This window comes from Pinus tabuliformis, chromosome 7 (genome assembly GCF_031772625.1).
Source record: "Pinus tabuliformis cultivar Carrire ecotype Pingquan chromosome 7, CPIR1, whole genome shotgun sequence".
Classification (NCBI taxonomy): Eukaryota; Viridiplantae; Streptophyta; class Pinopsida; order Pinales; family Pinaceae; genus Pinus; species Pinus tabuliformis.
Window position 1 is genome coordinate 1,907,861,884 of NC_142293.1, and position 60,948 is coordinate 1,907,922,831.

Sequence of the window (60,948 nt, forward strand, 5' to 3'; positions counted from 1 at the left end):
GATTCTGTGATGTTTGTATGTTATGCTGTGCCGCCTCTTTCTGACTATACTTCTTTCTTCTTTCGCATCTTCAAGTATGATGATGATGTTTTCTCCTTTTGGTATGGTGCCCATACTTTGTTCCTGCATTCCTTATCTATATGTCCAAGCTTGCTACATGTGTAACATCTTACATGTCTCATATTTCTTCAATAGCAATCAACAGCTCTGTGACCAAACATATTGCAAGCAAAGCAATATCCATTATAGTACCTTGAATGTGATGATCTTTCTGCATGATGGTCTTGAACCCTTCTTCTTCTACATCTAGCTACAACATGTCCAAGATTATGACATACATAACATTCAACATTATTCATAGGAGGAGTAAAAGATTTTCTTTGAAGAATTTATTTCCTTGGTTGATGATGAGATTGACCTTTCATCTCCTTATTGAGCATTTCAGATTTTGCAGTAGAGTCCCTTGTCTTATTTCATGAACTAGATTCACCTTCAATAGATTCATGAAAACCAAGACCAGTTTTGATAGCAGGAGACCATTGAATACTAAGAATATCATCCAAAATCTTAGTACTATCTTGAAATGGTAAGATCTTATCCTTTTCTTCTAATTTATCCTTTAGAATGGTTACCTCAACCTGACGATGCTCTTCCTTTTCACAATGCTGCTTCTTCATGTTTTCTTCAACTTTTCTTTCTTGTTCCAACTGATGTCTTAGATTGAGAACTTCATTTTATTGTTTTTCATGAGCCTGGAGAAGTTCGTTATTCTGCTTCTTTAATTCTTCAAGATCTTCCTTCAGCAAGAGGATCGTAGCTTCAAGACTTTCATAGTAACTGGATTTGTCTCTGAGTTTCTTTATTGTTGTTCTCTTCTCACTAACTTCATCTCTTAGAGATGTTACTTCATCTTGCAACTTTTTATATTTGAACTTGAATAACTTCCTTACCTTGTTTCCTTCCTCTAGTTGAGCCTTTAGTTTGGTAGCTTCTTCTTTGAAGGCACATTCCCTTTTGTTCAATAGATCTTGTTGATCTCTAATTTTGTCTGTAAGCCTTTTAATGTTTGCCTCTATTTGATATCTTTCTTGTTCACCCATAAAAGAAAATTCATTTTTTTCGCTATCACTTTCGTGTTTTCCAAATGGATAGATAGCTGGAACATCAGAGGATAACAAATTCATACCTGATAGTTCATCTTCATTCTGAAATGATTCTGAATGTGAAGTGCTTCTTCCACATAATCCCCAATCGATTCTCCCACTATCATAGTTCTTCTGAGATGTCTTCTTCTTCTTAGGCACTTTCTTCCTAAGCTTCTTTCCCATTGTTCCACAGATCTCCTTCAAGCGATGAAGCTTCTACAAAAGGACCTACTCTAATACCAATTGTTGCAAATAATACTGAGAGGGGGGGTGAATCAGTATTATTAAGTCAATAAAACTTCTTCATTTCCACACTCTGATTCATATATGCTACTTCATTTAAGAATACCTACATATATTCAGTAAACTTATGATTTAGTTAATTGATCCTCAATGAGTGCACTAGAACATTATTAACCATATTAACGGTAAACAGGTGCAGTAAAATAGAACAGATCATCACACATAAGCCACACATATGAACACCATGATATAAGGTGGAAACCCAATGTGGGAGAAAACCACCTGCTGCAAGTAATCTCAATCTTCTTTTTAATAAGAAAATCCTTTTACAAAAGTTCTGTACTAGTGCAGTCTTTACCAGTACGTAGGCTACTACCTGTAGAGAGATACAACCCTCTCTCATTCTCTAGTCTCTCCCGGAAGGGAGCTACAACCCCCATAGTTCTTTTACTAGCTGATCCATTTACTAGTACACAGGCTGCTACTTGCTACAATGCTCCAAATCTTTCAACTGCTACTGGAAGGGAGCTACCACCCCCTTAGCTCTTGTGCTAGCTAAGCTACTAGTACGTAGGCACCGGCCTATAATCTTCTCTCCTTCAGGTACCACATTTCATACATTTGCATACTGGATTCTCCTGAAGCACAACACATAATCTGAAAGGCCACGTCTCATGCAATTTTCATACTAGACCCATTAATCATTGAAGCACATAATCAATCAATATTCTGAATCACCCAAACACCAGATCAATACACATACAAGGATAATATGTGAGTTAGCAACCAGATCTAATCCATCATATCACATAAAGATAAGTCATTAAGAACTTGATCCATTCAACCATCAATACTGAAGCTAAACATTCATGCTGTTATCAAAACTCAATACTAGTAACCAGACATCAATTATGCACCCAGAACCCTACAGAATAGTTAAAGGAAGTTAAAACAAATTTCAAGCAGGGTCCGCAACTTCACCAATAGACATCTACGAACATCTGCTCCTGTGCTGCTTTCTGATATGCGGGTATCCGCACCTGCACAGTCTTCTTATCTGCAGGTATCCGCACCTGCGCACTCTTCTGCTCTACGGGTATCCACACCTGCACAGTCTTCTTATCTGTAGGTATCCACACCTGCGCACTCTTCTGCTATGCGGGTATACGCACCTGGACCGTGTCGCACCTGTGGTCGTGTGGCTACATCCGCACCTGCACACTCTTATGCTCTGCGGGTATCCGCACCTACACCGTGTCGCTCCTGCGGTCTTGCGGGTACAGATAGTTTTTCAGTCTTCAAGCATACCGCAGACTATCAGATATACAGATCTGATCATGCGCCATGGAGATCAGTCAATAATACTCAAGTTTCTCCTTGATTCAGATCCAGATTTGCTCCATAACCCCAATCAAAAATATTTTAGATCTAGCACTTATTAGATATTCCATTCATTCAGATTAATCATTTTCCAAATGATCTCCTTCCTCTTTTATAGTCTTAGTCCTTTCACAATACCATGGTCCAAAACCATAATAACACAATACCATGAACCCAATACTTGGGTTCAACACTTTTGGATGCAATACCACGGACCAAAACCATAGGATCAAAAACTTTCGGGCTAATACCATGAGCCAACCATGAAAGTGCGTGAGCTTTTCTCTTCATGAAAGGAACTTTTCTCTGCATGAAAGTGCGTGAACTTTTCTCTATATGAAAGAAACTTTTCTTTGCATGAAAGTGCGTGAACATTTATCTACATGAAAGAAAACTTTTCTCTGCATGAAAGTGCATGAAATTTTCTCTACATGAAAGAAACTTTTATCTTCATGAAAGTGCATGAAATTTTCTCTACATGAAAGAAAATTTTATCTTCATGAAAGTGCGTGAAATTTACTCTACATGAAGGAAACCTTTTATCTTCGTGAAAGTGCACGAACTTTGCTGAACTATAATTTATCATCTGAGATGAATGGGTTGCCATCAAGTAAAACATATGTACCATAATACCAACAATCTGCCCCTTTGGACTTGATGGCAAAGCTAATCTTGTCATACTGAGAATTGTCATTTGATTCCTTTAAGTTTTCCTGCATCCCATGTATTATGTCACATCAGATATCTCTTTTGTAGATTCATCTGATTGTATATAAGTGAGATGTTCTTCTATGTGAGGGTTTCCATCAAGTACAACACATGCATCATAATGCCAACACTTGTAGTCCTCCTGCAACCTACAATGAAAATGAAAATTCACTTTCTTTCTCTCTCTCTCTCTTTTTATTTTGAAAACAACTAGGGCGCCTCAAGGAGGTTTTCACTAATTGCCTTCCCTAGGCGCTTCCAAGTGAGGTTTTCACTGAAGAATATTATTCTTCTCTTCTTCTTTTTTGACATCACTGTGCCGCCTCAGAAGAGGTTTTCAACCCAATGATGGGACTTAAGCGCCTCATGGATGTTTTCACTTGAGTCCTTATTTTTTATTTCTCTTTTTCTTTTTCTTTGGTGAGTGGGTGAAGTGGAGGCTAAGACATGCTCCACTACCATCACTGTCTTATTTATATCTTCAATGAACACTCGCTTGGAGAGGGGTTTCTTGTAGACTTTCAACCGGTGTCCATTGACAAGCATGGGGATGGATTCATCATCAATGGTTCTAATCAGAACTGAACCATTGTCATTGCATTTCTCCATATTTTAGGGTCCCAACCATCTTGTCCTTAGCTTGCATTTTAAATATTTGTATCTTGAATCATAGAGTAGTGCCCAATCTCCCCCTTGGAATTGCTTCTTCTCGATATTTTTTTCATGCCATATCTTTCTCTAAAATTGAAGTACCTCTCTATGGAGAAGGTCCTGCAATCTATGTTCATCCAATCCACTGAGCTGAAGTAATCTTTCTTTTCGTGCATGGCTGAGGTCTTGGTCTAGTTGGGATGCCAACCTTAGGATATTGAATTCAAATTCCATTGATAGAAAAGCCTTGTTCCCATAGACTAGCTCATACGATGTGAACCCTGTGGTGGTCTTCCATGTTGTGTTGTAGGCCCAAGTGGCCTCAACTAATTTGTCCACCCAGTCTTTTCTACTATTTCTCACAACCTTGGTCAGGATCCCTTCCAATGCTCTGTTAGTGACCTCAACCTACCCATTAGCTTGTGGTTAGTAAGGGGTCGAAGTCCTGTTCTTGATTCTATGATGTGTGATCAGGTCTTCAATCAAATTAGAAATGACCTAACTACCTTGATCTATGACCAACTCTATTGGATACCTGAAATTGTAGAATATGTTCTCTCTCAAAAACTCAACTACGTTTTCCTCTGTCGTTGCCTTGATTGCTTTTGTCTCCACCCACTTTGTCAGGTAGTCGGTGCACACAACGATGTATTGTTTCTACTTTACAGGAGGGATGATAGGACCCACAAAGTCCATGCCCCACATCTTAAATTAATCAAAGGTCACTTGAGGTTGCACGGGCATCTCATCCTTTGGAGTAGGTTTCGCCATCCTCTCACACCGATCAGACTAGTTGGTATATCTCCTCACATCCTGATGAAGAGTGGGACAGTAGTAGCCTGCTTGCAATATCTTGAAGGCAATTCTTTTTGCTACAAAATGACCTCCACAAGGCCCATCATGACAGGTCAGGACGATTTCAAAGACTTCATCCTCCTTGACACATCTTCTCAAGATCTGATCTCGGCCTTTTTGAAGAGATTGCCACCAATCCAGGTGAAAGGGTCACTTTTCCTTACTATCTTGCTCTTGTCTCTTGAGGACAAGTGTGGTGGGAACTGTGCCAAAACCAATTAGTTTTCTATATTAGGAAACCATGGGGAGAGTATTGAGATAGAAAATAGGTGTTCATCTAGAATTTGGTTATCCACCAATCCTTCTTCACCTGTAGGCAAATTTACTCTAGACAAAAAGTCAGCAACAACATTTTCTTTACCAGACTTATTAATAATGGTCAAGTCAAACTGTTGTAGTAACAAAAGCCATCTAATAATGCGAGCATTCACATCTGGTTTGTTCATTAAATATCTAATTGCAACATGATCATTGTGCAGAAAGGTTTGATAGCTTGTGATATAATATCTGAATTTGTTTAAGGAATGCACGACAGCTAGGACTTCCTTCTGAGTCACTGTATAGTTTGCCTCTGCCTTGGATAAGTTTTTGCTTATAAAGTATATGGCATAAGGTAACTTTTCATCAATTTGTCCTAAAGCTGCTCCTATTTCTTTGTTCAAGGTATCTGTGTGAATGTGGAAAGGTAGGGCCCAATTTGGGCCTCTCAAAATTGGGGCAATCATGAGCTTTCTCTTCAAGGTATCTAGGGCTTCTTGACAATTTTCCAACCATATGAACTCAACATCTTTTCCTAAGAGGTCAAACAAAGGAGAAGCTAGCTTGCTGAAATCTTTCATGAATCTCCTGTAATACCCAGCTAAGCCTAGGAAATTGTTGACATCTCTCACCTTTTGAGGAGGTGGGACACTTTAGATGATGGAATTTTGTTGTGGTCCACTTGCAGTCCTTGCTGAGATATTGCATGACCTAGCACGGTCCCTTCAGTCATCAAGAATTCGAATTTTTTTGCACTGAGGGACAGGTTCATCTCAATACACTTATCTAGAACTTTTCCTAAGTTAGACAAAGCTTCCTGAAAGTCAGAGCCATATGGAGTAAAATAATACATGTATATTTCTAGTGCATCATTAAACAATTCAGAAAATATACTCAATACCGCTCTTTGGAAAGTAACTGGAGCATTGCACAAACCAAAAGGAAGGACTTGGTATGCAAAGGTACCCCAAGGAGAGGTGAGAGTTGTCTTACCTTGGACTTCTAGGCTGACTTGAATTTGATTATACCTGCTAAACCCATATAGGAAAGAGAAAAACATTTTCCCTGCTAGACCGTCTAACACTTTATCTATGAAAGTTAAAGGAAAATGGTTCTTTTTCGTGGCTTTGTTCAATTCTCGATGGTCGTTCTCCACTTATCATTTTTCTTTGGCACTAGCACCAAAGGAGAGATCCATTCGCTGTCAGAGATGGGATAGATGAATCATGAATCAAGAAATTTTTGCAGTTCTTCCTTAACAATATCTTTAAGTTATGGATTCATCCTCCTTTGAGGTTGCCTGACTGGTTTGCAATCCTCCTTGATGTATATATGATGAGTACATACTGAAGGGTGCACTCCTTTCATCTCCTTATAACTCCACGCAAAGGCATCTTGGTGTTTTCTCAACAAGCTACACAGTTCCTTCTCTTGGGAAGTGGACAGGGATGGATTGATTTTCAAGGATCCTTCTAGGCCAAACTCTATATTCTTAACATGGAGAGGAGTGGAGTCGGCTGAACAAAGATCGGCTGAGGGGTTTTTTTGGGTTTCTCTTACTATTTCCTATAACAGTGATACACTGGGAGGTGGAATATGAATCATATTTCCAATCATATCATCCTCATCTTGAATTTTCCGCCCCACGGTGATTTCTAATGCAAAAAGCAGTGTCACATAGACTTCATCCTCATCTTCCTCCTCAAACCAGAGAGGTAGATCATGTTCTAGAAAGGATTCGGCAGGAGGATATAGGATTAACTATTTGGACATGTCCCCATTCTTTATGGTCATGTTCTCAGCTCGACAGCCGATGTAGGCGTCAGCGGTAGCCAACAGGGGTCTTCCCAGAATGAGAGGATACCTAGTGAGCTTTGCCTTTGGCTCGAGAACTAAGAAATCAATGGGGTACTACCAAGATCAATGGAGACCATCACATTTTCCACAATCCCCTCAGGGGTCATGGTGGAGTGGTCTGCTAGTTGTAGCACAGTCATGGTATTCTTCAATGAGCCCTGGAGGTTGAGTTTGAGCATTGTGTCCTTTGTCATCACATTAATGGTAGCTCCCAGATCAACCAAGGTGTGTGGGATCATGGTGCCATTGATGTCGACATAAAATATTGGGCTTCGAGGGTCCAGATATTTTGGACAGATTACCTTCCCTATCATGAGGTTAGAGAGTTTCCCTATGACATTGATGGTTGGGGCATCTCACTTGTGCCTTCCTTGATGCTTAAAGAACTTCTCTTTGATTAACGTACTATAGATAGGGACATCTTTTATGGCTTGGAGAAGTGGAATCTTCACACATAAATGTTTCAATTCTCCCAGGAGTTTAGTTTCTTCTGGGGTAGGCTAGACTGTCAGAGACAGTCTCTCAAGAAAGGGTGGAATTGCTTTAGGTTCACTTCCCTCTTTATCTTCCTCAACCTCCCCGGGTGCAGGCTGACTATCTGGGAGAACTTTCCTAGATCACAAGCTAATTTCTTGAATCTCCACAACATAAGTTGGGCATGATTGTTCCCCACTATACACTTGCTCAACTTTTCTGTTGTTTGAGTTTGGATTTTGCAGGGCAGGCATTTGGGGTTGATTTTGTGGAGCAAGAGATAACGGTTGTGGTTGGGCAGGTGGTGGAGGCAAAAGAGTGGGAAGAGAGTTGTATTGTAGTTTCCACGCCCGATGAGGTGCATTCCACTAAGGTTGTGTTTGAGCATAGGATTGAAATGAATGGGTGGTTGGTTGGGCATGATATTTGTAGGAATTTACAGGGTAAGTTCCTCAGAAAGAACACCAAAAGGACATCGCTCACAACGAGATCACAGATCAATATAGCACTATTTTTGACGTGGTTAAAACCCTCAAAGAGGGAAACAGTCCATGGTCTGCACCAACGTGGCTACTACAGGCAATTTATTAATCAAAGAACGAAAATTTACATAAGCTTCTCTCATGCACGGATTACCCGAACAATGACCCTCCATGCGCTTTAAATAGAACTCATGGAACAATCGGGTGTCAAGCCATGGATCAAGTGTTGGTAATACCGAGGAGAGAATGAACCGTCGGATCAGTACATATCGTGACCGTCGGATTGTAAGTTACAATATGTACAACGGTAAAGAAACACACTTTACCTAACTCTATACCTAACTCTAAACTAGACCAAGTTGTACTTAACTATTTCCTATGTGTCGGAATATCCTAACATCCCCCCTTAAGAACAACTAGGAATATGATTGAAGGATTTACAAATATGACACAATAGGAGAAGGAAGGAGACACTAGAGCCTATCCCCCCTTAGTGACAACTTCCTGAACTCCAAGCATATATCGAAGTTTAGTGAACTTCGCCTGTGTGAGAGCCTTTGGGAAGATGTCTGCAACCTGATCATCTCTTGAACAATATTTCACTTCAAGAACATGGTCAGGAATGAGCTTTCTGATGAAGTGCATGTGTAGTTCAATGTGTTTGCTGCGTTGATGCTGGACTGGATCTTTGCATAGCTGAATGGCACTTTGATTATCACACCAAAGTGTGGTTGGATGCTGCTGCTCAAAGCCAAACTCTGATAGGATCTGACGAAGCCACAAGGCTTTCTTACTAGCTTCCATGGCACCACGATACTCTGCTTCTGTTGAAGAAAGAGAAATGGCAGCCTGTTTCTTACAAGCCCATGTAATAGGTCCTGAACCAAGAGTGAAGACATAACCAGCAGTAGACTTTCGATCATCAGGGTCACCGGCCCAATCAGAATCAGTGAAACCGACTAATAGAGGAGCTGCTTTGGCACTGTAATGAATCCCAAACTGTACTGTACCTCGAACATAACGAAGTATTCTTTTAGCTGCTTTCCAATGACTTTCACGGGGGTTTTCATGAAACGAGCAACAAGGCCAACAACAAAGGAAAGGTCAGGACGAGTATGGGTTAAATACAAAAGTTTTCCTACAAGTTGACTGTATAAGGTAGCATCAACTTCAGGAGAAGTACAAGAGACTGAAAGTTTGACTCCAAACTGAAAGGGAGAAGGGGCTGGCTTACAGTCTTCCATGTGAAAATGACGTAGAATATCACAAGCATACTTGGACTGGGAAAGGAAAATACCCTCCTTGGATTGCAAGACTTGAAGACTGCGAAAATAGTGTAAGTGTCCTAAGTCTGTCATTTCAAATTTCTTTTTAAGGCTGGAATTCACATGGTTTATAAGGTTGGGATCACTACCAGTAAGAATAAGATCATCAACATAAAGAAAAAGGATGATAAGAGAGTTGCCCACTTTCTTGGAGTAGAAAGTATTGTCAGAATAACACCTAGAAAAGTCAGATTCTAAAAGAAAGCTATCCATTTTGGCATACCAAGCCCGAGGAGCTTGCTTGATACCATAAAGGGATTTCTTAAGTCGACAAACAGGGCTGGAGTCTGTTTGTATGAAGCCAATGGGTTGTTCCATATAGATTTCTTCCTGCAAGTCCCCATGCAAGAAGGCAGATTTAACATCCATCTGATGGACTTCCCATTTTAAGGAGGCAGCAAGGGAAAGAACAAGGCGGAGAGAGTTCATTTTGGCAACAGGGGAGAAGGTTTCAGTGTAGTCAATGCCTTCAACCTGTGAAAATCCCTTAGCAACAAGACGAGCTTTATGTTTATCAACTTTCCCATCTGGTCCATACTTGGTTCTGTAAACCCATTTACATCTAACAAGTTTGCGTCCCTTTGGTAGAGGAACGAGATCCCATGTATCATTTGCCAACAATGAATGATATTATTCATTCATAGCTGCTTCCCAATGTGGATGGCCTGAAGCTTCTGCAAAAGTGTCAGGATCATGATTTACTGGAGCTTGAGCCAGTAAAGAAGAGGCTCTTTCAAACTGAGAATGTGTACGTCGCTGATCTGTAGGATCACCGGCAAGATCACCAACTGCATCCCGAGTAGCACAAACCCATCTTGGAAGTTGAGGATCCTGAGAAGGTGGGGGAGGATTATCATCCTCACTTTCATCATCTGAAGAAGAAATGTTTTCAAAAGTAGAAGAGATAGGAAGAGGTGGCACATCCGCCGGACTAGGCTCGCAGACCGATTTATTTTCATCAAATTTTACATCTCTTCTAATGATAACATTTTTGGACTTAAATGGAATAAGTCTATAACCTTTTACATCTTCAGAATATCCAACAAAAGTACATTTCTCACTCTTAGGTTTTAAAGCTTTATGTTTTTCATTTGGAATATGGGCCCATGCTTCACTTCCAAAAACACGAAAGTGACTTACATCTGGTTTAATGGAACTCCAAGCTTCTTCTGGAGTGATATTATCTAGAACCTTAGTAGGAGTGCGATTGATTATATAATTTGCACAATTAATTGCTTCGGCCCAAAAACTAAGACTGAGTCCTTTAGATTGCAGCATACAATTAGCCATTTCCTTTAAGGTGCGATTTTTTCTTTCAGCTACAACATTTTGTTGTGGAGTGTATGGAACAGTATGTTGCATTTGAATTCCATTTTCAGTGCAAAAGTTGATGAATGTGTTTTTAACATATTCTCCACCATTATCAGTTCTTAGCTTAATAATTTGATGTCCAGATTGTTTTTCAACAAAGGCTTTGAAGGCCAAAAATGTGTTAAATACTTCGCTCTTGAGTTTTAAGAAGTATACCCAAGTGCATCTGGAGAAATCATCAATGAAAGTTAAGAAATACTTGCAGCCAGAGAATGAAGCAAGAGGAAGAGGACCACATAAATCACTGTGCACAAGTTGTAAAGGGGCTGAGGCGTGCCAAGAGGCACGTTTGTCAAAACTGTCCCGATGATGTTTTCCGAGTACACATCCGGAACAAACACCATCTCTGCAAGATACCATAGGAAGACCTGTCACCATATTTTCTTTACATAGATGCTGAAGGGAGCGATAGTTTAAGTGACCAAATCGCTCATGCCAAAGTTTGCTCACTTCATCATTATGAGCAACAAATACTGAGGGAATATTTGATGACCCAAAGTTGTGAAACTTATACAACCTTGTGGAATCATCAGCAATACCAGTAGCTAGAATCTATTTAGGATCTCTTAGATCCTTGATTACAACATCATGAGGTGAAAATTCAATGATTTTACCTTCACCTGAATGAGTTATCTGATATACAGATAGAAGGTTGCAGGATAAGGTTGGAACACATAATACATCATTAAACTGACCATTGTCTAGATGAACAGTTCCAGTCCCGACAACATTAAGAGATCTATCATCACCAACATATATATTTTTGGTGTTAAAATCATTTAAAGAAGAAAACATGGCTTGGTTTTTGGCCATGTGATAAGAGGCTCCAGAATCAATGAGCCACTCATGAGAAGGAGAGGAAGAAGATACATTTAATGCATAACCAGACTGACATGATTGACAACAACATGCAGAAAGTGCCATTCCGGAAGTTGAAGTTGAAGTAGGCTCCACATGGATGTTATGTTTCTTCATTGCGGCTTCCAAGGCTTCCATCTTCTTAAAGCATTTAGATTCTAAGTGGCCATCTCGATTACAAAAGTTACAATGTCTATCAGTCTTCTTCCATTTGTTTTTATTGGTCTTATCATTTTGCTGAAATGATCTTTCATTTTAAGGCTGAGTTGGTTTAGGACCATTCTTTTGAGGATATGACTTCTTAGGATTCTTTGAATTTGGTTGTTGCTGGGCGGCTAACACTTTCGTGGAAGAGTTTCCAAGATTAAGAAGACCAAGGTGTAAGAGTTTTTCTTGTTCTCTTATTAAGGAATCACAAAAGGAGTCAAAGGAAGGGGCCTTGTAGTCTTTTCCTTGACAAATGAAAGCTTCCCTTGTAGAATGGAAAGTGGAAACAAATACAGAGTAGGCTGGTCCCAACTTAGTAAGGATGGAATAAATAAGGTTACCATCTTCTTTCTTAACCTTAACACCTTCCAAGAGATTTCTAAGGGTCTTGAATTTGGACAAGAAATCTTCAATGCAAGAAAAATTATTAGGATCCAAAGTAAGCAACTCATTTTCAAGTTGATGGGCTCTAATTTCATTTTTAATCCCAAAAACTTCGGCAATTTTTTCCAATGCTTCATGAGGAGTCTCAAGTTCTGCAATATGGAATCTAAGATCAGGAGAAATAGACATCCCTATCAAACCATGTGCTTGATCTTGTCTATTTTCCCATTTTGCAGCCTTGTCTTCATCTTTTGGTTTCTTTTCTTGGTCTGTGGCTATTCTGTAGAGACCTTTACTTCTAAGTAAATCTTCCATGTAGGTTATCCATTGGAAGTAGTTAGTGTTTTCAAGAATGACTTGGATTTTTTTTTTTTTAAACTGAAGCTGAAGATGCTGAAAGTAAGTGTTCCAATTGATAGATCTCGAAAAATTAGGCTGTTTTAAAAAAAACGGCTCTGAAAAAGGCTTTCGGATGAAGAAGTTATGGCTTTTTTAAAACAAATTTGTTGAAGTTGCCGACAAAGTGCGCGAATGTGCGGGAATGAAGAAAAATCCGCCCCCACAAAATGTAGACTTGAACCCAAGACCTCTACTCTCTTAAAATAACTTTGAACCAATTGATCTATACAAAAAATTTGAGAGAGAGAGAGAGAGGGGGGGGCCTCGATTTGCGTGCTTGCCTTGAGAAAGCTCTTTTTCCCTACAAAACACAAAACACAAAAACCCAACACGAATATGCAAAGAAAAACGAACCTTGCGGCTCGAAGTTAGCTTTAGCCAAAAAACTAGATATTTTTAAAAAAAAATCTCAAAGTTAGCTTTAGCCGAAAAACTAAATATTTTTCTCAATGTTTCTGATTTTCCGAGATCACACTAAGGTGCAGGGAAAAGAGCATACGCATGAGAAAAATCCTTCCTTTCTGTTTCTGATTTGCCCATATCGCACAGAGTCACAGGGAAAAGAGCATACACAGAAATGAAAGGTATAGATCCGGTTAAAAAAAAGGGTAAATAAACCGAAACCGAAATAAGCAGAGAGAAAATAACAGTAAACTACAAAAACACTGTATACCTCCCGATCTGAAAAATGACGCAGCTAGGGCTACCGGAAACCTTTTCGTGTGAAACGAAAGGGGTTCCTCACTGGAACAGATGCTCCAAACGCAACAGAGCAGTCATCTCGGCCCGAAAGCAGTCAGAAACAACAGATCTAGGAAACGACAGCCGCATGCAGTTCTACCGGCTTAAGATTTGGATCACCAATGGACGCGGCCCTCAAATAGCTCTGATACCATGTAGGAATTTACAGGGTAAGTTCCTCAGAAAGAACACCAAAAGGACACCGCTCACAACCAAATCACAGATCAATACACCAGTATTTTTGACGTGGTTAAAACCCTCAAAGAGGGAAACAGTCCACGGCCTGCGCCAACGTGGCTACTACAGGCAATTTATTAATCAAAGAATGAAAATTGACATAAGCTTCTCTCATGCACGGATTACCCGAACAGTGACCCTCCATGCGGTTTAAATAGAACTCATGGACCAATCGGGTGTCAAGCCACGGATCAAGTGTCGGTAATACCGAGGAGAGAATGAACCGTCGGATCACTACATATCGTGACCGTCGGATTGTAAGTTACAATATGCACAACGGTAAAGAAACACACTTTACCTAACTCTATACCTAACTCTAAACTAGACCAAGTTGTACTTAACTATTTCCTATGTGTCGGAATATCCTAACAATATTGAGATTTGAAGGACCGAGTTGGATGCGTGGACCATGAAGGATGAGTTGGAAGGCCCCAAGAAGTTATGAAGGTGACTTGGTTGGGGTTTTAGTATGCCTGAGATGTCCCTTGCTTTCTCTGCTAGTATGGTCTAGGTCCATGCGACCTCCTTTGGTTTATGTAAAGGAGTTGTTCAGTGACTCCCTCAGGCCCTTGATATACATATTTAAGTCTGGGTAAAGAACGACACTTATCTATAGAACGATTTTCTTTACAGACTAAACAAACCTTTGTAGAGTTCAATGTCCATTACTTCCTAGGATGCCTCCTCGTGCATCTAGGGAAAAAAATGGCCAAAGCCCTCTCTACTTCCTCTTGTTTCCTTTTGATATGCAAGATATCCATTTGCATGGCAAGAGTCTGCAACATCTTAATCTTGAAGTCTTCCATCATGTTTCCAATTTCTCCTTCAATGGATGAGTTAGAGGAAGAAGTATTGGCTATGGGTTGACTCCCCCTACCTTTCTTTCTGGTTGCTCTAGAATGGTTTCTAAAAATAGTATTTATGTTCTCATAGGACAATTGGTAGATGTATCCCCCAGCTAGTAGATGTAGTGTGTCTAAAAGATCTTTTTGAATTCCCTTGAGGAGGACTAGCTCTAGAGACTCAGGATCAAGCATACACCTCGCCATTTTGCAACTAAGCTGGAAGCTCTCTTCATAGTCTTCTAGGGACTCATCACTTCCTATAGTCATTCAGAAAATTTCCTCTTTAGTATCATTTGACCTACAATAGCCTCAATACTTGTTGTTAAAGGCTTGTTGCATCTGAGCCCAAGTTGTGATGTTATTTCCAGGTAATCCCATGAATCAGCGTAGTACCGCATCCTTGAAAGTAGAAGGGAACAATTTCAACTTTTTCTCATCATCTGCATAGTCATAGGTTCGACAGATAACAGAAAACTCGAACAAAAAGGTCTCAGGATCTTTTGTAGTTATACCATGGAAATGAGGTAGGATGTAAGGGCTTATATTCTTCATTTTGGTGTTCCCATTAATCTCTCGAATGGGAAAGGTACCCTCTATGCTCTCAACATTCCCCCTAACAGTTATGTGTTCAACCATTGGCTCCAAAGGAATGTTTTCTTCTTCTTCTTCCCCTATAGGTTCTTCAAATATGTCTTGTTGTTCACCTAAAGGTTCTTTTTTATCGCAGCCCTGAGGAAGAGAGAAGGATGGGTGTTTGAAGCAGTGGGGGTGTTGGGAAGCAATTTACTGAGTTATCTGTATTCCTACGAGGCATGAATGGAAATATTTTTTGGTTGGTTTCTATTTATTTTTCCCCACACTGATAGTACCTACAAAAACTCAAATTTATTGAACAAAACAAATTCAACTAGCTGAAATGAACTTGTTGAAATGAAATTTGCAAACTTGAAGAGGAAAGCAAGGAAATGCAGAACTTGAAAGAAGAGAAATGACTAGTATAATTTTTCTGAAATAAACTATTAGTAGAATATTGCAATAGAAAATATAAGAAATCAGTAATCGCAGAATACTCTAACACTTCCCCAGCAATGACACCAAAAAGTGGTGAGCACCAGTATTGCAACAATAATGTTGCAACTCCTGGGCTGCCTACATCACTCTTATCAACCTGGTAGTTTGTAAAAAACTTGGAAGCATCGGTGTTGTATGCACAAGTACTAGTTCCTACTGCAGGTTGTCACTGGTTAGTTGGATTGAGCTCCTAGTGATCTTGCACCGACTGACCAAGTGACAACCTAGAGTAAGATCTAGTACTTGTGCATATAGCATCGATGCTTCCAAGTTTTTTACGAACTACCGGGTTCATAAGAGTAAAGTAGGCAACCCAAGAGTTGCATCATTATTGCTGCAATATTGGTTCTCACTATTTTTTTCCTAGGAGGGCTAAGGTGGTATTCTCGATGCTTTTCCCACACTCGGCCTTCAAAAGGAAGCCTATAGGATAATCTACAAGACATATGAAATCTACATGAGGAAAACATGGCAACTGCAAAAGGCCTACAGGAGGAGGCCGAGACCAGTTTCTGTTTTGAGGATGTGAGACTGGTTGGAAGAGGTGGATGAATGTTGGAATGAGGTGTTAGGGCACCTAAGGTCTACCAAGAATCACTAGGAGAGAGGAAGAAGTTTTATGGAAAATGCAGGAAACTAAGGCAGAATTGAGATGAGGCTTGCACGATCCGTAGGGCATGGATGAGATGGAGGATGGGATGGCTAACATGCTGGCCTACTACTATAATAGATCTGCTACAAAGCAACTGAAAATCAACCAATAAGATCAAACAAGAAATGAAATGAGTGCATCTAGAAAAAAAAAAGTTTTTCATAAAAATGGTTTAAACTATGATCTATGAACAGAAATGTTGAGAAATGCTGCAAGAAAGGAAAGCATGAAAGAAGAATATTGAAAGTAAATAAGTGAGCATGATGAAGAAGATCTGAAACAAAGTGAAGCTAGATTATTAACCTACTAAAAGCTGCAAACACTATAATTCCTATGAATGAGGAAAATCTGTGTTTGTGGGGTAGCAAGAGGGTGTTTGCCTCAAATCATGGTCCCAAAGGCAGGAAGGGAGGCCAAGGCACTATTGCTAGTATTTTTAATCTTCTTTTTATCACTACTTAACCTGCTATAGAGAGCACAAATTGAAGAAAACCACTGAATCATCAAAAGCAACCTAGTCTTAACCATAAAAGAAATACATCTAACATCAACCTAATCTACAAACTAAAATAAACATTCAAATACAAGTAAAGAGGAGCTTGGTTGCTTGGATTCATCCCTAACCCAAGAGCTTCAGCCCTCATAGGTAACTCAGTATTAACTCAAAAAGGATTCTGTCTTTATTTCCAAAACAATAGCAAGATTACATGAAAGTGTCACAAAATAATAAAATCGAAGCTCAACAGAGTTTACATAAGTAAAAATCCAATAAAAATCCCACCCTAGCGAGGTCCTAGGCCTTTCTACTTATACAAATGAAGCTACCAACTGCTTCCCTGAAATCAGGGAGGCTTGGCTCCCAAAACTCGAGATAGTCATCACACATCCTCCACTTGCTTGACTACCTTCTAGTGCATGATTTGGCTGCCTTTACTCTGAGTGAATGAAGGGGAATTCGAAGTGAGGAGTAATAAATAAGGGTGATTCCCTCCTATAATTCCTCTCATTTTTACACTTCGAGTTATTGCTACCATTTGTCCACTAGTTTCTTTCCTTTGACCTCAAATTACATCAATAATCTGCATTAAACACATGTTAGAACACATGGAATCATAACTAACTCAACTCACTCCATAAGCATAAATATAATCAAAAAATCATACAATAATATAAGAGAATGGTTGATTTGACTAGGTTAGGAGGTAAAATGAGCCCATATAATTAAACATTTGTCAGGCTCATTAGTAATCTCCCATCTAAGCTTTGATATTTTCACAATGGCCTTGACATTTCATTCTCCCTGGGTCAACAATTTGGACCTGGAAATTAGAGACACTATCACAAAAAATGAACAAATTCTGCGACTCTCTCATGGATAAAGTTATGCATACTTCCACTATCAACCAATACTACTATAGGGCGATGTTTAATAAAACCTCTGATTTTGAGAGTTTGGTGAGAAGAAATGCTTGCCAATGCATGGACCGAGATAACTGGTTCTTTGTGTGTAGTTGGGAGCACATTGTCCTCCTGGCTATCCTCATCATCCTCCTCTTGTCCCTTAAAGGGTGGGGCTTCCCCAGAGGAATTGTGATCAGTAGCATCAATTTGAATGAATTTGGGTTCCCTGCCTTTATGCCCCAAGGAGTATTTGTCATCACAGTAGTAACTCAATCCTTGCTTTCTCCTTTCAACCATTTCTGCGGGGGACACATTTTCAATCTTAAGTGTTTGGGTAGTGCCCCGAGCCTGGTTGGGATGTCCCTTGGCTATGAAATTTGGATGAGGTGACTGGGCCACTAAAGAACATTCCACTTCGATATCCTTTTTGCAAGCTTCCATCGACGTGGCTGGGTGGTGCATCCAGATGTGTGCTTCAATGGCTTCTTTGAGATCACTTATAAAATATTTCAAGTAGAATTCATCTCCCAGACCTGTTGTGCAGAAGGCCAATGCCTCAAAGGTTGTAATATAGTCATTCACTGTGCATGTCTATATGAGCTTAACAAGACGACCCAAAAAATTCGATTCACAGTCAAAGCGGTCACAAATGAATTTTGCCAACACATGCCAAGTAATTTTCCTTGGATATCATTTATGATGCCACTACAACCATTGCCATCTTTCTTTGATCCGGATTTAAACAGGAACGCAACAAATTGCAGAGATAACCATATACACAAAGATGCAGCAGAAATAATACTTCATTTCATTAATGGAAAATACTCAAATATGCTTACAACAGAAATGGAAATAAACTAGCTAGGGCGATGGTAGCTTATCTCTGAGAAGAGATGTGATGGCTACATGCCTCTGAACTGTCTTACAATGAGGCTCGGAGGCCTATTTATTGTTGAGAAACAATAGAAAACCCTTCACATTCCAAAACCTAACCCTAGAAGATGAAACGCCAAATTATGGGCCCCGTTTTTGGGTAAGTTGGTACATCAACTTCCCGGGGTCGCGAATTGGTCATACTATCTCCGTTTGACGTGCATGATAGCCCGTTGGAAAGATCTCTCCGAGGACTATGACGGAAAATATGATTTTTATCAAAAAAATCGCTCGCGAAGATTTCCCAAAAAACTTCGTTTAGGGCCTCAAAACGGCTCCGGAAGTTCAGGACCCGAAAAACTGCTAAAATTAGTAAGTTGTGCTACAATTAAGGAAATTGAAAATGCTGAGAAAGACAATGGTGGGCGTCCAGGTGGACTTGGCAGGTGGCCACCAATATCCACCTGGATCATTCCTCCCCCCTTAGGAAGCAATGGTCCCCATTGCGTTGAGATCCTCCATGAGATGAGGAAACTTCTGCTGAACTTGTTCCCTGGTGAGCCACTTGCCCTGCTGAAGGAGTTGGCCTGCTTTGAAAACTCGATACAGTTGGATATTCTGTTGGCGAGTGTTCTTGATCTGTGTGTCCATGATCCGATCAGTTGCAGCTTGTTCCATGCAATCTGGATTTAATTCTGTGGGTTTGAGCTGTTCTGCAATGTCGGATGTGTCTAGCAATGGTGGAAAGTATGGCCGAAGGCGGTCCACATTGAACACTGGGTGCAGGCCAAGGAATGGGGGAATGCTAAGCTCAAATGCATTGTCTCCCATATCCTTAGTAATGGTGTAAGGACCATATCAGAGTGGTCTCAATTTCCGATAGGCTCCAGTAAGACGTTCCTTTTGCAAATGCAACCAGACTTTGTCACCCACTTGAAACTTGTGTGGCACCCGATGTTGATCATGTCGCTGCTTGTACTTGGCATTTGATTTCTCAAGAATTTCATGGACCTACTGGCGAATATGTTGGATGCGCTCAATGAAGCTGGTGGCCTTATCTGTTTCGGACTGGACATGAGCTGAATTCATGTGAGTAGCTGCAAGTGGCATGGCCACATCAATGGGGAATAGTGGCTGGAATCCCAAACCCACCTGAAAAGGGCTATTGCCAGTGGAGCTGTGAAGAGCTCGGTTGTAGCTATGCTGAACATAGGGGAGGCTCTCGTCCCATGTGCGTGGATGCTTTGAGTTATACATGCGCAGAATGTGCACAATCATCCTATTGACAACCTCTGTCTGGCCATCAGTTTGAGGATGGAAGGCTGTGGACTTCGTGAGTTTGGTGTCCATCATTGACCAGAGACTGGACCAAAATGTGCTGAGAAACCGACTGTCCCGATCTGAGATGATAGACTGTGGGATCCCAAAGTGCACCCACACTCGTTCAAAGAAGAGTTTAGCAGTGGCTTCTGCTGTGATATTCTTCTTGCAGGCCATCATAATGGCCATCTTTGAGAACCTGTCGACGACCACAAAAACACAGTCATTTCCATGCTTAGTGGAAGGAAGGCCTGACATGTAATCCATGGAGATGGATTCCCAAGGTCGACTAGGGGTAGGCAACGGGGTGTAGAGGCCTTGCTTCTTAATGGTCGGTTTGGCAATGGCACATGCAGTACATGATCGGATGTACTTCCCAACATCCTGTCGAAGATTCGGCCAATAGAAATAATTTTGTAGTACTGCCACTGTTTTCTCGACCCCGAAATGCCTAGCAGCCCAACTGTAGTGTGCTTCCCAAATCATCTTGGCACGCTCGCTTGAAGGAACACAAAGATGAACGAGGTGGCATAATAGGGAATCCTGGAGGTGAAAATCTGCAACCTGCCGACCCTCTAAGAGTGTCTGGTATGTGTGGCCGAATTCTGGGTCACTTTTGTAGAGAAGTGGCCAATAAGAAGTCTCGTGCCCGCAGGAGTTGAGCATGGTGGTTAGCGCCATGATCAGTGGTCGACTCAGGCAATCTGCAACATTATTGGTGCTGCCCTTTTTGTACTTGATATTCAAGTGAAACTGTTGCAGGTATGTAGACCACTTCTCATGGCGATCATTTTGCAATTTCCCTTGGGTCTGTATGAACTATAGAGGTCGGTGGTCTGTGTGGAGGACCGTTTCCTTCCCCAAAATGTAATGCTTGCATTGTCGGCAGGCCTGTACAATGGAATACATCTCTTTATCATAAGTGGGGTACTTCCGGACTGTGTCTAAAAGTGTTTCACTGTGATATGCCACTGGATGTCCATGTTGAGTAAGGACTGCCCCAATAACATAGTCAGAGGCATTTGTCTCGACCTCAAATGGTTGTTGTAAATCTGGTAACGCGAGCACTGGTGCCGTGCAGAGGCGATCCTTCAACTCCCTGAATGCCTTCTTTTGAGATTCAAACCAAAAGAATTTTTCTTTCGCCCCGCCCTTGGTGACTTGTCTCAAGGTCCAAGAAATATGAGACAACCCCAACACAAACCTGCGGTAGAAGTTGGCAAGACCTAGAAAGCTGCGTAGCTCTGTTAGAGTGGTTGGAGAGGGCCAATCCCGAATGACTTGGACCTTGGCTGGATCGACATGCACCCCCTATTCATCAATGATGTATCCCAGATACTGAACCTCGGTCATGCCAAAAGTGCATTTCTCCAAATTGGCACATAGCTTGTGTTGCCGCAGTGTTTGGAGAACCTGTCGGATGTGGTGGAAGTGCTCTTCCCAACTCTGGCTGAAGATCAGAATGTCATCCAAGTATACTACTACAAAGGAGTTGGTGAATGGCCGCAAGATGTCATCCATTAGCCTCATAAAGGTTGCAGGAGCATTCGTCAATCCGAAAGGCATGACCAACCATTCGAAGAGGCCCTCCTTGGATTTGAAGGCAGTCTTCCACACATCTGAGGGTTTGATTTGTACCTGGTGATATCCTGACTTCAGATCGATCTTGCTGAAATATTTCACCCCCTTTAGTTGGTCTAGGAGGTCATCAATCCGTGGGATCGGGTACCTATTACGGACAGTGATCTTGTTCAGCGCCCGATAGTCAATACAGAGTCTCCACGTCCCATCCTTCTTCTGTACCAACACGATCGGGCTCCCACAGGGCGATGAACTCGGACGGATGTGACCTTTCTGCAGGAGCTCCTGAATCTGCCTCTTGATTTCATCGTTCTCCAGAATGGAGCACCGATAAATTGGTCCATTGGGTAGCGGTGCACCTGGGGTCAGATCGATGGAGTGCTTGACTTGACAGTGCAGAGGAACCCCTGCCGGGGAGGTGAAGATGTCCTCCTACTCCTCCACAATCTTGTCCATCTGTAGTTGTCGTGTAGAGGGGCCCCGTTTGGAGGCCGCAGCCACTGTCTTCTTCTTTCCTTGAGGGCGTATCATCAGGAAAACAAATTTCCTGGTTTTGGAAATGATCTTATTGCATTGTTTTGCAGTAATCAAAGAGAGGGCGGCAGGTGGTGCTACCTCTGGTATCCTGAACAACTTATTTCCCAATGTAATAATAACTGCACGGGGCCTCGATTCATACACAGCATGTCGCTTCCACAAGTATGGTTGTCCTAGTAATACATCACAAACTTCAAGGGGAGCAATGTCACACAATACCTCATCCGTGAAGGGCTTGATGTTGTATGGAAGGCGACACTGCTGGCTCACGCGAAGATCTCTTCCTTGGTGAAGCCACCCAATGGTGTATGGTTGTGGATGTGATGTGGTCGGTAAGCCCAACCGCTTCACGACCTCTGCCGAAATGAGGTTCTTTTGACTCCCGCTATCAACAATGAACTGTATCGGGGAGCCCTTTACCCACATCTGGGAGTGGAAGAGACGCTCCTCCTCCTCTGGATCTTCAGGTTCATTTTTCTGGATCTTTACGGTAGCAACAATGGCGCTGGGGTCCGCATCAATGATCTGCTTCCCTTTTTCATACCCCTTATCGGGTTCTGACTCCGTGTCAGAACATGGATCTGATTCTGAAACCTTTAGCTCAGCCACCAGTGACTGCTTGGCCCGACACTCACTTGTGTTGTGCGTGGAGCTCTTATGGAACTCGCACCATTTTCCAGTGTCCTTTCTCGGCTTCGCGGTGCTGTTCTTCACTTGCAGCATCGGCTGGTTGTCTTGTGCTGTCCCACCTTGGATTTTTCCTTTGTTCTGTGGTTTAGGGGCACCTTTCCCCTGCTTTGGATTCGCAGATCCAAAGTCTCGCTTCTTTTGTTTAAACTTCTGCTCGACCTTGACGACATACCGGTATGCTGCGCCGAGCGAGGGGATGCTTAGGAATTGTATTTCTTCCTGGATGTACTTGTGCAGGCAGCCACGGTATTTGAGTATCAAATGTTGCTCCGAATCCTTGATACCCAACTTTGTGCGAAGGGTATGGAAAAGATTGGTGAACCCCGGCACGTCTTGGTCCCTTCCCTGCCGGAGCGTGGTCCACTTTATGTATTCATCCTCATAGCTCCCGACAGGGTAGTACTACTCCTTGATAGCATCCCGGAACGAATCCCAGGTGGGTGCGGCTGAAAATAGTGAGCCGGTACTTTCATCCTTCTACTCGCAGTAGGTTTCCCACCAGTCCTTGACGTGGGGGGTTGCTTTGAGGAGAGAAAAAACAATCTTTTCCCGACTCGAAAATTCATGAACAGAAAAATAACCCTCTAGCATATTTAACCATTTATCTACGGCATCTGCATCTATCTGACCTTCGAATATGGGGATTTCAAAATTAACTTGTACCTTAAAGGGTGTGGCGTTTCCAGAGTAGCTGCTGGAAGCCGATGCGTTGCTTCTCGGTAGCCGCTGAAGGATCTGGGCAAAACTGTCCATCATCGCATTCCGTTGTCGCTCGAGGGCTTCTTCGAGCAAGATTTTGATGGGATCTCCTGCCCCCTCGTCTTTCTTCTCGTCCGCCATGGGAGGCCGTCGGGATTTGCGAGGCTGGTCTTGCAAAGGTTCAACCAGTTCAAGCCCTAACTCCTTATATCCCGACCTTGTTGGGGACATGCAAAGAAAAACAGAGAAAAAGCAGACCGCTCTGATACCACTGATCCGGATTTAAACAGGAATGCAACAAATTACAGAGATAACCATATACACAAAGATGCAGCAGAAATAATACTTCATTTCATTAATGGAAAATACTCAAATATGCTTACAACATAAATGGAAATAAACTAGCTAGGGCGATGGTAGCTTATCTCTGAGAAGAGATGTGATGGCTACATGCCTCTGTACTGTCTTACAATGAGGCTCGGAGGCCTATTTATTGTTGAGAAACAATAGAAAACCCTTCACATTCCAAAACCTAACCCTAGAAGATGAAACGCCAAATTGTGGGCCTCGTTTTTGGGTAAGTTGGTACATCAACTTCCCGGGGTCGTGAATTGGTCATACTATCTCCGTTTGACGTGCATGATAGCCCGTTGGAAAGATCTCTCCAAGGACTACGACGGAAAAGACGATTTTTATCAAAAAAATCGTTGGCGGTAGATTTCCCAAAAAACGTCGTTTAGGGCCTCAAAACGGCTCCGAAAGTTCACGACCCGAAAAACTGCTAAAAATAGTAAGTTGTGCTACAATTAAGGAAACTGAAAATGCTGAGAAAGACAATGGTGGGGGTCCAGGTGGACTTGGCAGGTGGCCACCAATGTCCACCTGGATCATTCTTGGTCCAAGTAAACGCCTCCCACATGTAGTTTAGTTGCATCATCTACAATGTTATTCAAAGAGAAATATTGGTCCATTTGTGCTACCAATATTGTGAGATTAGAGCCATCAAATTTGTACATGTGCAACTTGGGTGGTTGAGCGTGAGAATGGTGGTGATTTCCATGGAAGTGTAGATGATGGCTAGGTTCTCCTTTAAGGTCTTCATTAAAACCATATGCCTTTGATTGTAACATCTACTTGCCCTTTGTGACTATGTCTGTTAATGTATTTATTTGTTCTATTAAAGAAGCCAAATTTTTTTCAATGTTCTCGATCTTCTCATTGGCCATGGATTGAGTGTTTTTTTCTACCATACAAAGATCTGCGTCACTTGTCGTCACTATGAAAAATTTGGGACCACTCAAAAATTGAAGCTAACAAGTGAATGGTACCACCTCGCTCAACTCATCTTCCTGATTCTTGTGGGCTAAGTCTCTTATAAGCGTCTTCAAGGGACCTCAAATTGGTTTCTTTTTCTTTTTTCTTTTTTTGTAAGGCAGAGAGGAGTTTTACTCCCTGCTTTTCAATACTATATTGGCCAATTTCTAGAAAAGTTAATCCTACCCATTGTCATGTGAGAATCACCCAGGGTATAGGAGCCACAAGCCTCCTTGCAAATTTGCTCAGATTTGTCTCTGAAACCCTCAACTATTGAATGCGAGTTGGATTGTCACAGTGACAGAATCCGAGCTGCTAGATTTGAATGGTATTGTGGCGGTAGACCCTGAACTGGTTGATCTGATTGTTGGGGAGGTGATAGAAACCCAACTGCTAGATATGATATGGAAAACAAGATAATGGGAAATATTCAGAGAGATAAGGTAACTACAGTCTCAAGGGGTGTGAGGTGCTACAGGTCGCAATATACATTAGGGTGCAACAGTAGTACTCGGCCCAATATTTTAGGGCACTAAGGAGGATCAACGGTACCCTTAGTCATATTACCCGACTACCTTATCATACACGTGAGTAATCTCTGCAAGTGCTATTCTCAGTGTATTGTAGTAGCAAGACGGTCGACAGTTTATCTACGAAGAGGTTTCAGGTGAGCCTGGGGGACTTTCGATATACCCAAAGGGTACGTGGAAGATAGTCCATGCATGGTTTTGTCTAATGCGCTACTACTCAAAGGGGTACCCATAAGGGTTACAAGGGATTCCAATAAACATGACCACCTTTTTTATATCCTGTGTCCATGCCTCCCAAAATCCCCAAGTTTATGTGCTTAATGACAGATCTTGTGGTTTAAAGACGCCAGAACACGTCTCTAGCCAAAAGAAATCTGCTAAAAATGGAGATACCACAGGCCTTGGAAAGTGCTCTCAAACCACTTGTTATGCTCTTGACCTACAAGAAGATGCCAGAATACCAAATATACGAAGAAACAAAACCCAGGAAACGAAACAAAATGAGCAATAATAGCATGTATTTTATTATTCCGAGATGAAAGAAATGTTTAGTTTCCTCTTCGAGGGGGCAACCTACAATACAGTAGGTCTCGATCACAAAATAAGACAAGACGCTCCTTAATGGGCATTCTCTACCCTTTATATAGGATTCATACATGCAATACCATGGGTCAATACCATTGTTCTCTTAATACCATCTATCTAATACCATGACCCATTTGCAACTAACTGTGGTCCCTTTATTTAAATGTGGGTCAACCACTTACAATTAATAGTATTGGCTTTATTTACTCTTTACCTAACTATAACTATGACTCTACCCTATTACATAAATAAGGGGGTTAGGGTTAAACCCTAACACAAAATGTCAAAAAGGTTACATTGATGGGCTTGTGGATTATAAAATGCATGATGCCATTAGTCCATCATAGCCATTTCAAAATAATAAGCATAGAACCTATAGTAGCATTGGCTACAAGGCTATGTGAGTGCCATAGATATAGTGCTACTCATTCTTTTCTTCCATTATCTCATTTTTCGGAGGGATGATCATAGTTCACATGTGTTGGATAGGGTTGGCAAGGTGATCTCAACATTGATTTGAATAAGTGGGCACCTTAGTTCTCTGTTGGAACAAGACATTGAGAGAAATTGAGGATGGCTATTGTTGTAGCTACAACATGACCATGAGAATGAGTATTGATCATGAAAGTAGAGATTCTGTAGTAATTAATTAGTATGATACAATAGTGGAGTAAGGCTTCAATCTCTTTTAGAATATGAATTATAATATAAATTACAAAATAATCAAAGAATAGTTTGATCCTTATAGGGGTTAGTCCCCAAGTTTTAATTATACTACGTAGGTGATATGATTTCAGACCTTCTATCTAAAATATATTTCATGGATTTACTCCCTAGATCTCCTTAGATTAGTATTCCTACACTTAATCGTTTTCTTTTGGTTCCCCTAAAGCTTTTATTGAATGGGATGAATTGAAAAATATAGTTAATTATATACCAATGATTTGGAGGTAAGTGGAAAGTGAACATTATTGATTCCTCTCAAGTTTGCTAAGTAGGGGACCCCTTATGATTTGACCTACCACATTAGCTAGGTCATACAAGTAAGAGATCAAACATGATAATATATGTAAATCCTATTTAATCAATTAATATTATTAATATAAATAATTAACCATAAAATAACGATAATTTGTATTAAGAAAGGTCAAAATATATGTTTCATAGGTACGAAATGTCAAAAAGGTGTTATTGATGGGCTTGTGGAATATAAAATGTGTGATACCATTAGTCCATTGGGGTCATTTCAAACTAATAAGCATAGAACCTATAGTAAATCACTAATAGCTTTCCTAATTCTAAGAACATAATTGGAAATTAGATCTAGTCAACCATTAAAGGGTTTCATCCTTAGATATTTACTTTGTTGGAGTTGTGTTCATAGGAACTTGTTGGAATGCACTATCTGCACTTTGGGATCCATGCTCAATGGTTGAGAAATATGCAACAATATATGTTTTGAATACTCATGCTTGACTAATAATGCAATACTCTAATAAATATTAACCCATTAAGGTTCGAAAGTTGAAATATGTCCTTTTTATGCTAGCATGATACCAATTATTATCTCTCCACTTAAGGCGCCTTTACATCCCTAGTTCTCCTTGCAATGTTTCCATAAAATGATCCCATGTTTCTATGCTCTTAGTATTACTATTGAGGTCCTTTTAGTTATTGTAAGCATCCTGTAATCCATTAGGCTATGAATCCTAATCTAGGAATAGGGAGGGAAAACAAGTGCAAGTCAAATTCAAAAACTCACAAAGGAGAGAGAGAAATGGAAAAGCCTACCAAATGAATAGGCTCACCCTCTAGAGATAATCCATAAATACCACATTGACCAAATAATGTGCAAACAAAATAGACCACATAGGGATTAATAATGATAATGGAGGGAAATTAAGGATTAAATGCTAGGGATACTAAGAAACTAACAAAAAAATAGATTAGTGCTAGATCTAAAATGTGATGAAAATAACGAAGAAAGATACTAATGGTGTTGACAAGGAATATAAATGTACAAAGTGTTGTTTGCCCCAAATTCTCTAAGCTTAATGTTCTCCACCCAATACCATAAGACAAAGTCATTGTAATTGACCAACTCTGTGATGGAAATCTACAAGAAATTGGGGAAGGAATTCAAGCATACCATGAATGTTGTAGAATATATCAGCAATCAACTAGCCCAAATACTACATATTCCAATACCACTTACCATTGGAACACAAAGGAGAGGCCATAGAAATCTCATTCTCGTTCTTCTTTATAGTTAATAAAGATTGTAAGTAATTGTTAATTCGAGACAGGTTGTCTATGATAGCTAAGGGGTGTCTTATCACAACCTCATTTACCTTGCATGAGTGAGAATTCATAAATTTTCTTAGTTATTGTTTGAATAGTTGGAAATTTTTATTTATTCCTTTTCATTATTATAAATTAATCCATAATATGAATAAAAGTACCTAGTCATACATCCCAAATAACTGAGCTGATAAGAAATCATAAAATTTAAGTAAACTATTGTTGTGGCATTGTACAAATGAGAATGGGGGAGATGTTGAATTAAAATATAATTAAAGATTACTTACATTAACAAATTAAAGCGTGTAATAATGAAAAAAAACTTTCAATATAGGATATAAATAAAATATTTCAATTTCTTGGTTAATTTCACATCAACTTTATATAGAGATAACATAATAGAAAGTAAAAAAATATAATTGCATTTATAATTTCTTCCTGCCTTTTAGTATGAGATATGGGTAATTCCTTCACTACTCATTATGGAGTTCACAAGTGACATCTAAAAATAATATTGAAATCACAATGCAATATGAATGATATGTGTATTTCATTTTGTGTTGAATTGACATGTGGTGTGCACATTGTGAGCAAGGGTTTGGCTTATGATGTATTAGAGAGCCCCCAACCAAATGAGTATTTCACAGAAAGTCAACATTCCGAGTAACTCTTCAACTCGGGGTGCCACTTGAGGAAGCGAGAGCAATAATAGCTACTGATTCTTCCACCGATACATAGACCACTCTCTAGAGCAACAAAAAAATACTTTAGCACTAATCATAAATAAAATATTTCAATGTCCATATTAAGTAATATAATTGTATATCATCTTTAAGTGACAGAAAATAATCAAAAGTACAATTTTTTGTATTCCATCATAAGAGATATTTGTATATTAACTAGAGAAGCCATATAAATTTAATGGGTGGTAAATGTCTATAGACATCAATCTATGAGAATGATGGAAACATTTACTAAATAACACATATGGCATTGCTAAGATTAAAAAATTCATAATAATAAACTAAATTATGGCTTTATTTTAAATTATTATTACTACTATTCTTATTATTATTAGCTATACAACAATATTAATATATGTGTTAAACGTATATACATCCTCCACATTACCTTCAAAACTCTTATCTAGTGATCTCTATCATCTACCTATTAATTATTGATAGTTAAATTAAAATTCTAGAAGCTTTATTCCAAAATACAGATTCCTAATTGAACAATGAACAAGATCATCCCTAGAGGTGCTTTACAACCTAGTATGGGGAGATGTTGTCACATAAAACTAAAATAATATATATGTATATATAGGAAGAAATATATTTATATTGTTGAAGTAGATGCTTTCTGTAAATTTTGCTAAAATTCACCATGACAAATATACATATTTGGAGCCTCTATGGACTCTTATTTTAATTTTTTTACCATGGTGAATTAGTAAGTGTTGGAGTAATCTCAAAGAGGTCCAAGATTAGAGGATGTCATTATAACACTAAGATTATAACCAAGTGTGAGTAATTTAAATATACAAAAAATTCATGACTTAACAAGAGCATGGGGGAGCTACTCCTTGAGCCTTATCATAATGAGCCAAAGATATCACCACATGGGATTTCCAAAAGGGTGGAGCAGATAACATCCCATTCTCTATACTAGGGGCACACTTAAACAAGAAGGATATAAACATTACAAGAAGATAATCATTTTGACCTTAACATGACACAAAGGGAAATTGAACTTGGGTAGGGAGGATCACAACATTTATCTCATATATATGTCTATGATTCTATTTGTGTGAGGATGTACTTCTAGTAGCTGGGAGAAATGTATGAGAGTCCCTAGAGTCCCTTGAGAAAAAACATGTCAATATACATGCTTTTGTCCTCCACGAGAGAGAAATAAGATTAAACCCATTATATTGATCATTTTGAGCTTAACCTATAGCATACATGAATTGAGATGAGGATGATATATCTATATATATATATAACTATAATATTTAATGAAATCAAACCCACTTTAAAAGGGGATTTATCAGAAATTTAGAAGTGATTTAGAAAACTAAAATTAAATTTCTTAACATGGAATTAAATTATATATATATATATATATATATATATATATATATATATATATATATATATATATATATATATATATATATATAGATATATATATATATATATATATATATATATATATATATATATATATATATATATATATAATTCACTCGAGAACGGGATGAGAGACGGGCTAGGGTAAGCGAGCGCTCTGAGAACATCTGCAACGGCGCCGACTTCGCTTCTGCCCAGCACATCGGTACAGTAACAAACTAAAGCCGATCGTAAAATCTGAGCTGCATCGGGCCTGTCACATGGCTCATCTGGTGGGGGGGGGTGTCAGGGCCCTCCCCGTCACATCCAGAGTCGGAGCACGGGGTTGTCTTCGGAACTGTGGATGACGAAATCCTGCACACACGGCAGCATCCTAGCAAGGACACCATGGGTAACGACAAAAATGAAAGAGGAGAAAGCGAGGATCAGAATGGCTCAGACGAGCCTGAAAAAGGGAAAAAGGTAACATCTTCCACTTGCAGACCAGTGGCCAAGGAAAGACCCCGTATAGAGTTACCAGGAGAAGAAATAGAAGCAAGAATACAGTTCATGCAGGATCATGCCCTCATAGGGAAGTTCATTGGGTTCTGGCCCACGGAGAAAGCACTCTACGGATGGATAAAGGCGAAATGGAAACCGAAAGGGGATGTCACACTTCAACTGGGACCAAAAGGTTTCTTCACGGCTATCTTCTACTGCCTGGAGGACAAGCAACGGATTCTAGTGGAAGGCCCCTACTTCTTCAATGCAGCTGGGCTTTATCTGAGGGACTGGATCCCTAGATTCAACCCAGACAAAGAAGACCTAACCCTAGCACCTGTTTGGATAAGGCTATACTCCCTACCAGCAGAATATTGGGAGGAGGACTCTCTCAAAAGGATAGGCGATGGAGTGGGAAAATATATCAGATCCTCCGAGGAAACAAAAAATAGTAAGTTTGTTTCTTATGCCCGTATATGTGTGTTTATCCGACTAAACGAAGCCCTTCCTGACTCTGTCACCCTCTCCCATTTGGATGAGGAGTATATCCAGCCTCTTGATTACGAGCATGTACCTTTTAGATGTCGCAAATGCCACTCTCTCGGGCATCTATTCAGAGATTGCCCCCAAAATGCCCAATCCAACAAACCTAGCTCCTTAGACTCCCCCTCTCAGGATGGCTTCACAAAAGTTACCAACAGAAGGCGCGCTCACAAAAAACCCCCCAATGGATCTCAAACTCATGTATCCAAAACCCATGGTCCCGTAACCAAGAACAGTTTTGATATTTTGGGTGAGAACCCAGAGATTCCTTTGCATGATTCCACGGCCAAGACTAATATCCCGTCCTCCTCGGCTTCTCCTCCCGGATCTAACCCCCCTATTCCCCCATCGAATGTCTCATCCCCCTCCTCGCATCAGCGAAGGAAAACTGAATCCCCTGCCAGTGGTAAAATCACGGAAAACGAAGGGGAGAAGGAACGCCCTCAGAACCATGAAAACCCTGAGGGAGAAGAAGAACAGGTGCAAAAAATGGATGAGGAACCAGAGAGTTTCGATCTACATGGGCTCGATATCATAGAGCTGGAGATAGCATGTCAAAAACAAGCTTTTGATAAAATACCAGAATTCACGCTAAATAAGCTCGAAATGGTCATTTCTCGAGCCTACCACCAAAGTCAGCTGGGAATACAACCTGACAACCAATGGGATGGAAATCAGCACCTGAAGAATCCCAAGAAAAGAGGCAGGAAAACAGATCTGCAAAGAACAATAGAGATTGGAAAGATCCTGGTGGATTCAGGGAGATGTTCTCAGCTCACAAAGTACTTCAAACCCACCATCAATTGATGATGATGAAGTTAGTTTCATGGAATGTAAGAGGGCTCAATAGCCCAGGGAAACTTAGGATGATCAAACATATGATTAGAATGGAAAAACCACAGATGTGCTTTCTCCAAGAAACAAAATGCAATAGTGAAATGCTAGGAAGCATTCTTTCAAAAGCATGGCAAGGATGTAGATCGGTTGCTGTTGATGCCTCAGGCGCCTCTGGAGGCTTGGCGATTGCTTGGAACCCGCAGGCAGTTTCCCTCTCAGATTTCCACGCCTCGCACCACCTCATCCAGGCTACGTTTCATATCCTGGGCACCAATGTCTACGACAACCTGTCCAATGCTTACTTCCCTCAGGAACCAGGCAGCAAGATAGCGCTTCTAGACACAATAGAAGACCTCAGCAATAATAGAAAGTACCCGCTTTAGATGATAGCGGGAGACTTCAACATGATAACGCAGACGACTGATAAGCAAGGAGGTAGGAGCAGATTGGAACCAGAAGACTCCCACTTCCGAAGCTTCATTCAATCCTCCTCTCTCATCGATATGCCTTTCAGCAACGGCACCTTCACATGGAATAATCGAAGATCAGGTAAATATCAAATCGCCTCCAAGTTGGACCGCTTCCTCATTTCGGACAACGCAGTACACCTAGGCGGCGATTTCTCGGCAGCAATCCTCGCCCACTCAGGATCGGATCACTGGCCAATCGCCCTCCAATGGCAGAGGCCAGGTAACACACTCAAACGCCCTTTTCGTTTTGAAGGCTTCTGGCTTACTCATCCCGCCTTCAAAGATTTTGTAAAATCCATCTGGAATACCTTCATTCCCCCCGAGGGCTCCAAAATGTATCAATTTCAGCGAAAGCTACGCTTTCTCAAAGACCACCTCAAACGCTGGAACAAAGATACATTTGGCAACATCTTTCAGGATCAACAGAAGCTCGCTCAGGACATGGAGAATCTTCATCAACAAGTCATTCAGGAAGGGTATACTGAAGCCAGCCTAGAACAGGAACGCCGTCTACACAGTCAGATGGACAACAGAAGAAAGCAAGAGGAGATTTATTGGAAACAAAAGTCAAGAGTGAGATGGTTAAAAGAGGGAGAGCGTAACAAAAAATTCTTTCACAACACCACTGTGCAAAGAAGAATCCACAACAAAATCCCGTTTTTACAAAAATCGACAGGAGAAAAGGTGGAAACGCATGAAGGGATTGAAGAAGTTCTACTAAATCACTTCAAGCAGATTCACAAGGAAGGAAAAGAAGACAGGAGACAGGCTATTCGCAAAATCACGGACAAAATCGCAAAACTCATCTCAGAGGAACAAAACGAGCACCTCATGCGACCCATTCTTCCACAGGAAGTAGATGACGCCATGAGACAGCTAAAGGAAGGCAAGGCCCCAGGACCAGACGACTTTTCCACTACCTTCTTTCATGCTTTTTGGGATATGATACGGGAGGAGGTATGGCAAATAGTGGAAGAATCCAGAGCAATGCGCTGGCTCTTGCCAGCTCTCAATGCCACTTTCATAGCGCTCATTCCCAAGGAGGAGGACTCCCTCACTCCGGACAAATTCAGGCCCATTGCGCTATGTAATGTGATATACAAAGTAATTTCAAAAGTGATAGCTAACCGTCTGAAACCTCTCCTCCCTGGGCTCATCTCCCCGGAACAGTCAGGGTATGTGGAGGGGCGGAATATTATGGATGGCATTCTTCTTTCTCACGAAATAATTCACTCCCTCAAGCACTCAAAGCAATCAGGTATGCTTCTCAAACTTGACCTTTCCAAGGCTTTTGACAAATTAGACTGGAATTACATACAGGAGATGCTAAAAGCCTTTGGTTTCTGTGCTCCCTGGATTCGTTGGATTATGAATATGATCACCTCTGCTCATTTCTCCATTCTTGTCAATGGCTTCCCCTCAAGCCCCTTCAACCCTTCTCGAGGGATACGACAAGGCGACCCCCTCTCCCCCTTCCTTTTCGTCTTAATGGCAGAAGGATTAGGAAGACTCATAAAGCATGCTCTCCACTCGCATCAGATTAAAGGCATCTCTATTCATAATTCCCCTGCCCACTCCCATCATCAGTTTGTGGACGACACAATGCTTTTTGGATACCCCTCAGTGCAAGAAGCCCGTCGCCTCAAAGCTCTCCTTCATTCTTTCTCGGAAGCCTCCGGAATGAGTATAAATAATGCCAAATCTCAAATTTTTTTCTTCCACACTCCTCCATCTGTTAAACTGGCTGTCTCCCGTATCTTAGACTTCCCTTGGGCTACTCTGCCGTCCAAATATTTAGGAGCCCCCCTATCGGCCTCTGCCCTCAAACTTCCTGCCTCGCTTCTCCTCCTAGAGAAGTTGGAAAATCGACTCTCTCAATGGACCTTTAGATCCCTCAACTTGGCTGGACGTTTTGTCCTTATTAAATCTGTCTTGCAAGCTATGCCTCTGTACTTATTCTCTATATTGGCAGCACCTAAATGGGTGTTAAAAAGTATAAGAAATCTTCAACGCAACTTCCTCTGGAGCAGCGCAGCTACTAATCGCAAGTGGGCACTAGTCAAATGGTCCACTGTTTGTATGCCCAAGGAAAAGGGAGGAATAGGATTGAGGGACCCTGAGTACAGCAATTCCATAATGAATGCCAAGTTATGGTGGCATTGGATCACTTGCCCAGAAAAACCTTGGGGGAAGGTATGGAAAACCAAATATGCAGAAGACCGGCCTCAAGAGGAGCTCATTCGATTCATCCCCAATGCAAAGGGTTCTCCTATATGGAATGCGGCTAAGCAACATTATCAACTCATTCAACAGCACAGTTTTTGGGAAGTCAGGAACGGACGCACAGCTCGTTTTTGGACCGATGCTTGGAACCAGCAGCCCAAGCTACAAGACAATCTACACCCGGATATCATACCAGATGAACCAAACCAATTGCAAAAAACGGTTCATCAGTTCTGGTTAACAGATTTGGAGAACAACTTTCGAAAATGGAAGGGCAGCGACCGAATCCTCCACCACCCTGGCACTCAAAGACAAGAGGAGCTCACCACTGAACTTAGCAAAAGAAGGATAAGGCATGATGAAGGCAGTGATATCCTTAGATGGGGTTACTTGCCAAAAGGTACTTACTCCACATCGGAAGCTTACAGACTGATGAATAACTTCCCCTCTCCCCCAGACCTGTTGTGGAGCAAAATCTGGAAATTGGGACCTTGGCCAAAGATTGCTTACTTTCTGTGGTTGGTAAGCCATAGAAAAATTCTTACTTGGGATAAGCTCAGGAAACGGCGTTATAGTGGCCCTTCAATATGTATGAATTGTGCAAAGGATGAAGAGACTCTCAACCACCTCCTAGTTACCTGTCATTTCGCCAAGAAAATTTGGGACAAGGCCAGCTTCCGTTGCCAGAAAAGATGTATGGAAGAAAATGACATAGTCATTTCCTTAAGACTATGGCCAATGCAACCCTTCGAATGCCAAATCCTCAACCACCTGTGGAGCATTATTCCGGGCATAGTTCTCTGGAACATCTGGAAAGAACGCAACCAGAGAATCTTCAGGGACAAACAATCACCCTTAGAAGAAACATGGAGGAAAATTCACCAGAACATTCAGGAAAATATGGCTCTCCAGAATTGGTCCAAGGAAGACTTCCCTTCCAATGAGGCTGAGCGCAGCATATTAGGCAACTGGCAGCTTCAATTCTCCCCCAGCTCTCTCCTCAGCAAGTCTCCCTCCCAATCCATAAAGGCCGACTGCCTGTGGAAAGCTCCCCCCAGCTACACCTTCAAAATCAATTTCGATGGAGCTTCCAAAGGGAACCCAGGGGAGGCAGGATATGGAGGTCTCATACGAGATTCTTCAGGCCAAGTCATCAGGATCTATTATGGAAACCTAGGGTGGGACACCAACAATTCTGCGGAGTTGGAAGGTCTACTGCAAGGATTGCTGCAAGCAGAGACTCTCAGTCTTCAATCCGTGATCATCGAAGGGGACTCCCAAATACTGATCAACTTAGCCATCAGGCTACAGAATGGTTCAAAAGCGAGAAGAGTAGCGCCAAGTTGGAGGCTGGAGGCAAGATTGAATGAGGTAGCAAGGCTTATCAACAATTTCAGGGCCATTTCCTTCACTCATACTAAAAGGGAGGGCAACAAAGTTGCGGATCTCCTGGCCAACATAGGAACTGAATCGAGCAAACCGCTCCTTGCAGGGGATAAAAGCATCCTTCCTAACAGACATCAACTTCAGGATTATCAAAACCTCATCATTGCAGATGCTCAAACCCCGGATGCGGGTGATGTGGTGGCGGAGGGCATGGTGCCACACGCCGAGAGGTCGACGCCACTTGCCGCGAGGATGGAGCCACGTGATGGAGGGGACGGAGGCTTAAATAACATAAGCCTCTGCCCCAAGAATCCTTAAAGTCCATTAATGCTGGCAGCAGAGGGGAGAGAAGAGCATTCATGGCGCTCTGGTGCCGAGGGAAGGCAGAGGAGGTTAAGTATGAAGCCAGAATGTTGCAGCGACATTCTCGGCAAGTTCTGGTTCTGCAGAAGAGTGGGAACATTCTCTGCGCTTGGACGCTTCTGGAGATTTGGTATTGGGTTTGTAGTGTGGGCAGCTTCTCTGTTCACATGCCGAGAACTAGAGAGAGACAGCCATGTCGAAGGGGACCTAGACGCGGGGCACCTTCTCGCCCCCCAGCAATGGAAGAAAGGCAGCATCAGTGTTGCTGCTGTTGCAGTCTTCGTCGGGCAGGAATTCCCCATCTGCAAGTTTCTCAATTCATGGATACATATGATCCGGATGAGAAACCGCCAAGGCAGCCTGAAAGCCCAGCATTCGGCTCCGCGGTATTCAAGTTGGGCAATTTCAATGCCCACGTTTCCATCCTCTTTGTCAGAGATGAAACGATGGACCTTGAAGGGGCAAATAAGCATGAATTACCCTCAGAGAATCCAAGGGACCAAGACAAGGCTCAGGTGGAAGAAACAAAAGGGAAGGAGCCTCTCCAGACTACGGCGCAGGAGGCGTCATCATCCAAAGAGGCAGCGAACGAGGACCTGGACTTTCCCTTTGGCTTCGGGTACCCGATTGTGGAGATGGACCCGGACGACTTGGACCCGGACGACTTGGGGCCAGGCGCATAGCTGCATCACCCGCTCGCCGTTCAGGTCAGATTTTGATGTTTGGTCTCTGTCTGGTCGTCTGCTTATGTCTCTTGGTCTCTGTCGCTCGGTCTCTGTCTGGTCGTCTGCTTATGTTTGGTTTGGTCACTGGGTCTTTGTTTGGGTCGAACGGGCATGCTCTGTTTTAATAAGTAAATTTGCTAAGGCGCAGGGTCGCCCCTGCATGGGTAATGTCTTTCGGGTCTCCGCCCCTGCGTGGGTAATGTTTTTTGGGTCTCTGCCCCTGCTTGGGTAATGTTTTTTGGGTCTCTGCCCCTGCGTGGGTAATGTTTTTTGGGTCTCTGCCCCAGTGTGGGTATTGTTTTGCGTCTCAACCCCTGCGTGGGCTATGTCTATGCTTAAACTCGGGCTTTTTGGGGGAGGTTATAGGTACTCAGAGCTCAATGCAAGCCACAGTTGGCTGCAATGTCACAGTGCCGTTGCTGGCCTGGAAACTTGTTACACTGATTGTAATTTCTCCATGTATATAATATAATTTCTTAGAGTAGTATTATCGATAAAAAAAAAAAGATATATATATATATATATATATCTATATATATATATATATATATATATATATATATATATATATATATATAATCCATATTAATTAAAAAAAAAAACTAAATTCATAAGGTTTTGAACTAATAATTTATGCCCAAATATTTCAAACTTCATTGGCTAATCGTTATGAGTTCTTAAAATAGTTAAACTCATTAGCAAATAAATCATTGAATGTTTTAAAAAAAAAAATAAAAAAACAATAAAAATAAAAATGGGATAGAACTACGACATAATGATATTCTTTAATATTTCTCATTGATTTAGTAGTGGTTCCTACTCAATTATTCTAGCAGGAACATAACTTTCTCACTAGGTTAATGCATGGCCTTCTAAATTCAACCAAGTGGAAGAGATTCTTTTCTCTTCAATAATTGCATGCACACTTAAATAAACATGGAGTTATTGTAACCATTGATTGAATTTAAGGGTGAAAACCTCAACTACTCATATCCACTAGGATAGAACTGCCACATAATGATATTCTTTAATGTTTCCCATTGATTTACTGGTAGTTCCTACTCATTTATTCTTGTGGTAACATAACTTTCCCACTAGGTTAATGCATGGCATTCTAACATATCTGGTCCTACTTTTGAGTAGATCCTAAAGGGTGCAAACCCTCACTTCTCCTTGAAAATTATTCAAATGAAACATATACAATATTAGAAACATAAAGCATGTTCATGATATTAACTTTGGATGGGCAAACAATTATTAAAAAATAATAATTATTTATAATTTATTGTTTACATGGATAATAGTGTATTTTATTTTAGTTTCAATAGTTAGTAGCTTGATGGTAGAGATTTAAGGTCTATGGAATATCCTGAATATTCATAATAGTATTCATAGATCATAAATTAAGATGTATCTCCAAATTAATTATATTAAATTAAATATTTTATTTCAAATTAATTAATTAGAGAAAAAGTCATATGAACACTTCTTATATTGTACATGTGATATTGATGATATTGATAAGTCATGGTAATTACCCATGGTATTGATAAGCCATGGTAACCACTCATGGTATTGTTATAGAATTAGTTAAATTATGTTAATTTTAATTTTATAATTAACCACTCCTAAATCATGATAAAGACCCATGGTATTGATAAACTATAGTAACTGCCATGGTATTATAAGTTAATAAGTTAAATAGTATTAATTTTAATTTTATATTTAACCATCTCCTTAATTTTCGCTTTCTTGAAAAAAAAAAATTGAAGTATAATTTATTAATGTGACTATCGTGTAGTTGACTAAATCTTCCTAATTTTAATTCTACTATATTATTTTGCAATAGACCTGACAAGCGTTACTTAACCAGAAACCTTATATAGTGACAAGTTTGCTCCGTGTATATACAAATGCTTAGAGCACATAACATCAGTTACTGAGTTTTTCCCCGTCTTTATATACCTATACCTGCACGAGAAAGCTGCGTTTACTTTCCCTCTGCTCCATCCCGGAATTTGAAGGAATTCAGTTAAATCTTCTTCAATTGCCTCTGAGCGCGAAATGGCAATGCAACAAGAAAACATGGCCAGAACTCCCATGGTTCCCAATGCAAAGATTGTTGGGTTTGCCTTTGTGAATCAGTATTATAATGTTCTTCTTGCTTCCCCTCAGTCGCTATACAAATTTTATGAGGATCCCAGTATACCCACTCGCCCATCCCTGAACGATCAAATTATTTCACTTACTACTGTCATTCAGCAGCAGATAACGTCTCCAGACCACTGTAGGTTTAAAGTGGAGATCAAAACGGTGGATTCGCAAGATTCGTACAACAACGGATCAGTGGTTCTGGTAAGTGGGTCAATTACATTTATAAACAATGCAACACGCACCTTCACGCACACCTTTTTCCTGGCTCCTCGGGAAAACGGATACTTTTTAGTGAATGATATTTTCAGGTACGTGGATGAAGAACCCCATCAACCAGAGCAGAATTTGGTCCCAACAAATGGCTACCCTAAAGAACAATATGCTGCCCAACCTGATCCCGTCTCAGAACCAGTTTTCAAGTCTGAAATAGAATCTCAGGAGGTTCAGATTGGTGTGGTTGAGCAACACACAACAATGGCGGCGGAGGTACACATTGCGAGGACAGAAGTCGCAACAAGATCAGCTGGGCAGTTCCATAAAGTCGCAACACAGATAGGGCACTTCCATAAGGTCGCAAAAAATGCAGCAACACAGACAGGGCAGTTCCATAAAGTCGCAAAAAATGCAGCAACGCAGACAGGGGAGTTCCATAAAGTCGCAAAAAATGCAGCAACACAGACAGATGCCTTACCATCTAATCTTAGCCCTATGAAAGATCAAAGCACTCTAGAAGAAAGTGGGTGCTCTATTTTTATCAGCAACTTGCCTGCTGATATTACGCCTACACAAGTTGAAGTAGAGTTCAAGAAGTTTGGGGCTATTAAGCCTTGTGGGGTTCAAGTGAGGAGCAAGAGAGGAGGTAGATCCACTTACGCATTTGTTGAATTCGAAGAAGCAGCTTCAGTCCAGGCTGCAATTAATGCATCCCCTTTGCCAATGGATGCGCGCAAAGTATTTGGGAGTGCGAAACGTCCAATTGCGGGTAGAGAGGGTTACTGAAATGAAGAAGACGTGGTGGGGATTCCTATGGTCCTAGTAGTGTAGCATATGGGAGATGAAGTTCGAATTTTGATACCGTTTTAAGCATTCTATCATTATGAGCATGTGTTTGTTCTGTCATTTTGATTATCATAAATGTAGTTTTCTATTCATCTATGTGTACATAATACTATATCAATTTATGCAAATATTACGATATTGATTTGTTGACATAATTATAGTTTGAACGAGATGGATGTTGTCATGAAGCATCATTTAGAGGATCTCAAATGTTCTTTATTGATACATTTCTATTATTTTGTATGTGAAAAGTTAACCGTGTGGAAGCATAGAGGGATAGATTCTATTATTTTTTAAAGTAAAATAATTTGTCCCTATAGTTGATATTTTTTTTTGAAGTAAAATGGTGGCAGAAATTTAAAATTTGATATATTTTTATTATTTTGTATCAAAAAAGTATTGTTATTATATTAGGGGAAGAATAGATACATTTTTATATTTTTTTAAATAAAGTTTATTTTTTAATGTTTATTTTTCATTAAAAAATAAGGGGCTTTATGTAGTGTATTTTTATTTTTAAAATATTAAAATATTGAACTTAAAAAATAAATAAATTATAGTTTATTTGTTGACATAATTATAGTTTAGCTAGATGTATGTTGTAATAAAGAATTAATAAAGCATCATAATAGGAATTCACATGTTATTAGTGCTTGAAGAAGGCATGTTTGGGAATGGAAATGGTGGGGTTAGCATTAGTTTTAGTTGCCTACAGTCATGAGTTGACCAAAGTTTTTAGAATCACAATGTATATTCCATAGTGCAATCTATTTTGCCATCTTATTTCGCCTCTTCTGTCTTAGAAAGCTTAAGTTCAGTAAGCTTAAGTTCAGTTTCCATTCCCTTAGAAAGTTTGCATTTCAATTGATTAATAATAACATTACTAGCTAAAAATTTTATGTTAAAATTACATGAACATATATTTTGTAAACAACAATGTGTTTTACCCATGGCTCACCACTGTACATTGTTAGTACCTAGAATTGTCACCAATGGACATTGTTCCAACCTATACTTGTCATCATGTTGTCACTATTGTCTACCACCCCTTCTACTTGAATAATTACCCATAGCCTTTGTGTTAAGTTTAGGTATGTTCTATGCCTAGTGAAATTTATTTCAATTCTCATAGTTAGCAATAATATCCTTTCAAGATTAGCAATCACATCAACATTAAAGTAAAATTGAAGATAGAACATAGACATAAATCCCACAAGCCAAGCCAAGAGGACACAAGATGTGGTGCTAGCCAGGGATAGAGTGATAGTACATTTAGAACTGAAGTCAACACTTTGACTAATCTAGATGAGAGCATATATCATCTCTAAGAATATGATACATGAGATTAGTTGAAGACATGCTGCTTCAAGTAATTCTCCAAGGTGAGTCATTCACCTATCATCCTACTAAATCTGGTAGTCATGCTCCGCCTAACTATGCTGCACCATGCTCCACCCATAGTTACTTATGACGCTACTCATCACTCTACTGCATCATGTGCGATTGCTGCACCATGTTGCCATTGCTGCACCATGTGTTTGTTGCAGCTAGATAGCTTGTTGTCCCTTGCTTTCTTGTTGTTAGAGAGCATGGTTATTGTCTAGCATGCTTGTTGTCCCTAGCATGGTCCTAGCATGGTACCTGTAATTTGTCCTCTAAGTATCATGTTGTTGTCCCAATGTGTTATACTAGCAACACTATGAACTTGCTATATCATATTGTTGTACCTCACTATTTTGCGGCCTCTCATTATGCCATGATACACTTCATCCTTGTACCCATCATGGTGTAGCATTCATCAACATGCTACTCCAATATATTTTTTGCTTGCAACATCATGCTTCTTGAATGTATCATCATTGTTTTCTCCATCCAAGTGAATGTACTATTATCAACACAATCCTAACATGTGCTGCCTTGCTGGACAGACTTCAATGTATATCCTTTAGCACTCTTCTCCATGTCATGCAAGCTGCTTTCACACCTTCCTTCCTTCTTAGCTATGAATGGGGCATGCTTGAATAGTCTTCCTTTATATCACCTCTAGGACTGCAGTTAGGGAAGCATAGAGCTATGTATAGGGCAGGGTAGGGCTCTCCATAGAGCTATGTATAGGGTAGCGTATGGCCCTCCATAGAGTTATGTATAGGGTAGCGTAGTTATCTCCTGTGTTTTGCGCAGCACAGGCCTTTCCAATAGAGCTGTGTATTGGGCAACGTAGGGCTCTCTGTAGAACTATGTATAGCGCAGCATAGGGATTTCCAATCGAGTTGTATCTCCTGTGTTTTGGGCAGCACAGGCCTTTCCAATAAAGCTGTGTATTGGGCAGCTTAGGGCTCTATGTAGAACTATGTATTCGGTAGTGTAGGGATTTCCAATCGAGTTGTGTATAGGGCAGCATAGGGCTCTCCATAGAGATGTGTATAGGACAACATAGTGCTCTCAAATATAGCTATGTATAGGGCAGCATAGGGCTATCCATAGAGCTGTGTATAGGGCAACATAGGGCTCTCCATAGAGCTCTCTATAGGGAAGCGTAGGGCTTCTCTTTTAGACCAACAATTAGATCTCTCCTTGTTGCGTTAAGTAAGCTTCCTTCACTGCTTTAAAATCTCCTCCGTGATAGGGTTAGGATTTAGGGTATCCTCTAGGGTAACCTATCCTCTTTAGATCTCTCCTCCCACCAAAACCCAATGACAAGTGGAGAGGAAGAGATCACCAAGAGATGTGTGTCCAAATGACTTTCAAGGCACCTCTATTTATACTAAAATGTTGAGCACAAGTGGGGTTTATTTGGTTGTCCACTGACCTTAACGAATTGTCCCATAACACAAATAAATTCATATCTCCATGGATACTTATCAGAATTGGATGATCTTTAGATCAATCCTAAACCTCTTGATGAGAGAAATCCAAGAAAAGTATCAAATGCCATTAATAAAATGATGCACATGGATTGTGGCCCTAGTTGCCAATTTTAACACTCCCTCTCAACTAGGGAGAACTCCGTCTGCTAATCCATATGTCTGAGTGTACTATCTCTGCCATCAGTGCCCTGCACTACTGTGCTCTGCTCTACTCTCCTCTGCTGAGTTCTTCTCTTCTTTGCTCTTCTATGATCTGCTTTGTTGAACCATGAAGAAGAATAATTGATCAAGAATGTCTCATGCCATTCTCTACTCACCCAAAGTGAGTTTCATTTGAAGAGAGTGTGTCATATCACTCTTAGTGACCCAAATTCAGTTTTATTAGTCCTAAATCAATACCACAAGGGAGTGTCTCAAACCACTCATATTGATCCCAGATCAATGGAGGTCATCCTAGCATTGGGAATATGGTAGATACAACGATGAATCCATCAATAGTACTAGTATGGTTCCTAACCACATTTCCTTGCTCATTGATCACATGAGAGGTACTTCCCATGATTTCTTGACTGCATGGGTAGGATGTCTTGACACCACATCTAATCATCATGTCCCACACTAGAACGAATCATCTTGTCCAATAGTCACCATAGGAGAACTAATCATCTTGGCCCACAGGAGAACTAATCATCCTGTCCCAAAGTCGTCATGGGGTATCGGACGAGAAGGTTGAACCTTTCACCCTGTACATAGCAAACCATAAGGGGAGGGTGAGTTGCCCTATGGTTGTATGTCACTTTACTGGGTACCCCAAGCCCCCTAGAGCTTCCAGAGCTCAATGCATGCAACATGCAGGACCCTTATAAGAAGGTCTCTCAATGACTCCAAGTCACTCGGCAAAGTAACATATTTGACCTTTCCCCGAGCCTTTGACAAAATGTCTACGACTTGTAGATCAGTCTCAATGCAATGGAGCCTCGCTCATCGACTTACGATATCCCAGATAAGGTAGTGTCTGATGTCTATCTACTAGAGAAATCATTGAATACGAGATTCCTCAACAATCTAATCCCCCCCTTGTTGTCACAAAGGATTACAGTGGTATTCATCACATGTACAAATAACTCACTGAAGAGCTTCCACAACGCGATAGCTTCATACGAGATCATACTCGTAGATATTTATTTGATCTCGGTGGTGCTTATACAAACCACCCTTTACTACCTGCTCATCCATGATGTCAAAGAATAACTGAAACAGAACAAGCACTCGGAAGTGCTATAATGATCCTCCACACTCCCTACCCAATCAGAATTTGAATAATCATGCAGCTTCATATTTCTGGCAATGTATATAAATCCGTGAGAGATTGTGGCTTGAAGATATCTCAGAAAATTCTTGGCACCAATATAGTGAGGCTCAACCAAATATGAGCTAACCATGCTAATTGCAAAACATATGTCCGGATGAAAGTTCACTAAGAACATCAATGCAAATGAGTTTATGAAACTCACAGGCATTTCCCAAATGTAGTCCAGCATCATGACTATATAACTTTTGAAATTTTAGATCCTCGAGGTAGTCACGGACTTGCAGTTTACCATTCCACATCCAAAATCCAACTCGCTCTTACTTCTACAAGTGAGTGGGTGTGCACCTATGTGAAATAGGTCATCCTTAGAAGGTGTCGGTATGAGAGGTGTATCATCCACAACCTTCAAACAATGGTTTGGATTGCCTTCACTCTTAGTGAATCTCAGCTTCAACTCACATCCATTAAGCCTCTCATATCAAACCCAAGGTTATTTGCTTCAAGCCATAAAGGGATTTTTTCCACCGACACACATGAGATTCCCGATCATGAATCTCACACTGTTATATACCTAGGGTGGATGATATGGGGTACAAAGGGAAGTACCCAAGGGAATAATGTAATAATGGGATGGGCCATAGTAATAAATAAGGTGGTTAACGTGTACCATGTAAGGGACCACAAGTAGTTAGTAATAATGTAATGGGCCCATGGTATTAGATAGATGGTATTGAGGGAACCATGGTAATGACCCGTGGTATTTTATGTATGAGGTCTATATAGAGGTTAGAGACTCCACATTGAGGGGTGTCAAGGATTATTGTATGAACATGCATATGGCTTGTGGAGGGTTCTCCTTCCTTAAGGAGTGAATGTATGGTGTTGCCCTACCTTAAGGGTTTGATCAATAAAGAAACATTTCTATCCATATTCAGATGCTATTATTTCTTGGGTTTATTTTCATTGTCATATATTTTTGGGTTAGATCTATAACAAGTGGAATGAGAGCACTTTCTTTGGCAAAAGTGGATAATTTTTTTTATTTTTTTGTAGAAACTTTCTGTGGCGGTGAGTTTTCAGATCAGATCTGTACATTTTGGGGCAAAATATGCAATATCTAATTGCAGATCTGGATTCTCTGTAAAAAAATACTTTATTTCAAAAAAAAAAAAATCGATCGAATCGGAGTTCGGATGAAGGAGATATCACTGATCTAAAAATGAGTGGTGTTGCAAATATATTTTCGGGGCACCAAGTTTGTGGCGTAGATATAAACCTTTTGGGGAAAAATCTGCAAAATCTAATTGCCTATCTGAATTCTTTGTGGACAAATACTCGATTTAAAAGAAAACAGGCAAATCAGAGTCCGGATGAAGGAGATATCGCTGATTTAAAATCAACTCTTTTTTCAGAATTTTCAGTCACGGCAGGAAAGTTGCGGTGCAGATCTGAAATTCCAGTGCTTGGATCGGGATTTCTAACACATGGCCAGATATGGAATGGTTTTTCCATTTATGAAAATAGGTCATAATAGGGATTCTGAGCAATATTGACTAAACTATGATAATATAAAAAAATTTCCAAGTAAGTGAATTTTTCTCAAACCCTCTTCATGGAGATGTTATATTTTACACGTAATGATAATGTTCCTACTATTGAAGAAGTCATAAAAGAAAGAACAATCATATATGGGAAAGACTAGAAGAATTGAGTGTGGTTTGGTTTCAAAGATGAGGCTACCAAATGGTGGTTCTCAATTGGCAACAAACAGTTCACCAAAATTTCAGATGCAGAATTTGAAAGAGTCCTTTTAGACAAATGGTGTGGGGCTAGAAAAAAGGAGAATGAGACACATAAGGGGTTATTTTCTATGGGTGTCTCCTTATTGCAGGTTCATGGATTGATTCAGAAGGAGAAGATCGTTGTGTCTATAAATCCTAGTTGCAAGCATAATTTTATCTATGTTAATTTGGAAAAAAATTGCAAGTTCGAGCCAAACACATTAAAAACACATAGGTTGATGATGAGGATGTTCAAGTTTATAAGGATCTGAATCTTTCTATGGATAAGTATGTGTTGCATGGTGACTTTTATACTTCAGATATGGATAAAATGTATGTTTTTTGCAGATATCCTTGGATGGAATCTGTGGGTACTATCAATATCAATGTGCAGAAGAAATTCCTGAAGCTCTGGTATAAAAAGGAGAAAATTACATTGCAGGATATTTCCATTAAGACCCAAGCAGAGACTATGGAGGCAGAAGCACAAAGCTCTAAGGACACTTACACATCATATGATGAGTAGTTGAAATCCAACAATCAAACACAAACAGAGGTTGAAGCAGAAAAGGTTACAGGTGCTGACACACCAGATGAGGGCTTAGTGGTTGAAGTAATATTAGAAGATAAGACACCATAGTAGGCACCACAATAGGCACCAGATAATAGTCAAGCTCTAGTAAGGGGTGAGTTAAAGAAAAAGACATCGTGGGTTAAAACTTCAACATATCATTACCCACATCACCCCACAAGAAAACAACCAACAAGATGGCAACCAATCAACTACAAGGACAACGACCCCCGAATGAAAGATAGAGAGGAGCAAAGATCCACCTACTGCACATCAACATAGAAGAGCTGCCAAGGTCAACTTCCATCTCAAGCGGGTGAGGCACCAATGAGATTGAGGCTTCACCTTTCTCTTGGATGGCTAGATGCACATGCATGGTACCAGTGGACTACTCTTTTGAGTAGATCTGATTATTTTTGTTCTTCCCATGTTTCGGGGATGAAACATGTTAAGGTGGGTGGAATGTCATATACCTAGGGGGGATAATATGGGGTACAAAGAGAAGTACCCAAGGGAATAATGTAATAATGGGATGGGCCATAGTAATAAATAAGGTGGTTAACCCATATCATGTAAGGGACCACAAGTAGTTAGTAATAATGTAATGGGCCCATGGTATTAGATAGATGGTATTAAGGGAACCATGGTAATGACCCATGGTATTGTATGTATGAGGCCTATATGGAGGCTAAAGACTCCACATTGAGGGGTTTAAGGATTATTTTATGAAAAAGAATATGGCTTGTGGAGTGTTCTCCTTCCTTAAGGAGTGAATGTATGGTGTTGCCCTACCTTAAGGGTTTGATCAATAAAGAAACATTTCTATCCATATTCAGATCTTATTATTTCTTGGGTTTATTTCCATTATCATATATTTTTATGTTAGATCTATAACACAAACCCCTCTAGTTGTTCCAAACCTGTGGACCTGCTACATGAGGCAAATGGTCTCATTGTAAGATTTTTCATTCGGTACATCTTAGACATGTAGCTTCATGCTGCTTTTGAATTCAAAATTCCCTGTCATCATCTGACTTACAGACCTCCAGTGCTATGTGTCAGCTGACATGGTCCTCAATGGACTTCCTGGCAACCCTAAACTCAAATATAAAAGCATATTTGAAAATTCTATTTCCGAACGCATACCTTTCCATCGATGAATTCCATCCTAAAACCTTTTGACTTCCATTTCCAAAATGGACACGCGGTTCTTCTTGCAATCAGGTACATAAAATATATTCTTGTAAATGAATCGAGTTACCCACATTCAATTCAGGGGTAACATTCCCTACACCCTTTCCGAGATAGGTTGCATCGACTCCAAGTATAATCCCACGGTTGTTTCCATCTCTACCAAATTTGAGAGAGAACCCTTCTATCTGATGAGGTTCCTTAAAGCAATACAATCAATAAGTTAGATTCCCAAAGAATATGAAGGAGATGACTAACAAAAGATAACTCTTCTTTATCTTATCAAAAACAACATTTGATTCCTCATACCTGGGGTTCCTTGCTTTCTATGAAGAGTAGGTCATTCCTTCATGACCTATATTGCATGTCGTTCCTCTAATCATTGAATATGTCCCTAGAATGATTATTACCATGATCAAGTGATGTGTCCCTACCATTCATACACTTGTTCACATAATGGCTAAACTCATTGCAACCAAGGAATTTGCCTTTCCTTCCACCCCTAGATCTGAAGTTCCCAATGAAGTGATATTTATGTAGGCCATCAAAGCTTCCACTGCGCTATTCTCATAATATTCTTTGCTTCGATTTCACCCTTGGTGAATTCGAAGAGGCATAAGGAATCCACTGATCCTTTTGTTCTTTTCCAACTATCTTTGGTGATTTCTCTTTCACTCTTGCGCGAGCTTTGTCTTCACCTCAACTTCGATACCATGTAAAGTTTAGGTATGTTCTATGCTTAGAGAAAATTATTTTAATTTTCATAGTTATCTCAATATTTTTTCCACACTAGCAATCAGATCAACATTAAAGTAAACTATAGATAGAACATAAACATAAATTGTAGAAGAGAAGCCAAGATAAGAGGACACAAGATGTGGTGCTAGCAAGGGACAAACCCCAATGTGGGGAAACCCTTGATCATTATTCTTATATGTTCTTCAATATTCCAAGAGAGAGAGAGAGAGAGAGAGATACTACATTTACAATTGAATTCAAAACTTTTACTTATCTACATGAGAGCATAGATCATCTCTAAGAAGATGATACATGAGACCAGTTGAAGACATGTTGCTTCAACTGATTCTCAAAGGTGACTCATTCACCTATCATCTTGTTGCATCTCACAATCATGCAACACCTCACCATGTTGTACCCATCATCACAATGCTGCATCTGATCATTATTCATCAATCATGACAGTAGCCATCACTATACTGCATCATGTGTCATTGCTACACCATGTTGCCATACTGACCTATGTGTTTGTTGCACCTAACTAGCTTGTTCTCCCTTGCTTCTTTGTTGTCCCGAGCATGCTTGTTTTCTAGCATGCCTAGCTTCCCTAGCATGCTAGCTGTACTTGTTGCACTAAGTATCATGATGTTCTCCCAATGTGTTATACTACCATAACTATGAACTTTCTATATCATACTGATGTACCTCACCATTGTGCTTCCCCTCATTATGATATGATACACTTCATCGTTGTACCCATCATGCTGCAAGACTCATCAACATGCTGCTACAATATATCTGCTACTTGCAACATCATGCTCCTTCAATGTATCATCATTGTTTCCTCCATCCAAGTGACTATACTATTATCAACACATTCCTATCATGTGTTGCCTTGCTAAAGAGACTTCAACATATACCCTTCAACACTCTTCTCCATGTCATACAAGCCACTTCCATACCTTCCTTCGTCCCTGGCTATGATTGTGGCATGCTTGAATAGTATTCCTTTATATCACATCGAGGACTGCAATTAGGGCATCATAGAGCTTCTCCATAGCGCTGCGTATAGGGCAGCATAGGTATCTCCATAGAGTTGTGTATAGGGAAGTTTAGGGCTCTCCATAGAGATGTGTATAGGGCAGTGTACGGTTCTCCATAGAGGTGTGTATAGGGTAGTGTAGGAATCTCCAATATAGTTGTGTATATGGTAGCATAGGGCTCTTCATAGAGCTGTGTAGAGGGAAGCATAGGGCTCTCCAATAGTGTTGTGTATAGGGTAGCGTAGGGCTCTAAATAGAGCCCTGTATAGGGTAGCATAGGGCTATCCAATAGAGTTGTGTATAGGGTAGCATAGAGCTCTGCATAGAGCTATGTATAGGGTAGAATATCACTCCCCATAGAGCTGTGTATAGGACATCGTAGGGCTTCTCTTGTAGACCATCAATTAGTTCTCTCCTTGCTTCATTGTGTAGGCTTCCTCCACTGCGTTAAAATCTCCTCCAGGATAATGTTAGGATCTAGGGAATCCTCTAGGGTAGCATATCCTCTTTAGATCTCTCCTCCCACAAAAAAACAAAGACAAGTTGAGAGGATGATATAACCAAGAGGATGTGTGTCCAAATGACTTTCAAGGCATATCTATTTGTACTAAAATGTTGAGCACAAGTGGGGTTTATTTGGTTGTTGGCCGACCGTGACGAATTGTCCCATAACACAAATAAATTCATATATCCATGAATAATTATCAGAATCGGATGATATTTAGATCAATCCTACACCACTCAATGAGAGGGATCTAAGGAAAATATCATTTTCCATTAATAAGATGACCCACATGGAATTTGGTCCTATTTTCCAATTTTAACACATTGTATTATTGTTGTGTTATTGACGTTACTTTGTTTCACTTCAAGTAGTTGATTCTGGTCAAGGAAATCTCTTAACACTTTCGGCCAAGGAGAGCTCTTAACCAGCACAGTAAATCAGCTCCGAGAATGCAGGCATGAAAGCCAATTTTCTATTGTTGCACCTCATAGAACTAACTAATCTGAATATTGAACCACCACACCTACATATGTGCCATTGTTGGGTCATTCCATTCTGCAATAGATTGGGGATTATTATGATTCCTCCATATTCACGATGCAAAATAAAGGATACGAATGTGATATGTGGTGGATTGATTAACACCAGCTTCAGTGCTAGTTTCTTCATATCCTCTTCTCGTCCTAATATCAACACAGATTTGATAGCCATAGTGACTTTCAGCTACTTATGTTACTATTGCTAGATAAAATAATGCTAGGTCTACTACAGGTGTTACTAGTGCTAGAGACAACTTTGTTGGAAATAATACTGAGAGGGTGGGTGAATCAGTATTATCTAATTTTTTTAATAATATATTTATACTTTGAATTATTATATGTCAGTACCATAAAATAATGAGCATGAACAAGAAAAACAGATAGTCACACCAAAGAACACCAGATATAAGGTGGAAACCCAATGTGGGTGAAAACCACCTGCTGCAATATGTCTCTATCTTATTTCAGTTAGAAACTCCTTTTACAATGATTTTGTACTGGTGCTCTCCTTTACCAGTACGCAGGCTGCAACCTGCAGAGATCTACAGCTCTCTCTCCTAGAAGGGAGTTACAACCCCCTACTTCTTTCGTTTCAAGGACCACTTTTCATAAATTTTCAAACTCGATCCATGAACATCAATCAATCATCAAGTATATCTGCATCAAACAATATCCTTTTCCCAATTAGCACTGAATCAAGTAAACACTTATCTGACAGTTGTACCCAGAACATAGTAACAGTAACCACACACCAAATTCTGAACCCAGAATACTGCAACAATAGACAGAGGCAGCTAGATCATAATTTAAAGATATACACTACTTCAACAACCTGAAACCTGCATGCAGATCTATAAAGAATAATTCCTTCTTTCAAATATTCAGACACTAATTAACCCAGATTGTCAGATTTATAGATCAAGCATGCGCCTCATATAACATATCAAAATCATACAAAGATACTATTATTCAAGAATAAAGATTATGACCCATCAATAGAACTTATCCTTCTTTATGCGCTAAGGTTTCTGCTTCATTCAGATCCAGATCTACACCATAACCCAATCACAAATATTTCAGATCTAGCACTTATTAGATATTCAATTCATTCGATGATACATTGCCAAATAATCTTCTTCCTCTTATATAGTCTTAGGCCTTCCACAATACCATGGTCCAAAACCATAGGATCAAAAAACTGTTGGAATAATACCATGAACCAACCATGAAAGTGCGTGAGATCAACACTTTTGGATGCAATACCACGATCCAAAACCATAGGATCAAAAACTATCGGACTAATACCATGAACCAACCATGAAAGTGCGTGAGATCAACACTTGTGACGAGGTACCATGGTCCAAAAAGATAGGTTCAAATACCAAGGACTAACTACCATGGACCAAAGGTAAGTTCTCCAACATATACACGCTTTTCCTTGCATGAAAGTGCGTGAGATCAACACTTCTGACGAGGTACCATGGTCCAAAACCATAGGTTCAAACTAACTACCATGGACCAAAGGTAATTTCTCCAACATATACACGCTTTTCCTTGCATGAAAGAGCGTGAAATTTTCTCTACATGAAATAAACTTTTCTCTGCATAAAAGTGTGTGAACGTTTCTGTACATGAAATACACTTTTCTCTGCATAAAAGTGCGTGAACGTTTCTCTACATGAAATAAACTTTTCTCTGCATATAAGTGCGTGAACTTTTCTGCACTATAATTTATCATCTGAGGTGAGTGGGTTTCCATCAAGTACAACATATGTATCATAATGCCAACAATCTCCCCCTTTGGACTTGATGGCAAAAACAACCAGTCACTCTCCCCCTTTGAAATCAAGGGCAAAGGGTTATTCTCCCCATAAGAACATGCTCCCCCTGACTATAAACCAGATCTGCAAAGAAGAACCATAATCCATGACCATGAAAGAGATAGAGACGTATTGCAGCAATATTCAGACTAGCATCCATGATCTCCTTCTGTACTTCCTCCATAATGCCAACAATGCATGATATACTCCCCCTGAACCTGTGCCATTCGATCTTTGACCAATCAACAACCCAGCACATGTACGCATATACTTCAGATGAACCTTACGTACAACCAACAATCAGAGGAGATTCAACAATAAGATGATGCATCAACAACCCCCAGCTTTTGCCTGAGGTATTCAAAGGTCTCCCTAGGCAATGCTTTGGTGAGTATATCAGCAACTTGTTCCTTAGAAGGAACATACTCCAACTTGACCTTTTGTTCAAGCACCTGTTCCCGGAGAAAGTGATACTTGATTGGTATGTGCTTGGTTTTTTAATGCATGACTGGGTTCTTTGAAATTTTGATTGCACTTGTATTATCACATAAGATGGAGATGGGTGGTGTACAAGTGATTTGAAAATCCTGCAAGGTTTGCATCATCTAGAGGAGTTGAGTGCAGCAAGATGCAGCAGCAGCATATTCTGCTTCAGCTGTAGACAAGGCAACCAAACTCTATTTCTTGCTGAACCAAGATACTAATCTGGAACCCATAAATAATGCACCACCACTTGTGCTCTTCCTGTCATCCACGCTTCCTGCCCAATCTGCATCAGTATAAGCATGAAGTGTGAGATCTGTATCTCTAGGATACCATAAGCCATAATTTTGAATCCCTTGAAGATATTTGAAGATTCTTTTTACTGCCTGAAGATGAGTTTCCTTTGGATTTGCCTGAAATCTTCCAACTATTCCCACTGCATGCATGATGTTTGGTCGGGTACCTGTCAAATAAAGTAGACTTTCAATCATAGGTCTGTAGGTTGGTTGATGTACTGTTGTTGATTCATCATTTGCACTGAGGCTACATCCTGTGACCATGGGTGTACATACTGGTTTTGCATCTTCCATGCCATATTTCTTCAAAATCTGCTTGAGATACTTGGTTTGATACAAGAAGATCCCTCCTTCCATTTGTTGGATTTGAAAACCAAGAAAATATGTCAATTCTCCAAGCAAGGACATTTTGAATTCTTTCTGCATCACCAAGGCAAAGCTTTGACTCATATATTCTTCATTGCTGCCAAAGATAATGTCATTTACATACACAACAAGTATTAGCAATTTGTCATTTTCAATTTTTATATAAAGATTGCTATCTGTTGATCCTTTTGAAAAACCTTGTTGATGAAGATATTTGTCCAAATGATAGTACCAAGCCCTTGGAGCTTGTTTAAGAACATAGAGATCCTTTTTCAATCTGCATACAAGATTTGGATCATTTCCAAGAATGAAACCATCTGGCTACTCAATGTATACTTCTTCTTCTAAGTCTCCATTCAGAAAGGTTGATTTCACGTCCATTTGAAAGACTTTGAACTTTTGAAAGCTTGAGAGAGCAAGGAACATTCTGATAGCCTCAAGTCTTGCAACAGGAGCAAAAGTTTCTTCAAAATCTATTCCTTCTTGCTGCGCATACCCTTTACAAACAAGTCTGGCCTTGTTTCTAATTACTTCCCCATTTTCATTCAACTTATTTTTGAAGACCCATTTTGTCCCTATAACATTCTTATCCTTTGGTCTAGGAACCAACTCCCAAGTGTTGTTCTTTTCGATCTGCTCAAGTTCTTCATCCATTGCTTTGACCCAACATTCATCTTTGCATGCCTCTTTTACATTTTGTGGTTCAGTGGATGAAAGTAATGCCAAATAGCTTGAAGCTTCTGCAATTGTTCTTCTTGTTATTACACCTGCTTCTTTTTGCCCCAAAATCTGAGATTCTGGATGATTCTTCTGAACGTACCTGGATGGAGTCATCTCTTCTACCCTTATCTGTTCCTTTGGTGCTTCTTGAGGTTCTTATTCTTCATCATTCTGTCTTTGAGGGTAGTCTTCATCTTCTTCGATATCTTCATGATTTACTTGCCTAGGAATGTATCCTTTTTCATCAACCACGACATCAATGTTGTCAAAAATTCTTCCAAGTCTTTTATTGTAGCACTTATATGCTTTGGTGTGTGGAGAATAACCAAGAAGAATGCCTTCATCTGCTCTAGGTTCAAGTTTGCCAAGTTGCTCATCAGTATTCTTAATATAGCATTTTCTCCCAAAGATTTTGAAGTGTTTTACCGAGGGAGTCTCACCATACCAGAGTTCATGAGGAGTTTGAGTGTTGTTCACTCGGACATTTGTTTTATTGAGAATAACAACCACAGCATATGCAGCTTCACCCCAGAAAGTTGCGGGATTTCCAGACTCATCAAGCATAGCATGGGCCATTTGTTGGACTTTTCTGTTCATCCTTTCCACCACTCCATTTTGCTGAGGAGTTATAGCTGTAGAGAATTCCCTTCTTATCCCATGTTCTTCACAGAAATTGAAAAATTCATTTGAGGTAAACTCCCCACCTCTGTCGGACCTGAGGCACTTAATTTTGTAACCTGATTCATTTTCAACCAAGGCTTTGAAGGATTTGAATTTTTCGAATGCTTCGTCTTCGTGCTTCAAAAGTCCTAACCAAAGAAACCTAGAGAAATCGTCAATGAATAATATCTAGTATTCTTCTCCTCAAGGTGACCTCGTCCTAAAAGAACCACATACATCTGTATGGACTAGTTCAAGAGGCCTGCTGGCTGATCCTTCCTTCTCCAGGAAGTTGGTTCTGGTTTTCTTACCAAACTGACATGATTTGCATATAGTGTTGTCTGGAATTTTGATATCTGGAAGACCACGAACTGCCTGATATTTGCATGCCTTCCTTATTTCTGAAAAGTTTAGATGCCCCAACCTCCGTGCCCTAACCAATGTTCATCATCCTTGCTCAAATAGCATTGTTGTTGTCCTTCTTCAAATATGTATAGATTATTTGGAGTTCTTCTACCTTTGATCACTGTTTTCCCTGTATCGAGATCACGAACGCTACATCCATTTGATCGAAATATTACCTCGGTTCCTTGATCGCACATATGACTGACACTCAGAAGGTTATGCTTCAAGCCATCAACATACAAAACATTTCCAGCTTTGAGCTTTTCTATTAACTGAGCTGTGCCTTTTCCTCTTATAGCTGCCGGAGTATCATTTCCAAAAGAAACTTTCTTTCCTTTATCTAAAGCAGAATATGATTCAAGTTTTTCTTTATCACCTGTCATATGCTTCGAACATCCACTATCGATGTACCATAGATTTTCCTATCCCTCTGCATAAAAGGCTATCCCACATCTTTCTGATTGTGGTTCCTTTATTCTCCATGTTGTGGTGCTTGAGGCTTGTTCCTTTGTCTGCTGAAATCTGCTCCTACATTCAGAATCTTCATGACCGAAGTTATTACAAATAGAACATTCAATTTAATTTTCAAGAGCCGAAAGATTGTTATAGTTCCTTTTTGTAATCCCAGTCATACTTCTTTGTTTTTGATCTTCTCTAGTCATGATTGGTTTATATGCAACACATTGAACTGCTTTGTGACCAAAGTTATGGCAAGAGAAACATTAGCCATTGAAGAAACTTCTGTGGTTACCAAATCTACCACCCAAATCATTGCAATTCTTATTGTCATCCATTCTTGAAGCAAATTGAGAAGATTTTTCTTGTGGCTCGTTGTAGCTTTTGTTCACCCTTAAGACAGATTTCCCCTGGTTTACCTAGTAGTCTTTGTTAGTTCTTGATGTAATTCGTCCCTGCTTTACCTGGTGATCTCCATTGTGTTTTTCCTCATTCCTTCTTGTTGCATCAAGATAACTCTTTGAGGTGGATGCTTGAGATGTTTCTCCATTATACTCGAGACCTGTCTTGTTTAGCGGAGAACGTTGTACATTGATGATCTCATCCAGAGTTTCAGATCCTTTGACAAACTTAAGATTAATAGTCTTTGTTTTCTCAATTTCTTTTCTAAGGCCAACAAGATCACATTCTTGTCTTCTATACATGTCTTGAGTCTAGAAATATCTTCATAAAAACTATCCACATCTATAGCATCCATGTAATCATCATCTTCAAAGGCCATTAAAATTTTATAGTCATTACCTCGTTCATCTTCATCACTATTTGATAGACCATCACTGTCTTCATGAGTGTAGTAGCTTTTCTTATTTGCATTATGTTTCTTGTTCCATATAATAGGTTCCTTTCCCTTGTTGATCTTATCCTTATGAGGACATTTGACAGCATAGTGACCTACTCTTCCACAAGCAAAGCATTTGAAGGGTAAATTACATCTAAACCATCCAGCACCCCATTGAAGATTTCTGACAAAATTTGATTCTTCTTCTTCTTCTGACCCATGTCCTGATTCATAGTACTCTCCTTTACCTGAAGCCTTGAAGGCAGCTTCTTTCCTGTCGAATGGACCTCCTTTTCTCATTTCATAAGCAGTTAGAATTCCATGTAGTTGTGACATTTTAAGATGTTGTAGATTCTCCTTTTCTTCTATAGTAGAAACTTTAGATTCAAACCTAGGTGACAAATATCTTAGAACTTTTTCAACCACCACAGCCTCTTTTATTTCTTCACCCAAATTTTTCATACAATTAACAATCTCATCCACACGAAGAAAATAGTTAGCTACACTTTCATCATTATACATTCTGAGATTCTCATACTGAATCTTGAGGGTTTGAAGTTTTGCACATTTTACCTGTTCATCTCCTTCGTAGCTCAAAACAATCTTGTCCCATATTTATTTTGCGGATTTATATTGCATAACCTTCACGAATTCAGATTGAGATAGACATCCTAGAAGAGTATTAACCGCCTTTGCATTTGATTCATATTTCTTCTTCTCAGCTGAATCTGTAGAAGTAGCTGATGGAAAAGTATACCCTGTTTCTATAATGTCCCATACTTCTGTACCCAAATATTGAAGATAGGCAGTAACTCTTACCATCCAATATACAAAGTTTGTTCCATCAAAAATCGGTGGCCTGATTGATGCTTCCCTCTCGTAGTTGCTCATGATGTTAGATCTTCCTTCAAGCGATCAAGCCTCTTCAGAAGGACCTACTCTGATACCAATTGTTGGAAATAATACTGAGACGGGGGGTGAATCAGTATTATCTAATTATTTTTCAATATATTTATACTTTGAATTATTATATGTCAGTACCATAAAATAATGAGCATGAACAAGAAAAACAGATAGTCACACCAAAGAACACCAGATATAAGGTGGAAACCCAATGTGGGTGAAAACCACCTGCTGCAATATGTCTCTATCTTATTTCAGTTAGAAACTCCTTTTACAATGATTTTGTACTGGTGCTCTCCTTTACCAGTACGCAGGCTGCAACCTGCAGAGATCTACAGCTCTCTCTCCTGGAAGGGAGTTACAACCCCCTACTTCTTTTCTTTCAAGGACCACTTTTCATAAATTTTCAGACTGGATCCATGAACAACAATCAATCATCAAGTATATCTACATCAAACAATCTCCTTTACCCAATTAGCACTGAATCAACTAAACACTTCTCTAATAGCTGTACCCAGAACACAGTAACAGTAACCACACACCAAATTCTGAACCCAGAATACTGCAGCAATAGACAGAGGCAGCTAGATCATAATTTAAAGATATACGCTACTTCAACAACCTGAAACCTGCGTGCAGATCTATAAAGAATAATTCCTTCTTTAAAATATTCAGACACTAATTAACCCAGATTGTCAGATTTATAGATCAAGCATGTGCCTCATATAACATATCAAAATCATACAAATATACTATTATTCAAGCATAAAGATTATGACCCATCAATAGAACTTATCCTTCTTTATGCGCTAAGGTTCCTCCTTCATTCAGATCCAAATCTGTACCATAACCCAATCACAAATATTTCAGATCTAGCACTTATTAGATATTCAATTCATTCGATGATACATTGCCAAATGATCTTCTTCCTCTTATATAGTCTTAAGCCTTCCACAATACCACGGTCCTGTTGATGCCCCGAAATTCGTTGCAACAACATCGGGGAAACCACCCGGTCCGGAACTTAGTGCAGCTCCTTTTCCGTTTGGAATAGTGGCTCCGACTGGGGATAACGGGACCAGTTTCCCAAAAGATTATAAGTAAACGGGATGAATGGATGATTTAAGATATGTAATGGTAATAAACAAATAACTAAACTGTGAAAGAAATATATAGACTATAAGTTAATCCCGGGACTTATCAATTCAGAGAGTACAGCGTTTAATATTCTATGCTTAATGACAGGCATATAGATGACACTAACAGTAAGCATAGATGTTCAATCATTTGAGATTGCTCTGCGTAAGTAGTTACGCAGAGCTATAATAGCGAATTACTGTACTCAGTCATTTATATCATTGATACATACATGAGTTAAAGATAACAAATCACAAAACATTCAATAGTGATATGAAATGCAGACTTGTTGTTAAATTACATACACGTATTCAACAATAGCAAAGTAATAACACAACAATTCATATAACTGAAAAGAGAACAGATACAGATAATAGTACCATGCAAGCTGTTTGATCAATCCAATATATTAATCGCTATGTCGCGGTCCTTCCTTCCAACCAGAAAGCATTCCAAGCAAACGACAATAGTGCACAATTTACTTAAACAGCATTCCAAGTAAAATTAAGGACCAGTGGTCGAGTTTCAAAAAGAATATAGACTGAAGCACAATAGTGCAAACTTCAGCCTTTTAGTCTTTTACAAAATTTTTACGACCCTTTCCAAAACAATGAAAGGGTCTATAAATACTATGCTAATCTAACTATTAAAATATCTAAAAACTGAAAAACTAAGAAATCGGCATCAGCAAATATCATTTTGCATTTTGGGTGATTCGGCAGTCGGCGGCGATGCTTTAGTCAGCTGTCTCTTTGCCTTTACTCTTTCGCTGACATATCGCCAGCATTGGCTCTACTTCTGGTGGAGTATTGAGGCGAGAAGTCAGCTGTGCATCATATGTGGCATCTTGGAAATCGTCAATCAGGTACCGGAGAGCATCTGTTAGGCAGTTGAGGGCCGACCTTTGAGAATGAGGTTTAATCAAGAAAAGCCAGTATACATCGGCCGTCAAGGTATTTACTCCAGCAATTAACCGCCTTTGTGTCTCAAGATCAGGATAATTTCTATGCTCCAGCATATTTGCGGTTGTTATGTTTCCAGGTGTACATTGTGAAATCATATTAGCCAAATACAATGTATCATTGACTAAATTGATCATGTTTTTGGAAATCGTTTTGCACCTGGATGCTGCCCTCTCTGCCTTCATTACCTGTGTTTCCCATTCCATAAACAGTATGTTCTTGTAATTTACACTGATTCGGGCGAAATTAGCAGCTTGCCCTTCTGGAGTATCTTGCCATTCAATATATTCTATTATGTCATCTTCGGCTTGATCCAAATTGGTTCTGGCTTTCCCGATTTGTTCACATATCGCTGTAGATATGTCACAGAGTGTCTCAGCTTCAACTAGTTGTTGACACAAAAGTCTGGTCTGAGATATCAGAGCGCCGTTTATCAGAGTTGCCTCTGTTCTGAAATCATCAATACTCTTGACACCTTTGATACCTTCAAGCTGTGCTGAGAGCTGAACTATTTGATCTTCTTTAGATTTCATTAACAGCTCATTCGATGCCTCCAACTGGGATAATGCTTCTGACAATTCTTGTGCTCTTTTATCATTTTGGTCTATCCTCAACTTCTCAATTTGCTGGGTTAACAAATGATTGTCTTGTTGCAAAGCCAGCAATTGTTCTTCTGCCTGTGTTGCCTTATTCTTTGCCTCTATCACCTCTGCTTGTAATGCATAAACTTCATGTTCTTTAGTCTTCAAAAGAAGACTCACTTCGGATGCTTTGTCAATGGTTTCCGCTGAATAAGCTCCTGCGAATTGTGACAGTTTTGTTAAATCTTCAGAGAGACTTAATTCTCCCTTCCAGACAACATTTCCCGTGACTATTTGCTCATCTGAAGCAGAAAGTTGATCAAGCCTTCGCCTCTTCCTTGAGCGTATTACAACGGCTCTATGCTTAGGGCTGTAGAAAATGTCTAGAGGAGGAATTTCCTCTACCTGAAGATCAACTAGGTCAGATG

General features: G+C 40.0%; 2 protein-coding genes across 2 annotated transcripts; both read left to right on the forward strand.

Moving 5' to 3' along the window:
* Positions 1-32,469: 32,469 nt before the first annotated feature.
* LOC149256117 (uncharacterized) lies at positions 32,470-36,363 on the forward strand. The gene has a single exon (XM_089455231.1). It carries the CDS (start codon positions 32,470-32,472, stop codon positions 36,361-36,363), a length of 3,894 nt encoding a protein of 1,297 aa, XP_089311357.1.
* A 2,834-nt stretch (positions 36,364-39,197) lies between these two features.
* LOC149256118 (nuclear transport factor 2-like) lies at positions 39,198-40,286 on the forward strand. Its single transcript, XM_089455232.1, has one exon. The coding sequence runs from the start codon at positions 39,198-39,200 to the stop codon at positions 40,284-40,286; it is 1,089 nt and encodes a 362-aa protein (XP_089311358.1).
* Positions 40,287-60,948: the final 20,662 nt, after the last annotated feature.

What these genes read in the sequence shown, in the direction of transcription:
- LOC149256117 (XM_089455231.1), top strand. Translation starts at nt 32,470, where the DNA reads ATGCCTTTCAGCAACGGCACCTTCACATGGAATAATCGAAGATCAGGT.
- LOC149256118 (XM_089455232.1), top strand. Translation starts at nt 39,198, where the DNA reads ATGGCAATGCAACAAGAAAACATGGCCAGAACTCCCATGGTTCCCAAT.